Source organism: Notolepis coatsorum, assembly GCF_963971535.1.
Source record: "Notolepis coatsorum genome assembly, chromosome: 20".
Classification (NCBI taxonomy): Eukaryota; Metazoa; Chordata; class Actinopteri; order Aulopiformes; family Paralepididae; genus Notolepis; species Notolepis coatsorum.
This window is the reverse complement of record NC_140184.1, coordinates 55,281,553-55,353,641: the sequence shown is the minus strand read 5'-3', so window position 1 is coordinate 55,353,641 and position 72,089 is coordinate 55,281,553. Positions and strand designations below refer to the sequence as shown.

General features: G+C 42.9%; 2 protein-coding genes across 2 annotated transcripts in view; one reads left to right on the top strand and one right to left on the bottom strand.

Moving 5' to 3' along the window:
* The first annotated feature begins 13,476 nt into the window (after positions 1 to 13,476).
* Positions 13,477 to 38,968, top strand: LOC311246876 (semaphorin-7A). Its single transcript, XM_084337117.1, has 9 exons — positions 13,477 to 13,599; positions 14,957 to 15,135; positions 15,462 to 15,570; positions 16,675 to 16,855; positions 20,875 to 20,996; positions 21,557 to 21,705; positions 22,795 to 22,924; positions 25,893 to 26,013; positions 38,500 to 38,968. The coding sequence occupies exons 1-9, from the start codon at positions 13,567 to 13,569 to the stop codon at positions 38,853 to 38,855; spliced, it is 1,380 nt and encodes a 459-aa protein (XP_084193243.1). The 5' UTR covers positions 13,477 to 13,566; the 3' UTR covers positions 38,856 to 38,968.
* A 12,140-nt stretch (positions 38,969 to 51,108) lies between these two features.
* Positions 51,109 to 72,089, bottom strand: part of LOC311247096 (AT-rich interactive domain-containing protein 3B) — a gene marked incomplete at its 3' end in the record, with an annotated part of 129,297 nt that continues 108,316 nt past the window's right edge. Inside the window, exons 5-9 of the mRNA XM_084337407.1 lie at positions 67,382 to 67,565; positions 64,546 to 64,805; positions 63,327 to 63,608; positions 54,930 to 55,022; positions 51,109 to 51,296 (exon numbers count right to left, since the gene is read on the bottom strand). Of these exons, the coding sequence (XP_084193533.1) occupies positions 51,109 to 51,296; positions 54,930 to 55,022; positions 63,327 to 63,608; positions 64,546 to 64,805; positions 67,382 to 67,565 (1,007 nt within the window). The remainder of the gene's footprint in view (positions 51,297 to 54,929; positions 55,023 to 63,326; positions 63,609 to 64,545; positions 64,806 to 67,381; positions 67,566 to 72,089) is intronic.

Genomic DNA, 72,089 nt, shown 5'->3' with positions numbered 1-72,089 from the left:
ACGACGGGCCTATGTTGATGTTCCTCGTCTAATGACAGCAGATCGAGGTTCAGCTGTACAAGATTGGCTGTCGGGCCAGCTTGTACTCAGGTAGGCCCTGTGTCTTCAGGCATGGGTATTAGTGTTAGTAATGCTGGTTTGTTTTGTTACACAACCATGTTGTGTGTTGGCGCCGGGGGCAGGATGGTTTGGTGAACGTTCACTGCAGGGAACGGTTTCCAAGCTGTCTTGGGCGTGCTACTAAACATCTAATGCTATGCTACATGCTATCGCTAATGCCACATGCTATTGCTACTGCTAACTGCTACGCTGTTCTAATGTCTCCGCCGTGAGATGTTGTCACTTCTCCCTCCTCTTGCCCGGTTCATCAATGAAGGTCAGTCGGTAGCTGTTGTGGTTTTTTTTGCTGAGTCCTATTTACCTTTTTTCGGGTAAATGGGTTGACAACAGGGTAGGCCGTGGCTAGGTATCCTAGCCAGGTATGTTACCTTGTGTTCCGGCGGGGTCTATGGAACGGTGTCCCCATCTGGGTGGCGTCGGGTAGTGGGGCTATGGGTCCAGCCGACATGGTAAACATGTTGCGTGTCTGTGCGCAGGCGTTGTTGATCTGGGTCCCACATCGCCTCACGCTAGGCTGTAGTAGTATAGGGGCAGGGCCGCCTGGGAGAAATGTGAGGCCCTGGGCGAATTTAAACGCGAGGCCCCCCACCCCCTGAGGCGGCCCTGTGTAGTGGGCTATTGTTTCGTTCTGTCACTCTGCTATGAGAAGGTCTGTCTTGCTACAGTTTTCTCTCCTCTCAACCATTCATACTGACGGTCAATCGGTATACTGGGGGAGTAGTGCGGGGGGGCTTTGTTTACCTTTTTTGGTAAATGGGCTAAGCTAGGGCTGGTGTGCTGTTGTGAATATTTTGAATGAAGGCGGGACTAGTTCGCTCTGGTCCGCCTCCCCTTAACGTTGTGTGTATGGGTTTGCTCATTCTACAGTATTTTGTGGTTTAGTTCTTTTATTCATTTAACCCTTTCATGGTGCACACCACAGTGGAGGTTGCTGTTTGCAACCACCACTGGTGCTCCGTGTTAACATCAGTCCTTTGTTTTTGACATATTGAAACAGTGCCCCGCCCGGCCGACGCCATGGGTGGGTCGGCCTGGCGAGTGGCTGGTGGGCTGTTAAAGCTTGTACCGCCACGGTATGGAATTGGCAACGATTGGAACTGTGTTCGAATTGCTGTTTTTTTCTATTAAAAAAAATGGTGTCTGGTGGCGGGCCTTGAGGGCCAGCCGACTTCGACACATCGCGCGAGGTTGTTGACGTTATTAGCTTTGACCCAGCCGCAAGCTATAACCGCTCAGGGTTCCCCTCTCCGCAGGGGATTTTGGTCTTCTGCTGGAGCGCGGGCGGTATTGGACCACCTTGGAAATAAGTGTTTTAATTAATGCTTTTAGGTGATATCCTCAGGAATACAAATTGGTCAAGATAATTTGTTTTTATGATGTGTTTTTAATTTCCATATAAATCTAATCAAATCAAAAAAGCAGTTTTTGCAGTTGAGCTACAGGTGTTGTATATTACAGCCTTTTCATGCATCTTTATCAAGGGAACCCTTATCCTAATGATTTAAAAAATAATATTATGATGATACGATATGGACCTAGTAGTTGGGTCATCTGTGGCACTTCGTTTCTCAATGGATTTGTCATCTAGGAGGGTTAATAAACTAATTTAGCCGGGGTGTATTTTTTTTTAAGGCGGGACAATCCAAAATGGCTGCCGTAGAAATTAACTTTTTAATGGTTTGACCTACAATGATGCACAATACATGGTACCAGCCCCCTCTCAGTCATGTACCAGCCCCCTCTCAGTCATGTATACCAGCCCCCTCTCAGTCATCTACCAGCCCCCTCTCAGTCATGTACCACAGCTAGAGCTGCCGCGATTACCGCATTACCGCGGTATCGCTGTTACATCACGGCCACCGCAGAGTAGGCTGAATACCGCGTCACCGCTGTTTTTTATAATAATAATAATAAATTACCCTCCTCTCGTTGGGCTTGCGGCTCTGCAGATATACCCTACTCCTCTATCGAGGTTCCAAGCGACCCTATTGGGTACCAGAAAAGTCACGTGAAACATTGCAGACCACTGATTGGTCAGAAGAGAGACGCGTCACACGTTGTAGCGTCATGCAGTGTGTTACCACCAATCGGCAAGCGCGTATTAGTTTTTTACGTCCTGAATGTCAGCTCATCACAACATGGCTAATAACGTTAGCTTTAACTCTCCGCCGGAGTGGACTACCATCGCTCCTCAGGAGTACTAAACGAGACATAATGATTTTACTGTCTGCAACGAATGTTATAATAAAAGCCCTTCGTTCTATACACTTGTCTGATTGAAAACTTTATTAACAGACCGCAGAATGGGACAACTCAGCACGCTCTGAGCAAAGAAAGGAACTGAGATATGAATAGAGTATTGCTTGCCTTGCTATGGTCCGGTAAATACGCTGATGTTATTGAACGTATAACTATATAATGTTATTGCCACAAAACGAATGCCTTTATTATAAAGTAGTAACTTTATAGTAATAATAATAAGAAAGGGTCGGGGGGGTTAGGGGTAACGACCCCTGCCCGCGACACCGAGTGAACTGCGCACGACCAGAGGGGAAACTTCGAATCCGTGTTTCACTTTCAATAACTAATGCGTGCTTGCCGAATCCCAAACAATATTCATGCTGCAAAGTCATCCTCTAAAGATAGACATTTAGACTATCTTCAAATGCAAACTATCTTCAAAGTTTGCATTCAAACTTTTTTTTTAAATTTTTTGTGGTAGGAAATATTTTGCAAAGTTGTGCGGTAAGGAAAACATCAATACCGCGGCAGCTCTAACCACAGCCACAGCCCCCTCTCAGTCATGTACCACAGCCCCCTTTGAGTCATGTACCAGCCCCCTCTCAGTCATGTACCAGCCTCCTCTCAGTCATGTATACCAGCCCCCTCTCAGTCCTGTATACCAGCCCCCTCTCAGTCATGTACCAGCCCCCTCTCAGTCATGTACCACAGCCCCCTCTCAGTCATGTACCAGCTCCCTCTCAGTCATGTACCACAGCCCCCTCTCAGTCATGTACCAGCTCCCTCTCAGTCATGTACCACAGCCCCCTCTCAGTCATGTACCAGCCCCCTCTCAGTCATGTACCACAGCCCCCTCTCAGTCATGTACCACAGCCCCATCTCAGTCATGTACCAGCCCCCCTCTCAGTCATGTACCACAGCCCCATCTCAGTCATGTACCAGCCCCCTCTCAGTCATGTACCAGCCCCCTCTCAGTCATGTACCACAGCCCCATCTCAGTCATGTACCAGCCCCATCTCAGTCATGTACCAGCCCCCTCTCAGTCATGTACCACAGCCCCCTCTGTCATGTACCACAGCCCCATCTCAGTCATGTACCAGCCCCCTCTCAGTCATGTACCAGCCCCCTCTCGGTCATGTACCACAGCCCCCTCTCAGTCATGTACCAGACCCCTCTCAGTCATGTACCACAGCCCCCTCTGTCATGTACCAGCCCCCTCTCAGTCATGTACCAGCCCCCTCTCGGTCATGTACCACAGCCCCCTCTCAGTCATGTACCAGCCCCCTCTCGGTCATGTACCACAGCCCCCTCTCAGTCATGTACCAGCCCCCTCTCAGTCATGTACCACAGCCCCCTCTGTCATGTACCACAGCCCCATCTCAGTCATGTACCAGCCCCCTCTCAGTCATGTACCAGCCCCCTCTCAGTCATGTACCACAGCCCCCTCTGTCATGTACCACAGCCCCATCTCAGTCATGTACCAGCCCCCTCTCAGTCATGTACCACAGCCCCCTCTGTCATGTACCACAGCCCCATCTCAGTCATGTACCTGCACGACTGGTGGGGTCCAGACCTCGGTGACCTCATAGCTGACTACGGCCATGAGTACAGTAAGCAGAGGCAGCTCTTTGGCATTGTAGGTCAGGTGCAACCAGGCCAGGGGGGGGGGGGGGGGGGGGGGGCTAGGGCTCAGCTCAGGGAAGCCAGTATCGAATAAAGCAGGTCCCACAGAAAGGAGGAAGCTGGTAGGAGCAGGTATGGCGACAAGAGGAAGTAGTGAGGTGTACAAAGGATGTGGCCCAGGCTAAGCAGGGACAGTGGATGAACTGGAGAAATAATGTTAGCTGGGAACCAAAGTAAACAAAGGGTATCATGATGAAAGGGTGTTTCATGACATTGGTATCAGGAAACTTTGACATAGGATAACATAGGGAGGTTCGGCGTGTGGATATTATGGAAAAAGGGGAGCTAACATGGAGGGGGTGGTTCTCAGACGCTGGAACTAACTGTTGAGCCTTCCTGAGGTGTTGTGGGCCTAACTGGACAAAGCACCAGTGAAGGGAGGTGCCCACTTGATAACCCTGGTGATATGCTGCTCTCGCTGCCTATCTATCTACACGTTGGGTTGTGGTGGCCAGTGGGGGGGCCATGTGGTCGGGTACGTAGCATCATTTGAACCATTTCCTCCTGCACCCACACCTTACCAGGGGTGTAAAAAGTACCCAGAAATTATACTTAGGTGAAAGTATGGGTACTGTGGGAGCTATTAACTATTTTCACATTTATTTAATATATTTATTTGTTATGTGATTTTGTAGAATTAATTTGTTTACAGCCTTATTATTTAAGTTCTTATGAGTCGCAGCTAAATGCTTTTACTTTGAAGGGGTTTTGGGCAATTGGGAAGCACAGCTGGGTGTATTTAGGTAATTAGAGACAATAGCACAGTGGGCATCAGGGAAGGTATATGGTTTTTACCAGCGTCAGGAGATCATATAGTTTCAAACATAATTTTTCCGTATTCTTTGATTAACAGACAATAAATGCCACAAAACTGTCAAATGCTGTCTGGACAATGGACTTCCTGATCTGCGTGAGATTCGCTGCCCTGGTGCTTCAGTGGCTTTTTAGTTTTTATTAGTTGTTGTTGACAAATAGCCACTACAGGTACCGTCTCAAAATCGTACTCAAGTAAAAGTATTTCCTCAGTTGTGGAAATAGTAGAAAACCCCTCAAAGTTGAATGTATTTTTGATTGATTTATTGATTGAAACCTTTATTTATTCTTGAAAAAGGTATTGAGAATTAACCTCATTTGCAATGCCATCGATATTAAAAATAAACAGTCCAGAATCAAAATAAAAGGGATAAGCACATTTGCATAAACAGGACAAAAACAGGTGAAGGGAGCGGCTGGGTAGCACACTGGACTAAGCACTCGCCTACCACCGCAGAGACTCTGGGATCGAATCCAATTGTCAGAAGTACCTCCGGCTTGGTCAGTCGTCCCTACTAACACAATTGGCAGTGTTAGCGGGTGGGAAGCCGATGAGGTATGTGTCCTGGTCACTGTAAACTGAGACTCCTACTGGTCGGTCGGGGTGCCTGTTCAGCAGGGAGGGGATCTGGGGGAAATAGCGTGAACCTCAGCACGCGCTACGTTCCCCCAGTGAGACTCCTCGCTGTCAGGTCAAAAGAAGCGGCTGGCGACTCCACATGTATCGGAGGAGGCATGTGGTAGTTCTACACCCTCCCCAGGCCGACAGTGGGGATATGTGCGACCAGGAAGGGAATTGGCATAACGACTAAATTGGGATGGGTGAAAAATACAGAAAGCCCAAAAATAAATAGAATAAAAGAAAATTTAAAACACGGTAAAGAGAGAAAAAAACTAAGAGATCAAATTAAAAACATTAATTATCAGTTAGCTACACATACTGTATAGGTATGGAGGTTTGTGATAATTTTGCCTCTCTGATAGAGAAGACCAAACCACCTTATTATACAGGATGCAATGATGAGTGCCGTAACTATCACCACCAGTAATCTAAGAGCAGAATGATAGAATCATGTCTAGGGGTAAAAGAGTGGAAGGGGCAGCATTTCTATGAATTTTGACATAAAGACTGCTTCAAAAATTCTCTTTCTGCAAAACATACCAATACAAATGTGAGGATTCACCTGTTCCCTGAACTTTTCCCTGTCTACTCTCCCTCACCAGCCCCCACCCTTGCGATGATTTACTCTCCTCTACTCTTCACCAGCCCCCACCCTTGGACTACCTTCACGCAGCTGTCATAGTTTATGATTAGCGCCCCAGAGGGCTTTATATACCTGGACCTCCCTTCCAGTCCTGGTCGGGTCGTTCTGTATCTGTGTTCACTCTGTGTTCATGGAGTTCTGTACGTTACCATCCTGTACGTTACCATCACCTGCCGCGTCTCCGGCGTGAGACGACGTGCCAGCCATCACCACCTGTCACCGTTTGCCTGGAGTGGGACACCGTCTTCGCTCTCTAATTCTCTACGGGAGGTTTTCCGGTGTTCCCACTCCAGACGTCAAGCCGGCGCGTCATCGCTCCCTATTTTCCACGGGAGGATGGCATCTCTTCGCCCCGGTCCCCTGGGACCCCTTTGTTCTGCGTTGCCCGGCCCCCCCCCCCCCGAGGAGGAGGAAGAGGATCTCCGTGCCTGGAGTGGGACACCGCCTTCGCTCTCTAATTCTCTACGGGAGGTTGCCAGTGTTCCCACTCCAGACGTCAAGCCGGCGCGTCATCGCTCCCTATTTCCACGGGAGGATGGCGCCTCTTCCCCCCGGCCTCCGCTGTCGGGCCCCTGTCTCAAGTCAAGTCAAGTCTCCGTGCCCGGCCCCCCCCCCCGAGGAGGAGGAAGAGGATCTCCGTGCCTGGAGTGGGACACCGCCTGCGCTCGCTAATTCTCTACGGGAGGTTGCCAGTGTTCCCACTCCAGACGTCAAGCCGGCGCGTCATCGCTCCCTAATTCTCTACGGGAGGATGGCGCCTCTTCCCCCCGGCCTCCGCTGTCGGGCCCCTGTCTCAAGTCAAGTCAAGTCAAGTCTCCGTGCCCGGCCCCCCCCCGAGGAGGAGGAAGAGGATCTCCGTGCCTGGAGTGGGACACAGCCTGCGCTCTCTAATTCTCTACGGGAGGTTGCCAGTGTTCCCACTCCAGACGTCAAGCCGGCGCGTCATCGCTCCCTAATTCTCTACGGGAGGATGGCGCCTCTTCCCCCCGGCCTCCGCTGTCGGGCCCCTGTCTCAAGTCAAGTAAAGTCAAGTCTCCGTGCCCGGCCCCCCCCCGAGGAGGAGGAAGAGGATCTCCGTGCCTGGAGTGGGACACCGCCTTCGCTCTCTAATTCTCTACGGGAGGTTGCCAGTGTCCCCTCCCCAGTGCCCCTGGTCCTAGTCCTTGACATTTAGCCCTGGCCCTGTCCTTTAGCCCTAGTCCCTTAGCCTGTTCGCCTCTTAAAGGCACAGTGCCGCATTTTCCAGTTTTCCTTGACTCTAGTGTTTTTGTGTTCTCCCCTGTTCCCCTCTCCAGTGCCCCTGGTCCTGGTCCTTGACATTTAGCCCTGGCCCTGTCCTTTAGCCCTAGTCCCTTAGCCTGTTCGCCTCTTAAAGGCACAGTGCCAAATTTTCCAGTTTTCCTTGACTCTGGTGTTTTTGTGTTCTCCCATAAAGGGACTGTGCCGCCTTTGTTCTATAATAAAGATTTGCCCTGTTTTGGCTTACTCTCATACCTGTCTTGTGTTGTGCGATTGGGGTCGGTTACAAACCATAACAACAAAAACGACTCATACCTCAATTGTATGTATCATTGCTTAAATTACCACAAGGGTATGCTCTGAATAAAAGGGTATCTTTCATGTGTAGCTAGATGTATTAACTAACATGCCAACCAACCCCTGTACTCAACCTTACCGTCTCCTCTACAGTAGCTCAGCAGAAATGTAATCAACTCATGTTGAGCTGCAGTGCAACGTGGTCATTTGGTTCTTTGCCATGTATCGGCTCTTGAAGCAGACTGATGTAGACTGATGGAGCCAGTTTTACAACATACACACTTATAGTAAAGGTTGTGAAGCGGATTCCTAGTCAGTGAAGCGGATTCCTAGTCAGCCTCTAAAGGTGATGATGTCTTCTTTTTTCAACTCTTAACTACTGGCCATGCCATGCAATGGCTGAGAGAAATGACTGAGTATCCAGCACAGATAGTTATGTCACATTTATGGATCTGTGTAGCACACACATGTGTCATTTAACTAGTTCAATATAAGAGGATCTCAGAAATTATTTAATTTCAAACCTTTATTTAAACTCGAAAGGCAACTAAGGTTGCATCATAGCAAAATGCAGATTTACTCTGTTCCGAGCAAACTTGAGGGACCTTAAGGACCAGCCAGTCACTAGAACGGGTTCCATAGGTTTAAAAATTCCATTCCAGTAATGATGTAGTATAAGGAGGTAGCTTACCTTAAACATTTACATATACTAGTGTTTGTTGTGCCTCTCCGTCAACGAGGATCAACCAACCTTCTCATAAAGGACACAGTGATGAGTGTGATATCTATTATATTATAGTGATGAATCTGAGGGCAGAGTGATATACGATTTAAGGGTTAAATAACTTCAATAAAGTGTAAAAACTACATTTCCATAATTTGGGAGCTACTTTTATTGTACAATTGAAAGACTTGTGCCTAGCAGCAATGTTTTCTCCATCAGCTTTCTATGTTTGTGTATGAGCTCCATTTAAAAATGTAATTTACATGTGTTCTGTTTCAGAGATGCCATTCAAATCATTTCATCTATCTGGTGGTGACAATACACACGTTCAGCTTCTCCAAAGCCAAAGGAACATTGTCACTGTTGCAGCTCAGAAACACCTGTATTCTGTAGACTTTCAGAAGCAGACCCCTGGAGAATCTCAAAAGGTAGTGTATGAGTTGTATTAACTTCTCGTTGTACTGTTGATTTGGTTCCATCCTCCCACCAGAAGAGAGAGAAATAGGGAATAGATCATGTAAAGACGACCCAACATGTTAACAGGCCAACATCATTGGAAATTTGCTTACCGTCTTCTCCAAAGTCGAACAAGAAGATACAAGATAGATACCAATTTCCTCTTGTTCAGTAAAAAGCTATCCGGCTGAAAGTTAGCCTAGCTTAGCACAAATGAATGGAAGCAGATATGGACCAGTTGTTCGCCAAAAACACTTCTCCTGGAGCTTTAAGCTAGGATAGTGGTCTGTATCCGTTTCCATTCATTTGTGCTAATCTAGGCTAGCTTGCAGTCGGATAGCTTTCTACTGAACGCACAGAGAGGAAATTGGTATCCTATATATCGTCTTGTCTGACTCTGGGGAAGTCGGTATGTGCATTTCCCATAATGTTGCCATGTTCCTATAGGTACCCTCACACTGCAGAAAGCTAGAGCAAGGGATTGGCTCGAAGCGATTTCCCTCAATGAAATTAAACTATGCATAGTTTTTTACATTACATCAACACCCAGCTAATACCACTAGTGTTACAACAATGTTATTGACGTGGAGAAAGACAGTAGACATTTAGTATCTCTCTTTACAGACTCGATGCATCAACAGTGATTCCACATCATCTGTGAGTATTGTTTTTAATTTCTTACATTTTTTTCCGTTACAGTACATTTGCACATCAGTGTTGTTTAGCTGTAGACAAATACATTGTTTCTGTCCTGTAGGATTGTCAATTCAACATCACTGTTCTTCACATGAGGAGAGAGGCCAACCAACTCTTCCTCTGTGGAACCAATGGAAGAGAGACAATATGCTGTAATATGGTAGGAGACAAAAGATTGCATTGCAGTACTAGAATTTTGGCTTTTATTGGTCATCATAAGAGGAACATAATGCGTAAATCCCTTGGTAGTTGCTGGGCTAAAGAATACCGTGAATAAAGAAGAAATAACCTTCTGTTCTAACATACGTTTAATGGACAACGTTTCAAGTCTTTGTTTCGAGACTTTGTTTCGAGTCTTTGTTTCGAGTCTTTGTTTCGAGACTTTGTTTCGAGTCTTTGTTTCGACCTTCATCGGTTCAAACCAGTAAACGGGTTGTGCAGCAGAAGCATGTGCTGGGTTCTTTCTTCTTCATCGATCATTGGGGTTAACGTAGCCCTGATATGTTTTGGTCTTCTCCCAAGGGTCCTGTGTCCTGTCTAGCTCCACAGAGCATTCAGCACACAAAAGCCAGAGAGGTCTATAACGAAAAAGACTATGTTGAATTTCACTTTTGTACCAATCTCCACAACCATCTGTTTTGTTTCACTTGGCTACTTCTAGGGCGGTGACAGGCGCTACATCTCCTACGCACAAATAACCTTTTAGATGTAGTTAAACTCAAGCTATACCCTAAAATCTCCATTGGAGCAAAATGTGGTTTAGAGCAATATGCTTGCAAGAAGAAGCGTCTGATCAATACGCTTGTGAGAAGTCGAGGCCATCTTTGATTTTGTTCCAGTGGAGACTTTGGGGTATACTTGTATTTAACTACGTCTAAAAGCTTATTTGTGCATAGGAGATGTAGCGCCTTGGGAAAGTTCACTTTCTACATGAAATAGTTCATCTCACACATTTTTTAATGAACTAGTTCAGTTCATAGTTCATAATTAAAATTATTTAACTAAAGTTCATGGTTTAAAAAATGAACTAGTTTATAGTTCTTATTTTAATACGTTGCTGCAAGCTATTATTTGTCAACATTATTGCCACAACCCATATAGAACCACAGACAGCAATCAGAATACTGGCATTTCCATCACACTGTGATTATTTATCAGTGTTTCCCCGACCATTGCCTTGAAGGGGGCGGCCCGCGTCGCGCGTAACGAGTCTGCACGCAATCACGCACACACCGAAACCTTGTGTGTGTGTGTGTGCGCCCGTGTGCCTGTGCGCCCATCCCAAATCTGGCACACTTTTGAACGAAGTTATACTGTGATAGAGCGCAGAGAATGAACGCGTTCACAATTACGCTTATCTAGCGGAAATACAGTACATTCAGTTCACGTTCGCCCAAAATATGAACACGTTCATGAACGATCGTTCATTGAATGCGTTCAGGTAGTAAGGTACATCACTGAGCGCCTGTCATTACCCAGAAAGTAGACAAGTGAAAGGATACAGACATCCATTTGAGTAAGTGAAATAAAAATGTCTTTTGTTATAGACCTCTCCGACTTTTGTATGATGAAGTATACCCACAAGTAGCCCACCCCCTGACTCTTTTCTTTTAACACTTTCGCGGCCACTGGGATGAGTCTAATTAATCTCAAGAGGACCGTGAAATGTAAACAGACGTGGGGCTGTTTGTAGAGCTAAATCTATACTTTATAGTATTGCTATCTGTCCATTCTCATTGTGAATTGAGACCATAAACCGTCCCTTCAAAATGGCTTAAAGAAAAAAAAAATCATCAATACGTTCTCATTTTATAGCGCCGTGAATATAAGCATTATACCGGATTTGGTCTAGTATATTTCCTGGAAGCCGAGATAATGGGCTAATAGCTAATAACGTTAAATCCAATGGCATTTCGGTTATAGATACGCTCCAGTTAAAACTCAAACTGCATATGATCGGCACGATCCTCACGCATGTATGCATGAAAGGGGGGGGGGGGGGGGGCGGGGGACGTCATTTCTGATTATTGATTACCAATAACCGCGTTAGCCTCATTAGCCTCATAGGCCGAACGCCTGGATGGCTATCAAAACAAGGCCCGATCGGGATGTACTTTACGTGAAAAAGATCTTACCGTGGTCCGGTGGGATCCCCCCGAGAATTTCCCCGTTATCGATCGCCATCTGGTAGATCGATATGTCCATTGGCTGATGATAAATCCCCTTATTGCATGGTGAAATCTGCGATGCAAAACGTAATCCAAGCTACATGCTGCACATCTAGAATCCTGCTAACTAAAATCTCCATTAAAAGTAAAAAAAAAAAAGACTGATCCGTTCAGCCACAGGGCACACTGCATTATCGCGATAGCGCCCCTAAGAGGATCTTAGGGCACCTTCTCGAATTCATAGAGTAGGGTAAAGCTACAGTGCCGCTCGGCGACCTTGAATAGGTTATTAATATGGAATAAAAGCAATAACAACTTGCCACGGATTTATCCGTGCTTCTGTCCACAACAGGTGGAATCGAAACGCGGAGATCTCCGTTGTTCGTCCCCATTGTGTTAAGCCACAGATTCCATTGTTTTGTTGTTTGTTTGTTTTTTGTTTTGTTCTGTTATTTTTTGTTTTTGTTAATTTTCTGTTACCACTTAATCCAATTGGACAGCACCTTGCTTCCTTTTTTTTATCTTATTTGTTTTTTCCTGTTGTTACTATACACATATATTCATAATTCTTTATTTTTAAAGTCTGAGAAAGGTGCTTCTCTCTCCAAATCCAATTTATTATTATTATTATTATGAATGCTCTGTAGAGAAGACCAAAGGATCCTGTATCATGGCTAGGGTTAATGCTGACTCATTCCATTGCAGAATATGTCCGAGCCATCATCTTTGTGCAGGACGTCTGAAGACTTTGCAAGCATCTCTCAAAACATGAAGGAAGGGGAACCATCTCTACTCATCGGTGGGTCATGTTGAACTTGTGACGCGTCTCGTTCTCTGTTGACCCTTTAGCTTTACACACATTTCCACATTGTGTGTTTCAGAGTGCAGCCTAGTGCAGACTTGGATCAGTGTCACTGGTCCATTGTATTCATTATCGGTAACCATCAGTCTTCACTTTCCAGACTCCCCAGGTGCTAATGTGCTCTACGCCACGCATTCAGGCAGTGAGGTCTCTGTTGGCATCCACAAGTTTGGGAGGAATCAAGTAGGACCTGTGAACAATGGAAATGGTATTAATGAACTGTCCGTCTGTCTGTCTGTCTGTCTGTCTGTCTGTCTGTCTGTCTGTCTGTCTGTCTGTCTGTCTGTCTGTCTGTCTGTCTGTCTGTCTGTCTGTCTGTCTGTCTGTCTGTCTGTCTGTCTGTCTGTCTGTCTGTCTGTCTGTCTGTCTGTCTGTCTGTCTGTCTGTCTGTCTGTCTGTCTGTCTGTCTGTCTGTCTGTCTGTCTGTCTGTCTGTCTGCCATTCTCTACGATTGAACTGTGGTGATGTGGAATTAGAGTGTGGAATAGTGCTGTATTAAATAAGTAGCATTTCCACATTTGCAGGCGGGGAAGATTACCTGTATTGCAAATTTAATATAATCACTGTTCAGCAACAAATGACAAGGTTGAGTCATGTTGTGGTGCTGGGAAGGCATCATACTAGCATCAATGTTATGATAGCTTTGATGACTTTACTGTTTGACAAAATGATAAGCATAAGGTTGCAAGACTGCATCAATGTTTGTAGGCACCTCTCGTTTTTGTTGTGAGATTAGAGTATTATGCTTTAGTCTGAGACTCATCGGCAGTAGTATTGCGACCACGCCCATCAGTAGTCTTGAGACTACTACTAACTACAATTAATACATTTTCTTTCTAAAAACTGATCATAGCCATGTGTGTGTGTGTGTGTGTGTGTGTGTGTCTTTAAGAGAAGAGATACATAAGCTTGGTGGTCAGAAGCCGTGAAGAGCCACAGCCGCATGACAAGCTGTATGCCTTCTATAAAGAGAGGAACACAGTGTATAGCGTGGACAGCGATATGTGGGTTCCCTACGTGGCTCAGGTTTGCATGGTAAGAACAACACACCATCAGTGGTGGAAAATCAGAACAATCACTGAAAATGTAGGCTACTTAAAGCCACAATCTGTGATCGCTGTGTTGTGTCCTCTGTTGAAAAGCTGTCGCCCCACTACTGGCGTTGTTTACATAGTGAAGATATTTTTTTTTCCATTTGAAATGTATTGTCTGAGCCTTTCATACCAGTAAGGACTGGCAGCATGTGACAGCTACTGTAAATGTGAGTATTTGTATGGTTTTGAGGCTGTAAAAGGTTGGTTTACATTTGTAATGTTGGTTTACATTTCTAATGTTTGTAAACATTGGAGTAAATTAAACCTAGGATGGTAGCTATAAAGGCTTTAATGTATCCAAAATCTAAACAGCTTGTTTTCATTTAGATTCACATTTCCACCTAAATATATTTTAGTTTTCTATTGTTCTTATAATCTACAAGCTGAAAGAATTTTCTATCTCACAGAACTCTTTGCAAAAAGTAAATTTTCGCTGTTTTCTTTGCTCTCCAAATGTTTACATGTTCCCGTGTTTCAGTTTGGCGAAGTTATTCTTTGATAGGTAGTTATCACACATTCAACCGGTCCCCTGGGAAATTGCACTTCAACAGCCGACCTACGTGGTCATGATACCTGAGTTTATGAGTTGTGACATCTACGTGACCTTTCACCTTTTGTGGGACAAACAAACTTCATGCTTAGGGGGATGGGAACAGGGAACAAAGAGCTGTATCAGCCAGTTCTGAACAGGCACTGCACTAGTAGCACCAATTACATCAACTAGTGGGTACAAACTCCATTGGATACCTTTAACTACATTTTATTTAGATGGGCCTACTTGCACAATATTAAAGTAGGCATATTTCCATTTTAAGGGACTTCACTACATTTCAAAGGAAATATTCAACGTTTGACTCCATTAACAGTTACTACTGCAGCTATTGTGCGGATGACAAGCCTCAATTATAAGTTCAATCAAGCCAACTATAAGAGGAGGCGATGAGAAGGCACAAGTGAGTAACATTGACATTATTGCATGTTTCGATTCATAGTGTATAATCGGACAACAAATGCAACAGACAACAAATGCAAAAGCAAAGACATTGGTGGAAATGGACTATGCAAGGGTTTTTCTAAGGTATAAACATTCAGCCAGTAGTTTAGGAAGCAACAACACAAACTGTGAACATTGAGCATGTTCATTGGGAAAACTGGATGTCTTCCGAGTTAAGATTTTGTTTACTCTTTCCAACATTAGACTGACCTCTGCTATGTTCCATAACAGCTAATCCTACTTAACCCATCACAGTGCATATACAGTAAAAGGTTTTGAACTATGACTGATGTGTTTATTTCAGGCAGATTGTGGCGGGCCTAAGGACTACATGCATTATGTATGGGCGTCTCAGCTGAGTGCTAGGCTCTTCTGTGGAGACAGTTACAGAAGGCAGCATTTCTCTGAGCTGCTGGACGTGGCTACCCTACATGCAGACAGGTGGCAGGACACCAGGGTATATGCCCTCTTCAGAAATGAATGGTAGGAATACGTCAAAAATTGTGAACTTAAAGGAATATGCCACCCATTTTAAGAAGTCTTATCTTATTGCTGTTCCAAATTGGGAGTATTTTGAGTCCGTCCAAAAAGCACGTACACCAGCTTTGGAGACACTGGACTCTGAGATGTGTCTCTTAAAAAAACACACTCTGCACTTTCGAAACAGCACTTTCAACAACTTTCCTCATTCTAATCTAATCATTGTTTAGGTCAGCTGTTCTCCCCGCCCTACTAGAGCATTATGATAAAAGACATTGTGAAATAGCCTTGTGCAAGCCAAGCCTGATGATCCTCGCATCTCTCCACAGGGGCATGAGCGCAGTGTGTGTCTATACGATAGCCGATATTGACAGAATCTTCACAACCTCCCACTTCAAGGGGCACACTGGGGACGTCCCGACTCCAAGGCCTGGGACGGTAGGCTACCTATCCATTGTATCACCTTCATCCCCCTCCTCCACACCCCTTTCTTGAAGGAGAACACTGGGTGTAATTGTAGCATTTCTGAGACCGACCGAATGTCACTAACTAACTAATGCACTCACTTAGCCCCTCTGCCCCTAGTGGCGGCTCACAGGCAACGTGTTTTATGTAAGACCAGTTGGCTTCACATCTGTGACACTGTGCATTCTTGTTTTAATATTGCAGACAGTTGTCAGCCCACACCAGCTACTTTTGTCCATTATCTGCCCGATTTGCCTCATATCCTAGTGTTATACCAGTATAATCATTTGAAGGACCACGGTGAAAATAAGCCTTTTAGTCCTTTTCAATAGGTCTTTTAGGTATTATGCTGGGGAACAAAAATCTGATTATGCATTCTAGCCATCTCTATACCTCTCTGTTTCAATCCCGTTTTCAATGGGCTGTTTCTGTGCCTGTAACAAGCAAGCTGCTTTTATTGTACAAATACGATCATTATTGTACATTTAGCAGTGGTGAGCGAGGCTGTCGTCAAACGAAAATTCAGATCCAACTTTCAGTTGCAGTTCAAATATGACTCAAGATCCAGCAATAGCATAGCAATCTTGTCATTACAAATGATGTTGTCATTTTTTTACGTTCAACTTTAGGTAGAAAAGAGTCGCTATCTTGTGCACGCACATTTTTATCAAGATATCTTCACACACGCATACACGCCCGTTATTAACTGCGGCAATTGTGGCAGCAATACTGAATGGCTCGTTTCAAGAGGGAGTGTTCTTGTCACAGCTGAACTGCAGAAAAGCCACAATGCACATATTTAACATTTTCTCTGTGTTGGGACAACGCCTCATTCTGTAAAAACAATGCAAAACACAGGAAAGGGCCATCTTTACAACACATCTCCTTTACAATTTGGTGTTGCATGGAAGAATTTGCTCTAATTTAGGTGGAACTGTCCATATTTTAAATCTTAATCAATCAGCCAACCAACTAATTCTAGTCTATACAACTCCTCTATTGGACTGATAGTGTGCTGCCAATCTAGTCTGCCATGTAAGGTTTAATGTCTTATCCATCTTGTCCTTTCTGTGTCAGTGTGACGTAGACAGTGAATTACTTCCTCGTGAGGTCCTGGCGGTGGTGGAGGAGCATTCTGAGATGGTGGACAAAGTTAGGCCTCTTAACAACACCATGCCTCTCTTCGCCAGTCACCACCACTACACACACATCTGCCTGGACAGTATCCAGCAGCACACAGTCCTGTTCCTTTCTCTCGGTGAGTAATAATGTTAGTCATTGTGTGGATATAGCTCACGAAATGAGTTACATTAAAAGGTAAGAAATTAAGCAAGAAAGGAACGGGTACTGAAACAGTACCTCTCCAGGCTTGGTTCCAGCCTTTGTCTCACTCTGTTTCCAAAGCCCCATGAAGATGGACAGGTTCACCCACCAAGGTTATTAGTTCACCAAAACAAATGTGAAAACTAAAACTAAGTGTGGAAAATAAAAACTAGACTTAAAAACTAGAGGAAAGAAAACTAAAACAGAAATTATAGTGTGCAATTACATAAACAAATATATAAAGAAATGTATTAGTCTTTGTCAATTTGGTCAAATACAGACACAGAAAACATAAGGAGACATTGATGCATATTTTATTGAGACTGGGACGTCTACAAGACTGTGTCAATTGTCTTCAAAAAGTGTTGTTTGTCTATTCTTAATTATAATACTGAAACTAATACAAACTTAACTAAAACTGAAACATTTTCAACAATAATAACTCAACTTAAACTAGCAAATGCACTAGAATCTATCTTAAAAACTAAACTAAAAACAACATCAGTCATCAGTGAGGCATCACGCCTATGAAATAAGCATTAGAGGGATGGAGTCAAGAAAAAAAAGAGTTCCAAATATGTTTCAAGTGTTGTGTGTTGTGTTCTAAGCAGCTCTTCACCTCTTCTAGAAAACTATCTGGAGCTCAGAAGTTCCAGAGCAATGAAACTTGGTTAGGTTTCCCAGGCATCTAGGCACTAGAATTACAGTGATTGGCTAATGTGTATTTACAAAAATATAGTTTTAAAATGGTCAATGCTCATTTGAATTATAAATACATGAAATACTATGTAATTATAGTATTATAGTAAAATGTAATTATAAATATACAAAATATGTTTGGTGCTAGTAGCACCTTATTAGTACTATTAAGAAAGGCTACTAAGGGGTGGCGGGGTAGGTTGTTTATTGTTTAAAAGGATCCCCATTAGCTGTCACCTAAGTGGCGAGCTAGTCTTCCTGGGGTCCACACAGAAAGACAACAGAAAACACAAAACATAACAACATGAGATACACATGACAATCACAAGCACTAGATCCAAGCACTCCTACCAGTGCAGAGAACCACGGTTCAAATCCTGGTGTTAGCGGCACCTCTGGCTTGTTCAGTCGTCCCTACAAACACAATGTCAGTGTTCACGGGGGGGGAAGCCGGGGGGTATGAGTCCGGTCGTTCCAATAGCGACTCCTACTGGCCGCTGGGGTGCCTGTAGGGAGGGGATCTGGGGGAGATAGTGTGAACCTCTGTGTGCGTTACGCTCTCCCAGTGAAACTCCTAGCTGTCAGGTGAAAAGAAGCAGCTGGTGACTCCACATGACCTACAGTAGGGCAGCGCAAAAACCAGGGAGGGAATTGTCATAACGACTAAATTGGGGGATTCGGAGGTGACAAAGGTGATGTTCTGAGAAGCCAGTTCCTGTCCTGTGATGAGTACTGTTATTTTTACATTTGTCAACCATGTTGTACCGTACAATATAAGTGTTAGAGAGGAACAAGAGCTGAACAGAAACAAGCATTTCATCATAAAGTATTCTGTACAATCAGAGCAGTGAATCAGACCCATCCCCAGTATAAACAGAAAGGCTTTTCCAGTGAACTTTAACAGTCATGAAGTTCACAGGAAATTATGAAACATGGTGTGTGTGAGTGTGTGTGTTCTTAGTTGTGTTTTACCACACCCTCCCTCCAACCCTCCCTCCCAAAGGGCTGACATGCAAGAATTTAAATAGCTTAAACAAGTGAGTGGCTCAGATGAAGGACCATTGTTACCATTTGAGACCATTTGTTTTTGACGACCTTTTTTACAAAGCTTAGCTTTATACTTATAGCACATGCATGAGTCTGGTCTCTTTTGAAAGGTAACATTCTGAAGTTGCTAAAGCAATAAAAAGAAATCACTTTGAGTGCTAATGTATTAGAGAAACAAAGGTTTGAACACACTGAAGTAAAAGTTGTGTACTCACAGTTCTGTTTAGTGGTTGCCAGATGCCCGTTTTTAAGTTCCAGCATAGAGGTAGGAGCTGTAAAACACTGCGGTTCCATAGCCTGAAGTCTTATGTAGACCTATAAGTATTTTACCTGTCTTGAGCAAAATCATGGAAAAGTTGGTGCATTCACAAATTCAAGAGTATTTTGTTTCAAACAAGCTTGCAACAGATTCTCAACATGCCTATAGAGCTGGTCACTCTACTTCTACTGCCTTGATACAGATGACTGATGACTGGCTTAAAGCTATAGATAACTCTATGTTGGTGGGAGCTGTGCTGTTAGATTTTAGTGCTGCATTTGATGTGCTGGACCATTCTCTACTGGTTGATAAACTTAAATGTTATGGTTTTAACTCTTCTGCTTTAAAGTGGATACTAAGTTATTTGTCCTCTAGATCACAGAAGGTGTATCTAAATGGCAGCCTGTCCAGTAGCAGAGGTCTAGAGTGTGGCGTGCCGCAAGGAAGTTGCCTAGGACCTTTGCTCTTCTCTGTATTTACGAATGACCTATCTTGGGCTACCAAATTTGCTACAACAGTTCTTTATGCAGATGATTCAACATTGTATTACGCGGCACCATCATGCAATGTACTTAATGAAGTTTTGAGTAGAGAACTTAAAGTTGTGCATGACTGGGTAGTATGTAATAGACTTGTCCTTAATATCTCCAAGACTAAATGTATTGTGCTGGGAACAAGGCACAGGTTATCTACAAATCCAAAGCTTCATTTAAACTTGTGTAATTCAGCAGTTCAACAAGTTGAAAGTACTAAACTCCTTGGAGTGATGCTGGATTGCACTCTGTCTTGGTCTCAGCATATTAATTATATTGTTTAAAAAATGGGAAGAGTAATTGGTATTTCCAGGAAATGTGCTTCTTTTGTTGCCCGTCCCCTTTTATGTCAGATAGTGCAAAGTTTAGTTTTATGTCATCTTGACTATTGCTCTGCGATGTGGTCATCTGCTGCCAGTGGTGACCTCAGGAAGCTCCAGGTGGTCCAGAACAGGGCAGCACGGTTGGTACTGGGCTGCTCACTAAGGTCTAATGTGAGCCGTATGCATGCCCGCCTCTCTTGGCTTAACGTTGAAAATAGATTGTCTTTTAATATACTTGTGCTGTTCAAGTTGGTCATGAGCAGTAAGACTCCTGTTTTTATACATAATCAGATTGTTTTTAGTAATACTGTGCACGAGCATTACACTAGAGGTTCCAGTAGTGGGCAGCTTGAATTGCCAGGTCCTAGAACCAGCGCTCTGGGGAGATCTTTTATTTTTAGAGCATTAACTCTGTGGAATGGCCTGCCTCGGAACCTCTGCTGCATTTACAGTAGATTCACTTTTAAAAAGAATCTTAAATTGTTTTTAAATTGTTTTTAACACTGTAAAGTGGTTTTTTGTTTTTGTTTTACACTAATGTAATTTTAGCTATATTAATTGTTACAGTAGGTTCATTATGCATTGTGTGTACTGACTTTTAATAATTTTGTTTTTTTGCAATGGTGATTGTTTTTGTGTTTTTTTGTGTGTGGACCCCAGGAAGACTAGCTGGTTGCTATCGCACCAGCTAATGGGGATCCCTAATAAAATCAAATCAAATCCAATGTAGTACAGGTCAAGATTTAATAAAAATGCCACAGAAAATTTGTGTTTGAGGTTTTGGTAACGGTAAAAATACTGCGTGATTATCAAAAATGGCTGTGCGCTGCCATTCATTCAGACGCGCAAGTCAAAACAATGGACTTCTTCGTCTTCTTGGGTCACCTTCCCCCACTCTCACCCGCCCGTGTGGGATCGCTTTAGGAACGGACACTTGTTGGCTACTTAGCTTCTTTGTCCTGCATTATCTTTTGATCGTGAATTATTCCTTACTTATATATAGTACATAGTCCTTACATAGTGAGTTATCCTGTTCTGCCATGTATTAAATTATATGCATAACAATTCCTTCTTTTGTCTTTCTACCGTCTAGAGAGTGGCAGAGTTCATAAGGTCTCGGTGAATAAGAACCAAGCTTTTTTCATAGCAGAGTATCAACCGTTCAACCACAGAGCCCACATCCTTGACATGACTCTTCACCCGTCCGCCCCCACCGTGAGTCATGTGACACAGCCTACACTCACTCCTACCCTGCAAGAAAGACAGCTAGGGCGGGGGGGGGGGGGGGGGGGGGGGGGGGGGGGGGGGGGGGGGGGGGGGGGGTGAACACAGGATATTATTGAACTGATGAATACTTCCACGTTCCACCCCAACTCATGTTTTAGTCACACATTTCAAGATTAGGGGGGTATGTGAGTTGGCCAAAATATGTGATCAGTGTTTTTGTGTGTGTGCGTATGTTCACCCTTGATTATGAGTATAACCAGTAGGTGTTATTAAAATGGGAGTTTTCTTTCACATTTGCTCTAAAATCTATCCCTTTATAGCTTATAAAGGGAATGCATGTGTAATACCTTTCTGCTAACGTATGGGGTGCTGTCCCCCTTGACCCCCCCCCCCCCCCCGACCCCCCAGCTGTCCCCTGAATGTAACACTCCCTTTCATTATCCATCCTAATGTAGTCTTCACTTCATGTCAGAAACAGAATCAGTTACACAAGTCCAAAGTAAGTTGCACGTTCATTATTGATGCTACCACCTTTGTAACCATTATAGGGCAACAAGCTATACGTGGCGTCCCGCAACGACGTGGTCCAGCTGGACGTGGAGAGCTGCTCCCAGTATGGAGACAGCTGTCAGGACTGTGTTTTGGCCAGAGACCCCTACTGTGGCTGGAACGGCACCTGCTGCGTCCCTTCAACGCTGTAAGACCATTATTGTCAAATCGTGGTTGACTTGTTGTTTCAATTGCTAGAGTGGCTTTTTTGACCAGACACAGATCTAGACTACTTTGGGTCTGAGGTCTTGTGTGTCACTCCAGTTTGCATGCATGCAAATATCACGCCCTATGTTTGATGAGTAGAGTAGATTAGATTCAAATTTATTAGTCATTATACAGCACAAGTACGGTACAACGAAAATATATTTGACATCCAACCAGAGTGCATATGTAACAGTAAAGTGCCATAGTAGTAGTAGTAGTAGTTTACAGGTGATCAAACTGGGTATAAAATATATAAATTAGTCCTACTGAGTATGGTGCTAATCAGATGTATGTACAGAGTTGTCGTATTAATATGTACAGTGATACAGGTATAAAGACATACTGTCATAGTCATATTGGCCAGTAGCGTAACTAGTAAGAATAGGCAAGTGTAAAAAGGATTATATGCCGGTACTACGGACAGATGTGGATGGATATATAATTATGGTAAGAATAAATATATATATACAGCATCATTGTACTGTATGCTATCATAGTTATATGGATTATATGCAAGTGTATTCAGACAGTGTATATATATATATATATATGCTGTAAATATAAATATGGTATACAGCACTATTGTAAATGTTATCATACAGAGTTATATGGGTAGACTATAGTATGAGGTAGGAAGTGATGACTCAGATCTCTACTGTGAAGTTCCACTGTTATCACATCTGCATGTTCCACTCCCACAATCATAGTTCATATTTTGTGATATGTGACATGACTGCACAGGAATAGATGAGTCAAAGACATTCAAATATGTAAGGCCTTATGACTGGAAGAACTCATTCAGTTTTTGGAAGCTGACGTCACGCCATGTTAAAATTCCGGAGCAAACCACCATATGTAGTGGGTCATTCCTGCTGACTGGTGTGTGTCTATTTGCAGATGTTTAGGCTAAAAGATAGTTGTGAAATCTCGTTTCTCAATCAAATTGTTGGAAGTGATCCTCCAAAAAGCCAGATACTACTGCAATGTCACAGACATGAGTTCCTCACTCAAACTTTGTTTTATTTGACAGGGACACATTGCAGGATGTGGAGAAAGGGAACCATGATGCATGCAGAAAGGGAACCGTGATGCATGCAAGTCCCCGTGTGCCAGACTTATGCAAGTTTACACTGTTCATTCAGACCAAACATGACACGCCTGTGAATGTGATCATAATGCAAAGATTAGATAAAAAATATATTGTCATTATACAGCACAAGTACAGTACAATGAAAAGAAGTTTGGCATACATTGCAAATGTAACAGTAAAGTGGGTATAACATATATAAATTAGTACTACTGGGTGTAGTGCTAATCAGAAGTATGTACAGAGTTGTAATATAATATGCACAGTGATACAGGTATAAAGACAGTATGGTCGTAGTCATACTGGCCAGCAGCGTAACTAGTAAGACTAAGTAAGGGATATGTACAGATATAGATATAGTATCTAGAGATATGTAAAATGATTATGTGCAGGTATGTACAGACAGGTGGATAGCTAAATATACGGTAAGAATAAATATATATATTGTGACAAGATCTCCTCCCCCCTCCTTTGGATATGTGAAGGATGGGAGATATGTCCATCACGGAAGGAGTAGAGTCAATTAGGTAGCTGATTAGTACTGATAGAACACACCTGCACAGCATTAGTCCAGCCACATCTCACGTGCACACACCCAGTCCCACACACTACATTAACACTAGGTTAGAGAGGGTTGAGTAGAGTTGTATTTGTGGTATAGGGAGAGAGAGATTGTTATTCAGAGTTGCGACGGTGAGAGGTAGTGGAGGAGAAAGCGAGATAGGTGTTCTTTGTGTACTGGACCCTGGACTGGCTGAGATTCCCCCTTGTGTACTGACCCTGGACTGGACGACTACCCTGAATTGTGAACAATCCCTTTTTCTGTCTGCGAGCCTGTTTTGTGTTTTTGACCCCCAGACCAAATCACGACCTATTGCTTTTCCCCTCTGGATTCTGCCCTGAATTCAATAAATACTTGTATTGATTGATATTGCTCTTGTGTGGACATTCGAATTTGTTTGTATTTGAACCGTGGCGAGCCTGAACCCTACCAGGTTCGTCACATTTGGTGGAGACTGCGGGCGACGTTCGTTGGTTCAAAGACAAACAAATTTCAAACAAAAACACAAGTGCAATGGCGGATCCAGTTTATGTAAAAGAGCTGTTTTTGGAGTGGGCGAAATACTCAGAGAAACAACAGCGATTGTTGCAGAAGCGGCATGAGGAGGCAATGGCAGAGGCACGAGAGGGACACAACGAGATCTTGAGCGAGACGAGCAACGGCGGAGAAGTGGAGACAGGAAGCGCTCGTTTCGTTTCACCGTGCAGAGGCGCACAGCGAGGAAAGACATGGGAGCAACATTAACCCAGGATGCTTCCTGGTCAAATTCAACGCCGATGACGACATTGAGAGCTACTTGGCAGCATTCGTACGCACCACTGAACGAGAGCACTGACCATTGGAGCAGTGGGTTAGTTTGCTGGCCCCGTTTCTGTCTGGTATTGCCCAGACAGAACGGAGGTAATCCACCACCACATCCCCACAATCATCGGGAAGAAGGTAAAACTCCGCCCCTACCGCCTCCCGGAGGCCAGGAGAGAAGCATTAAGGAAGGAGGTACAGGACATGTTACAAGTAGGGATGCCCCAATCACGTTTTTTGCCACCGATACCGATCACCGATCGTCTTGAGCCATATCGGCCGATACCGATCTGATACCGATCGTTTTTGGTTTTATAAAAAAATTTAATATATATATATATACTTTTTTTTTAATAAAATATATATATTATATAATTATACTTGTAGTTGTATTATCTGCGAGACATCGCCACCACGCAACAAGTCAAAATGCTCGCTATCTCCACTGTCTGTGTGTATACTCTGCTTTGATCAAATCACATTCAGCATTCCCTTAGCAGGGTATATCTGCGGCTCTGCAGATATACCCTACTTCCTCAGCTAGCCCCGTTTGTGACTGCGATGCAAGCCGGGGCTCGAATACGCATCGAATCAATGTTATAAGACATTGATATTAGGAGCTATCTGTAGCTACTGCTAGCCGGCTAGATAACGTTAAGACAACACCTCAGTGAACTATTTAGTTTAATGGGACATTTCGTTTTGAACAGTGAGCTAACGTGAGCTATCATGCACTACTAAACTATTGCTGGAGCATTTGTTGATATCAGGAGCTATCAGTAGCTAGCCGGCTAGATACCGTTAGACAAAGCCTCATGTATTAAACTAAAAGTGAATAGTTGACTGGGTAATTTTGTTTAAACAGTAACGATAGCTAGGTAGCTAACGTTAGCTCACAGTCGCATGCACTAGACTAGAGCAGACTATTGCCCGAGGCAATAGGAGCCTCTGTGTTTACAAACTTTACACGGGTGCGGGAGGGGCAGGAGGAGCGGCAGTTTGCAGCTCCGTGTGTCTGAGCGAGTGAGATCTCCGCTAAGAATTGGATCATGTTTTTCGATCGGTTTTCACGATCGGCGAAAATAAAGCATTATCGGAATTCACCGATCTCATATTTATACTGAATATCGGCCGATACCGATCGCTGGCCGATCGATCGAGGCATCCCTAGTTACAAGCCGGGGTTATTGTCGAATCAAATAGTGGGTGGTGCAGCCCCATCGTATTAGTCCCTAAACAAGACGGAACCCCGAGGTTCTGCAATGACTTCAGACAGCTAAACGCTGTTTCAAAGTTCGACGCATACCCAATGCCCAGAGTAAATGAACTGATCGAAAGGCTGGGGAAAGCCCGGTATATTACCACGTTAGACCTCACGAAAGGTTACTGGCAGGTTCCACTGGCCCCAGAGGATAGGGAGAAGACAGCGTTTTCCACCCCAGATGGGTCGTTCCATTATGTTGTACTCCCTTTCGGTCTCCATGGTGCTCCAGCGATGCTTCAGAGGATGATGGACCAGATCCTTTGACCCCACAGAGTACACAGGAGCATACATCGATACTATCATTATCCATGGCGAGGAGTGGGGAACCTATCTACGCAGGTCACAGCGGTTCTACAGGCTTTGAGAGGGGCGGGGCTCACCGCTAACCCAAAGAAATGCCACCTGGGCCTATAGGACGCAGACTACTTGGGATACACCATTGGGAGAGGGTGTATCAGGCCCCAGGCAGGCAAGGTCGAGTCCATCCAGAGCTGGCTCCGGCCCCAGACCAAAAAGCAGGTACGAACCTTCATAGGTTTGGCCATAAAATGGGCCCTAGAGGAACTTAAATATGATCTGTTGGGATGGCGCTTCACCCTAGTCACGGACCATCTGTTTAACCCAGGTGTAATGATAGTTTGTTATCAGCGAGCCAGGTGCAGCTGCCGAGTTCAGAGCTAAGGGCTTTTTCAACCTGCAACTTGTCCCTGTCAAAGACCGTCTGCGAACAGGAACTAGTATGCTTCCTTGTGGAACACCACAGCTCACTGGGAGGGGGAGGGGGGGTCAGTGTACCATTCACCTCCACCATCTGTTCTCTCCCCTCCAGGTAGGATTGCATCCAGCTCACTGATGAACTATCAAAACCAATTGCTTTTAGCTTATCAATCAGAATGGAGTGATTGACAGTGTCAAAAGCCTTTTGGAGGTCCAGCATGACCATGCTGCAGTATTTGCCCGCGTCCACTTCGTGTTTGATGTGGTTGTTCAAATAGAGTAGGCATGTGTCAGTGGAATGGGATGTTCTGAAGCCAGATTGGAATTCGTAGATTAGCTTTTTTCCCCGCAAGGCACTTTTTGACCTGTTCGTAGACAATTCTTTCCATAACTTTCGGGATGGAGGTAAGAATAGAAACAGGGCGGTAGTTGCCTGGGTCTAATTTGCTGCCTTTTTTGTGTAGGGGGGGGTCACTCTCGCAATTTTGAAATCTTTGGGGACGTGTCCCTGTTTTATGGAGAGGTTTATTATGTGGGTGATGGTGGCTGCTGAGTCTTTGAGGAATTTGGAGGGGATATTGTCATGGCCAGTGGCCTTGTTAGGTTGGAGGGCGTTGTTTTCTTTTAACAGATCAGTTACCATTTCGAGTTTGAAGTCGTCTTTGCAAACCCCTAGGTTTTTGTAGAAGGCTAGGATGTGTTCATGTGTAGGCAATGGATTCAGAGTTCAGAGTTGATATGGTATGGGGGGGCTGTCAATGTGGAAGAGAGTTCAGGGAGATAACAGCTGAGGGAAAGAGTTCAAAGATAAAGACATCATGTGTTCAGTGATTATATAAAACACGCTAGTGACAAACACAAGGAACAAAGAGGCTACTTCTCTTTTTTAAATCAAGTTTGACTTGTTTCTCCTGCCTGCCTCTATACTTGATCATGTTATGTTCCATGAGAAAGTAGAACTCAAGTAAACTTTTGCCAGACGAAAGCCCTCCCCACGCCCTGGTGGCCAATCGATAACAGCAGAAGACGAGGGATTGGGGGAGGATTCAAATGCTCATAGCATGATGCGAGGTGTCGAATAGTTGGATCTGATTTTAATGTAGCCTTTAAAGCAGGGCTATTCAACTAAATTGTTCAGGGGGCCACATTGTCAGAAACCCAAGGGGCCAGGGGCCGGACTGCCACGGCGCCTCCCCGTGCTATGAATATATGTACACTTGACACAACACGCAACCACATTTTCACAACTTTTATTTAACTACATTGCAAAAGTAGTATACTTTTAAAAAAAAGTGCTTCATTTATGTGCCACATCTGCAACATCTCCTGCAGAAAGTGCTTCATTTATGACTGTGCAACAACTGCAACATCTCCTCTTCAACATTTCAATATAAAAATAAAATAAAAAACAAACAAGTGCATGATGTGCATCTGAACATTCTAACATCAACACTTGAACAAAAAAACACATTTATAGTGCAGCTGAGCTTATGAAAAAGTGCTTCATGTCTGTGCAACAACAGCAAATCACAGCATCTTATTAGCACTTATTGTCCACTCTTAACTCTCAAACATCAGGGGGGTGGGGGGCAGACAGGCCTAGCCTACATACACACATCTAATGAGAGCGATTGCACTTCTTTGACTGGGCAATGGCAGAGAAAGAGGGTTCATAGGAAGTGAGGGAGCCCGCAAACAGTGATGCAAATGCTCATTTGTCAAGGAGGCACGTTGCTTGTTTTAATGGCATTCATGTGAGAGAAACTGGATTCACAGGTGTATGTTGAGCCAAACATTGTTAGCACAGATATTGCCAGCGTTTTTATTTTGGGGAATGTCTTGACATGAATACACTTTATCCAAAATGTTGTGGTGGATTCATTCTCAAGTGCCTGCTTCAGAGCAGATGATACTTGCATGTCAATTATTTCAAGTTGCAGGAGACCTTCATCAATGTGAAGTGATGCAAGTAACTCTTGTCCTTTTGTGGAAATAGCAGCTACATTGGCAAATGGGTTGCTCACAAAATGCATCAATTCTCTGGACATGTCAAATTCATCAAATCGACTTGCAAAGTTTTCCCTCAGTTTATCAATGAAATCTGTCATTAATTAAGTGACTTTTGGCTCAATTGTGCGTGTTAACGTTGACATGAAAAGAAAAAAGTAAAAAAAAAAAGAAAAAAATTATTTGTATTATCATGTAATCTTTGGCGGGCCGGTCAGAATCATCCCGCGGGCCGGATCTGGCCCGCGGGCCGCCAGTTGAATAGCCCTGCTTTAAAGAGTGCAAATGTAAAACACAACAGGAAACAAGAAGCAAAAACACACTTCTCTTTTTGGGGGGGGGGGGGGGGACGAGGGACGAGCCTGTGAATGTGAGCATAATGCAAACGGAAAAAACATCACATGTACAGTGATTATAAAACACGCAGACAATAAACACAACAGAGAACAAGAAGCAAAGAGGCTACTTAATCATGTTTGATTTGTTTAAAATGCCTGCCTCTGCCAGTGTTACATTTGACCTCACATCAGATGTGCAAAACACTTACCTCAGGTAGTTTGCAATTTTAGTATCATCTTCATTAGGGATGCCCCGATCACGTTTTTTGCCACCGATACCGATCACCGATCGTCTTGAGCCATATCGGCCGATACCGATCGTTTTTGATTAAAAATGTTTTTAAAATTATTTTATATAATTTTTTTTTTATAAAATATATATATTATATAATTAGACTTGTACTTGTATTATCTGCGAGACATCGCCACCACGCAAGTCAAAATGCTCGCTATCTGCAAACAGCTCCACTGTCTGTGTGTACTCGAGTAGCCTCCAGCTACGGCCAGGATTCTCCGGCGCTGCAGCTGGACCCTAGTATTGGTATAAATCACATTCAGCAAGCCCTCAGCTCGAATACGCATCGAGTCAATGTTATAAGACATTGATATCAGGAGATATCTGTAGCTACTGCTAGCCGGCTAGATAACATTAAGACAACGCCTCAGTGAACTATTTAGTTTAGAGCTAACGTGAGCTAACGTGAGCTACCGAGTCAACGGAGGTAACTTATCATGAACTCGACTATTGCTGGAGCATTTGTTGATATCAGCAGCTATCAGTAGCTAGCCAGCTAGATAACGTTAGACAATGCCTCATGTAGTCACTGGGTCATTTAGTTTAAACAGTAACGTTAGCTCGGTAGGTACTGGTAGCCAACGTTAGCTCACGTCGCATCATGCACCAGACTATAGCAGACTGCGCTCTTATTTACATGAGTGCGGGAGAGGCTGGGGAGGAGGAGGCGGCGCCGTACGCTGCAAGCAGCTGTGTCTGAGAGAGAAGTCAGCAGTGACTGTGAGATCTCCGCTAAGAATTGGATCATGTTTTTCGATCGGTTTTGACGATCCTAATCTTCATCTCTATTTACATCAAAGAATCACCACACTGCAGGCATGCAAGCTACACATTGGCAGCTTTAAGAGACTAGAGCAGGTATTGATTGATTGATTGAAAAGTTTATTAACAGATTGCAGAATGGGTACAGTACAGCAGGCACGTGCATACATAGGGGTGAAGGGGTGCCCGGGCACCTGCCTTTTTCGTTTCTCATTAGAAAGTGCCCTTTTTATGCCACCCTCTTTTTTTTTTTTTTTTTACAGTTGCACATATATATATACTGCCCTGCCCTTCCAAATGAAAGATGTCACGATAGAATCTAAATATTAGGTAAAGAAAGAGAGAGAAATGCCACCCCTCTCGTAAATAATAGGTCCTTCCAGCCAACATGTAAACCGCGCAGGGCCAGCAGTGCACTGAACAGGAAATTGATATCCAGCTGTTGTTGAGCTCACGGTGCCCTCACACTCGAGTCGAGACCTCTTTTTTTACAGTTACTATTTCAACTAAAACAAAGCAAGAGTACACATCAGGTAAGGTATTTGCCCAACAAAATAAAATGTCGGGTTTGCAGTGCACTGTATATTTTCGTGAAACACGTCGCCAGCCCCTCCCTGTCTGCTGCTGCTAGTGCAGGAAAATCACGGAGCATACTCTCTCTCTCTCTCTCTCTCTCTCTCTCTCTCTCTCTCTCTCTCTCTCTCTCTCTCTCTCTCTCTCTCTCTCTCTCTCTCTCTCTCTCTCTCTCTCTCTCGCAGCTGTTGGTCTGGAGCGCATATTGTGTTATTAAAGGGACACTATGTAGTTTTGGTGACATCTATCTGTGAAACTGAATGTACCATGATATACTTGTATTAACCCCAAAAATCTGCGCGCGCTCGCATTACATTTACTAATTAATGCCCTTTTATGATTTCAGGCACCTGCCTTTCTAAGGTCTTGTGCACGTCCCTGCAGTACAGTACAGCTCAATACATACAATTGTTAAGGGGATGCAGACCAGAGAAAGACTTTCGTCTTGTTTACATCAGGGTCCCCCATTTTCAATTCATCATAACATATATGACATACATGACATACAGATAGACAGTACTGCTACATCTATACATTTATGACATATCAGATTTGCAAATACAGTAGTTTGTGATACAAAAGTGTCCAGAAAAAGAGTGTATATACATTTTTTTTTTTGATCAAATTTTTTTTATTATTAATTACATGAAACAGGACAACACAATAACCACAGTAACAAAAAACATAACTTTCACAGGAGAATAACAAACAATAATAATACAGAATAATAAATTATAAAGACAAAAAGAAAAAGAAACAGCGTCCAACCTATCAAATATAGATGGCTACTTCAATAACAAAAAGGGTCTTCAAAACATGGCAACCTTTCCCCACCTTTACAAAGTGGAGTGACTTAAAAGATTGTTTATGAGAGTGTTGCCGCAGATTTACTGTAGATAGCCTAGGTCCCTTACACATGTTCAAGACTGCCAAACTTGCAGAAGGTAAAGTGTAAGAAGAAAGAAATTCTTCCTCCAAGTTGGTTGACAGGTCAATCAGTCTGTCAATATTAGTCTCTTGGGGAGATGGCATGTGAGTTGACATATAGCGCAGAATAGCTAAATACCAACCCCCCCTAAAATCCCCCCAGTCAAAGTTAAGAAGGACAAGACAAAAACCAAGACAGACAAGACATTTCCTCCTCCCCCTCCCCAGAGACCGCCGGACCCCCCCGATCAAGCGCCCCAACCCCGCTCAGCCGCACACTGCGGTCTTTACCTTCTCAGCTGCTGCGAACCACAGGTCAATTCCAGCCTGCCCTACCCCGATCACCCGGGCCGTGGATATCTCAAGATAAATCACATCCAATAGAGTTAGGGACCAGTTAATCATTGTAAGCTTCTCAGGCTCCTTCCATCTCATTGCTATTAGCTTCTTCGCTGCTGTGACGCCCGCTAGGACAACCCTTTTCAGTTGTACGGACGCGGGTAGTGTCGTTATATCGTTCAGGAGTAGCGTAACAGCTGTGAATGGGATAGTTAAGCCACACAGATCTGAAAGTTTGTCCGTTATTGACCTCCAGAAGCGGGCCACTGGTGGGCAATCCCAATACATATGCATATAAGTGCCAGTGGCCTTTTGAGAGCACAAAGTGCACCGAGAGTCGGTTATCAGTCCCATAGCAAATAGCTTCCTAGGTGTAAGATAGGTCCTATGAATATAATTAAAATTAATTTGCTGGTGATTGGGGTTGCGGGAAGATAATGCCACATTTGCCCAAACATCATCCCAGTCAAACTCGGGGTCCAACTCCGGTATATCCAAAGAGTGTATATACATTTGACGTAGAAACTGTACATTGGAGGAGGTTGGGTGGGTGGGGTGGGGTTGGGTGGGTGGGGGCTGTACATTGGAGGTGGGGGGAGGGGTTGGGTAGGGGGGACACACACATTGTACACTGTACATTGGAATACTGACAAAGCCATACTTGGTCATTTACTGTACAACTTGGTTAGGACATTTGTAGGGGCCAGTTTCGAATTGCAGTCTCCCGTAGGTGTTTTTTGAGAGTGTTTTTGAAAGTGGGTAGTGATTCACATTCCTTTACAGCTTTGGATAGGGCGTTCCACATTGATGTGGCATAATTGCGAAACGTGTTTACTGTTTAGTCCCTTGTTTGAGCCGAATCTGGGTTTAACATGATTTGTGGAGCTCCCTCTGGTGTTTTGACATGTACATGGGTACCTTGGTCGCATAGTGTATCTTGTAGACCAGGCCCATTGCAAGTTGCTGTACTCTGTCGTCTACTCTAAGCCATCCTAGGTTGTCAAAGTGGGCAGGGGTGAGGTGGGTTCTAGGAGTCAGGTCAAGCAGTAGTCTGACCAGCTTGTTTTGAGATGTTTGTCATTTGTTTTTTAGTGCCTTTGAGGTGCTTTGGTACCATGAGGTGCAATCATAGTCGTAGTACCCTTGAATGAGTGCTCCTGCTAGAGTCTTCAGGGTATTCTTGTTTACCAGAGAGGAGATCCGGTACAAGAATCGAGTTCGTTGGTTGACTTTTTTTTATTACATTGGATGCCATTTTGTCACAGGAAAGATTAGCCTCTAGGATGGAACCCAGGTAGGTAATTTCATCTTTCCTTGTGACAATATTGTCACCCACTGTAACCGAGAAGCCGTCGGTCTTGCTGAGTTTGTTATTTGAACCGAAGAGAATGGACTCTGTTTTGCCCATGTGTAATGATAGTTTGTTGTCGGCGAGCCATATGCAGATTTTGCCTAGTTCCGAGCTCAGGGCTTTTTCAACCTGTAACTTGTTCTTGTCAGAGACCAGCAGGGCTGAGTCGTCCGCAAACAGGAACAAGTTGCAGTCACAAGCTGACGACATGTCATTTGCATAAATTAGGAATAGTAGCGGTCCTAGTATGCTTCCTTGTGGAACACCATAGCTCACTGTGAGGGGGGGGGATAGGGTACAGTTTACCTCCACCATCTGTTCTCTCCCCTCCAGGTAGGATTGTATCCAGCTCACTGATAGACTATCAAAACCAATTGCTTTTAGCTTGTCAATCAGAATGGTGTGATTGACAGTGTCGAAGGCCTTTTGTAGGTCCAGCATGACCATGCCGCAGTATTTGCCCGCGTCCACCTCAGTGGCGGCCGCCACTGGGGGGCGCTAGGGCGCCGCCCCCCCCTGGTAAAGAGAGCAGGAGAAGAAGAAAATGTTTTATTTTTATTTTAGACCCCTAAAAATAAAATAAACATGTTTAAAATGAATAATATTTACTCATTTTAAGTATGTTTGTGTTTCCAATGCACAATATAACGTTAAAATATAAAATATTAATAATCGTTTTCCTGAACAGGAAGTGACGATTCTGTCTGATAAAGAACGTTCCATTACCTTAGCCGCATTTCTCCTGCCGTATTTCTCTCGGGCTAGACGCAATAGCGCTCTGAGTGCGCGTCACTGTTTCATCGCTGTATCCGTCGCAGCCAATCAGTGCGTAACGCGTTGTGCGTTGAAATATGATGTTTATGATGGAAGCCGGGCGCGATTTGAAGCGGTCTAGGCAAGCGTTTAGAATTTCCGTCTAGAATTTCCATAGCCGCATTTCGCGGAGACGCTCTCTGATTGGCCGACGCGGCGATGCCAGTTTTTTCCTTAGCCACAGTTTGCAACATGTTCGAGGCTGTGTGTTGTGAACTTGTGATTCAGTCTGGAGTCTGGACAGTGGGCAGTGAGTGGAATGGATATACATCGACAACAGTCTGGGGGACAGTCAGTGGACATACACTTTATTAAGCCCTCCGGCTGGACCACGTTTCAATTAAACAAAGTGAGTTAATTCTCTCTCTCTCTCTCTCTCTCTCTTAGCCAACTCAGCTAACTTTAGCTGCTGTTAGCCACTCAGCTAATGCTTAACTAACGCTTTCTCTCTCTCTCTCTCTCTCTTCTGTTGTGCTGCACCCGCCGTGGTGTCTCTCTCTCTCTCTCTCTTCTGTTGTGCTGCACCCGCCGTGGTGTCTCTCTCTCTCTCTCTCTTCTGTTGTGCTGCACCCGCCGTGGTGTCTCTCTCTCTCTCTCTCTTCTGTTGTGCTGCACCCGCCGTGGTGTGTCTCTCTCCATCTCTCTCTCTCTCTCTGCCTATGCGTGTGTTTGGAGACGGAGCGAGTTTGTTTCTAACGTTTCTATTTATATATTGTGTTTCAAGTTGTGAATTAGACTGTACTTTATTTGGCCAATGCGTGGTACATGTTTGGTATAGCGCCCCCTAGCGCCCCCTCTGGAGAATAATTCAGGAGCCGCCACTGGTCCACCTCTTGTTTGATGTGGTCGTTCAAATAGAGAAGGCATGTGTCAGTGGAGTGGGATGTTCTGAAGCCAGATTGGAATTCGTAGATTAGATTTTTTTCCGCGAGGTACTTTTCGATCTGTTCATATACTATTTTTTCCATGACTTTCGAGATGGATGTAAGGATAGAAACAGGGCGGTAGTTGCCCGGGTCTAATTTGCTGCCCTTTTTGTGCAGGGGTGTTACTCTCACAATTTTGAAGTCCTTGGGGACGTGTCCCTGTTTTATGGAGAGGTTTATTATGTGTGTGATGACTGGGGTGATGGCTGCTGCTGAGTCTCTGAGGAATTTGGAGGGGATGTTGTCATGGCCAGTGGCCTTGTTTGGTTGGAGGGCGGTGAGTTTTTTGAGTACCTCATCTGTTGTTACCATTTCCAGTTTGAAGTCGTCTTTGTGGACGCCTAGGTTCTTGTAGTATGCTACTATGTGTTCTACCCCATAATGCCCTGAGTGGGAGGGTAGTTTGTTTACCAGTGTTGTGGCTATGTTTGTGAAGAAAGTGTTTAAGTAATTGGCTACATCCAGCTTGTCTGTGATGAGCGTGTTGTCCGTCTTTATGTTTATGTTTGAGAACCTGGTTTTAAGTTTTTTACTGCAGCCTAGTTGATTGTTGAGTAATTTCCAAAGTTCACGTGGTTTATTTTTGTTTTCCTCGGTTTTGTCATTGATGAATTTCTTTTTTAGCAGTTTTGATCATGGAGTTTACGTCATTTCTTAGTCTGTTTCTTTCTAGTTTGAGTTCAGTCACGTGGTCTTGGAGTTCACTGCTCGTGCTTTTGGTAAGCTTTGACTGACTATTACGAAACTCAGAGCATTTTTTGTCTCTGGCTTTCATAGCGGTCAGTATTTCAGTGTGCATCCATGGCTCAGCGCGATTTTTTACCCTGGTGGTTCTTAGGGGGGCCATGTTGTGGCTCCATTCACTAGGGATGGGTACCTTTCACATTTGAACCGATACCGGTACCTGTGAATCGATACCGGTACCCAACGGTACCCTTTTTCGGTACTTTAGTCTCAAGAAATTTAATTTGCCTACCTCAGTCGTAAAAAAAAAATCCAAACTTCAAATGACTACAATTTCGACAGTTTTCAGCTTGTCATTGCTCCGACTGCTTTGTTGTTGAATCAAGTCAAATCCTAGGTAAGCATATATTGTGCGTGTGAACGTTGAAATGAAGAAAAAAAAACGTAAAAAAAAAAAAAAAAAACGTTAAAAAAAAATGTAATAAAAAAAAGATTTTTTATTTTTTTTAATTTTTAATTTTTTTTTCAGTTTCTCACTTGATTCGATACTCGGTAGTACCGACGTGTTTCGGTTCGGTACCTCAAAAGTACCGAATTCGATACCCATCCCTACCATTCACCCTCAATGAGAGATGTAGATGTTTCTGACAAATGTGGATTTTTCTTTACCATAGAAATCAATATTGGGGAGCTCCAGTAGCTCACCGCGTACCTCGAGCGCTATTTCGGCGCCGGGGACAACCGTGCTCGTTCTGGGGTTAGCGAGTTCGATTCCCGGACTACAGCCGTATCTTTCTCAGAGTGTCTTCCCCCCATCTGTACCCATTCAAACCTGTTTCTGTCGGTCATTCTTGACCAGAGAAAATGCGATAAACGCAAAAAAGAGCCAGCGCAATGGCCAAAGTAAAAAAATAATAATAAAAAAAAAAATATTGGACAGTTTCCAAGTTGAAGGTGTTCTGAAGATTGACACTACAAGTTTCTCCTGACCTGTGGATCCAGAGCAATGTACATTTTAGTTTGAGTCTTGTCCTGCAATCTCAGTGTTAATGACCTAGGCCTGTGTAAAAGGCCTGCCCACTTAAAGGAGCACTTCACCCAAGAAGTAAAATTTGTATATCAATTACTCACTTCGTGCTGCATTGGATTTTGAAGTTTGTTTTACCCTTCTCAGATGTCTCCATGGTTTTTTAAATACTCAATTGAAGTTAACTCATTCAGCGCCAAACACGTAATAATGTGTTTGCTCGCCAACGCTTGAGCGCCAAACACGTAATAATACGCTTTTTCCTCCGATCCACGTTCTAAATCATCATCCGGATCATTCTAGACGTCCCGGGCCCGTTTGCCCACGTTGGAATTGCAATGCCGATCGAATATCACCAGGTGGCACTGCAGTATTGCCTACCTTTGAACTGGAATGGCTTGGTGTTGATACACGTTTTCCTTTTTTTTTGTAAGGGCTCCTCCTCCTGCTTGAACAGAGATTCACAACGATCGCCTCAAAATTCCAAGTGTATTTTCCATCGAAACGTGTATAGGCATATACACTGGTAATCGCGATGGCGATGCGATCACTTGGAATTATTCTTTTTGGAATACCTTCTGGCATATTAGGTATATTCTATGTCTATTTTACCGAACCTGAAACATGTTTTTCTAACAATCACAGTTTTGTGTTTTACCGGACGTAAAACATGCTCGACAAACACGATTACAGTTTTGAGTTAAAACGACCCCGCCCCCCCCCCCCCCCCCATTGATGATTTTGTGAAGGTACATGTGTACATGGTATATACCTTTGATTTGGGAGTATTTGGGGTTTCAGGGGATCAACCAGAACGGTTTGGGCTTATTGCATATAACGCGTTTTATCTCGCGTTCTATGGAAAAATACTGGATTATCTTGGTAATGCGCGATGTTTAGCGAGTAATAAACTACAAACTACAGTGTGTAGAAACACATTTTTTTCCCATGTTGGACTACAAGTAGTGTCTGTCAAATGAACCACACCATTGTCTCCACAGCTATAATACAGAACACACACACAGCAGGCGGTTAGGTGGCCGAGCGGAGATTGCGTTCGTCACCAGCCCCGGAGCTGAGCTGGATTTGCCTGTTCGAATCCAGCTCACAGCTCCGGGGTTGTCACCAGCTTGGCTGGCCGTCTGCACTGATACAATTGGCTGTATCAGAGGGTGGGAGAAGCTGGCGGGGTGGGTCCGGGTCGTTGTAAACAGCGACTCCTACAGTTCGGTCGGGGCGCCTGCTAAGCGCGGATTGGACGTGAGGGGGATAGTGTGGTCCTCCCACACGCTACGCCCTCTCAATGAGAATCCGCGCTGCCAGGTGAAAAGAAGCGGTGATTGGCTGGACTTGTGTCGGAGGAAGCACGTGGTAGCCTCCACTCTCCCAGATGATCTGACTGTGGGGGGTAAGTGCGCAGCGACCAGGAAGGGACTGGGAATTGGCATACGACTAACATTGGGATGGGAGAAAATCGGAGGAAAATGGAGGGGGAAAAAGACAAAAAAAAAAAAAAAAACACACACACACAGCTCTGCAAACATTGTGAAACACCGCGAAAATGACCATTTTAAGCTGGCCTGAAGCGGCAGAGATGGGGACAGCCAATGGCACTGAATGAGATTTGGTTTAACAGCAAAAGCATATCAAAACATCCATTTACAAACAAACTCTCACAACTTGTGCAGTATAATCCAAGTTTAATGTTCTAAATCTAAATCTAAGTTTGTATGCTCAGTACTTAATAAACGTATGCATTTTCGCTAAAACCTTGCTAACAAAGAAAATGGCATTTTAATGCTGCCTTCAAATGGAACTCGGGAGTTTGTGGTCTTAAGATTTTCCACTTACAACATTGTGAATACAAGGGTGGGTCGTTCATATGGACTCTTCTTGTGAACACGGAAAACGCGAGTTTCATTTGAAGGCGACACATAACTGGAAATGTTTTCGTTAGCAAGGTTTTAGCAAAAATGCATACGTTTGTTAAGTACTGAGCATACGACTGAATAAATGTGAATAGATGTTTTGATATAGTTTTGCTGTCTTCATCAAATTCAATTCAAGTATTTCTAGTTTTTTTTATATTATATGTTCACCGTGGAGACATGCAAGAGTATTTGATATACAAATGATACTTCTTGGGTGAAGTGCTCCTTTAAGAGACAGGAAGTGTTCCATTGTCATCCCATTGGTGCATTTTATTTATATTTGCTTTAATTATTAATATTTGCTTCAAATGTGCTTCTCTTCCGTTTGCAGTGCATAGAAGCTCCTCAGATAGAACCAAAGAAGCGGGAGACTGGATCACACTCGCCTTGGGGTCCAAGTATTTCCTCCGATGCCCAGCCATTTCTAAGCATGCCAGCTACACTTGGAACCATGCTAGTAAAACCACACCCTGTGTGCCGGCGGAGCAGCAGTGTCTACTTCTGATCGACAGCATGAGTCCCGAGGACACGGGCAGTTACACCTGTGTGTCGGTGGAGACGGGCTACGTCAGGACCCTGGCACAATACCAGCTGCGGGTGAAGAACAGGGCAGCGGGGCGGGCATCGTGCCCACTGGCCTGGGTTTGTCTGATGGCTGTCATGACGATGAAGACTCTATTCTGTTAACACGGGGTACCACCCCAGCATCTGCGTTAGTGGTCAGCTGAGGCCGTAGTTGTGTTGAATGTCTCATTCACCACCATTCAAAATGCACAAAGCCGTGGCACATTGTGCACCCTCCCTTATGAAGACATTTTGCTTGGCTTGGCTTGGTGCAAGTTCAAATTAGTTCAGCTTTGATTTGTGAAAACACACCTATATGCTCAACCACCGTAGGAGGAGCTGAGAGGATTTTGGTTGATAAGCAGTGAATGTGATCCATCGAACAAAAAGCGGCATCATTTCAAGTACAGCCCACTTCTGTGTGAAACTTGGCCAAAAAGTAGTCTGACCACAGGGTCACCGTGTGGCACGTTCCATGTATAGAGCACCGTCGTGTTTGCCCTCCTCTCAGGTTTTGTTCATGTTTCCGCTATCTGCCTCTGGGCAAACGTTAAGGTTTACTGTATATCTATAGAAGCTGCCGGTTCTCGCAATCGGTACAGGACCCCAGAATATTATGGATGTCGGTAAAGGGATTTATCAAGGATTTTACCGGGGTCTTTTCCTCCAAAATACGCAAAAATCGTTGTTCAAAACTGGCAGAGATGGAAACGCTTTACTCTACGTTATTTTCCTCTTTACAATACAACTACTCGGCTCGATTGGAATCTCAAATTACTGTGTTAAAAAAAAGAGATTAATGCTACTTTAAAACAACAATCTGAAGTTCAAATACGTAGCACAAGACAACAGTATTACTTTCATGGATCTAAACCAAGTCACCTACTAGCTATGCAGATACGAGCCAACGCAACATTTGCAGATATCCCTACTATTAAGGCACAGCAAGGACTTGTTACAGACCCTAAAAAAATCAACGAGACATTCAAAAAGTTTTACTCCAACTTGTACAAATCAGAAATGGCCTTCGATCAAAACAAAATGGACATATATCTTAATCAAATTAACCTTCCTAAACTATCAGAGGATGACGCTAAACAGCTAGAAACACCCATCACACTAGATGAACTTAGGGAGGCCATATCTGAAATGCAAAGTGGTAAGGCTCCTGGAAGGGACGGTATCCCACCAGAAATGTACCTATCATGCTGGGATGTAATAGGACCCCTATTACTTAATATGATTTTATACTCAATTAAGGAGGGGAATTTCCATAAGATTGACAATATTGCACTCATAACAGTCCTCCTTAAAAAAGACAAAGACCCCACCGATTGCGGTAGTTATAGACCCTTGAGCCTCCTCGGAACCGATATCAAGCTGTATTCCAAGGTATTAGCCATCAGACTTCAAAAGCATATGACGTCTTTGGTTCATCCTGATCAGACTGGCTTCATAAGAGGCCGCTTGATCACGGATAATATAAGACGGATATTAAATGTGTTAGATGCCAGCAAGGATGACACCCCACCATAGCGATGTTGTCCCTGGATGCGATGAAAGCCTTTGATAGGTTGGAATGGTCTTATTTATGGGCAGTACTAGAAAGGATGGGATTAGGAAAAGGATTCATTGATATGATTAAAGTATTATACAAAGACCCATCGGCCATGATTACAACAGGTATAATCACCTCCGAAATCTTTCCGGTATCACGCTCTGCCAGACAGGGTTGCCCTCTTAGTCCCGGACTATTCGCTTTATCACTAGAGCCTTTAGCACAATATATAAGACAATCCCAATCCATAGAACCAATAGAAATCAAGGGCACACAACATCATATTAGTTTATATGCGGACGACGTAATATTGTTCATGCAAAACCCGATCACTTCAATGCCTCAGCTTCTCAAGTTGATTGATGACTTTGGTAATCTATCGGGATTTAGGATAAATTGGCCAAAGTCGGCCTTCCTTCCACTTAATGCCCCTGCAAAGAATATACTCCCTCCAGAAAAAATACCAATGGTTAAACACTTCAGATGTTTAGGAGTTGAAGTATTCCCTACTATAAGCCAAACGGTGAAGTACAATTACATAAAATTCCAAGATAAGATCAAATACGACTTTGACAGGTGGTCCAAACTTAAAAACTCAGTACAGGCACGGATATCAATAGTTAAGATGGATGTTTTACCTAGAATCAACTTCATTAGCTCAATGTTACCGTTACCCCCTCCTTATGGTTACTGGAAAAAATTACACTCCACCGCATACAAATTTATTTGGAATAACAAACCTCCACGTATAAAAAGATCCACCGCACAGAGAAACAAAGCCGACGGAGGTATGGCATTTCCAGATTTTTACCACTATTTTAAAGCGTACTCTTTAAGACCACTGACAACCTGGTTTGATTCCCAAGCATCTGTATCCTGGAGAAACTTAGAAGAAAATATAGTAGCAGCACATAGACAGCAGGACATAGTATACACCATATTATCAATTAAGCAATGCGAATAGAAATTTGGCCCCCTTATTACTCATGTGATCCGGATATGGCGTGAAACACAAAAAAAATATTCTAACTAGGGATGTCCGATATTATCGGCCTACCGATATGTGATATCGGAAAATATCGGTATCGGTTTTCAATTTTTTTTTTTTTTTTTACATTTCTATAACCTTTATTTACCCAGGCAAGCAAGTAAGAACAAATTCTGATTTTATTTATTGTCAAAAGTATGCATAATGTTGTGTTAATTCCACAACAAGAGATATGTAATGTTAACACTTTAATCGCCGAAAACGCCAGAACTCGTCTTTCCTAGCCATGCTCATTCTGCCGAAGACGCCGTAACTCGTCTTTGATGTCAATATTTCAAAAATCTGTCATCGAAATCATATTTCCTTTCCGGAGCCCTGAGACACACTGCTGATCTCCTCTCAACTCTCTAGCGGTTCAAGAGCGCCATCTGGTGGCCGATCGGCAGATCGCCAACCGGAAATTAACCTTTGAACCGGTAGTGCTCATCCATATGTGGTCCGGCCACTCGCTATCGTTAGAGAGACTCCGTCTTGATACAGTGAACATCGATCGGTGCAAATAACTCGAAAAAACAACATGATTTGGACGTATATACTATTATACAACCTGGAAATGGATCGGGCATTTCTACATCCCATAATAGAAAAAATTCTGTTCCACGCTCATCTGCCAGCGGCGCGAGGAAGCCACGGTAAGATTCAGCGTTATATTCTAACGTGTTCGATATAAACTGCTATGATGAACATATGACCCACTCTGGATGAATCATCTAACGCTGCCCACGGAATTATAAACGATCCCCCGCCCATCCGGTCATCATCAGATGATACGTAGAAACTTCTAGAAGCACATCCAGTTGAATTTTTTTTATCTCGCACAGATTCCTACCAAACTGTATTTGATCATCAATATAATGCATTTAGGGCTATAAATCACGTTCTGAAGAAAGCTGCAGAAAACGATAAAAACATACTTATACTTTAGACCATATTTTAGTATGAATATGTGAATGAAAAAGTTTAACGTTGCTACACCCTGAACAATACATATAGGACATTGAATGGGCCATAATAATGGCAATTTAGCAATAGAATTAAAAAAGTTATAGCCCTGCAAAGAAGGGGAACTTCTCCATGTTAAATAGGGCTGGCGAGGGATGGTAAATTATGAATTTAACCCCGGCGATTAAAGTGTTAATTACCTGAAATTATTCCATTTTTTGGGGGGGGGGGGTAACCCTGCATATATCGGTATCGGAAATTAAGAGTTGGACAATATCGGTATATCGGTATCGGTAAAAAAGCCAATATCGAGCATCCCTAATTATAACCAACATAAATGGCATAGTCATACTCCCCTATTCAATAACAATGCACTCCTGATTGGAAAACGACCTATAAGATACCCTAAATGGGAAAAGCAGGGCATACACACATTAGGAGATGTTTTCAACAAACAGGGTTTTTGTAGCTATAAAGACATACATAAAACATTTTATCTCACCAGTTCCACATATTATTTTTACGCAGTTATTGGTTTGTTTGAAGGCTCATGGAGTCCCATTAAGGATACCAATTGAGCACCACAGATATCACAAATTCTTCTATGAAAGAGAGACATCGAGAGGTTTCGTATCTGATTTTTATCATCACTTACTAACGTCCTCGTATGGAATCCTCCCCCTAGACTCAGTCTGGAGGAGGGATATACCAGACTTGGAAATAAATTTTGATTGGCAAGAAGTCTGGGCAAACGTTCGAATTCCGTCACGTAACCCGGACCATCAACAAATTAATCTTAATTATATTCATAGGACATACCTGACTCCTATAAGATTGAACAGAATGGGACTTAAACAAGACTCCAGATGTTCCTTATGTACAAATGGGGATGAGGGTACATTTATGCACATGTATTGGGATTGCCCACCAGTTAAGATATTCTGGAAAGAAGTGTCCCAGCAATTATCAAATTTCTTATTTCTGAACATACCTGTACACCCTTCTGTATTGCTGTTGAATGATGTTTTTCAGTTTGCAGCCCCTATACAGCTAAAGAGACTACCGGTAGTTTTATCTGGTCTCACAGCGGCTAAAAAGCTGATAGCATCACGATGGTTTCAACCGGAAAAAATTTGTCGGAAGGTATGGGTTCTTACATATCTCGATGTGATTTATCTAGAAATATCTACAGCAAGAATTTTAGGTGTCAGTGAAACCAAAATTGCAATCTGGTTAGAAGTGGTGGAGAGAATAAAAGCTAGCATATGAATTGTAGTGCCTGGTTAGGAACGAATGATAATGGGTGGATTATCCAAGTGGGGGTCCGGGGGGGGTGAGCGAGCGAGAGCATATGTATGTAGGGTATTAGATAGCAAGTATTAGGTATATATCTCGTATACTACATTTATTTAAATGGTGATTTCATTGGATGTTTACTGTTAATGCTTGTGTGTCTAATTTTATGTTATGTTTAAAAAAAAAAAAAAAAAAAAAAAAAGCTGCCTGCAGGTTCTCCGAGATCATCAAGTAGACTTTGTCATTTGTTGAAACTGGGAAAACAGCAAACCTTAAATACTTAATGGTCACATTATTTGTTACATTAAACATTATGGAACTGCTTTAGGATCTCGGAGGCTTTCTTCTGAAACTGCTATGCTCCATTATATTAGTTTCTTGCAGAGTGAGAATAATTTCTGCAGATATAAAGGTGACAACCGCCAACTCTTTAAATATGGGACCATGTAAATACTACCTCAGTCTCATCTCGTCTCTGCAGGTCACAGCTATTCTCAGTAATTTCCTGTCTGTGTTGCAACAGCAATATTGAGGAAGCTGTTGTAGACATCTATGTTGCACTGTTTGAAAATGTAAAAAATTAAGAATTTGTACTTTCTTTACTTGCACAATGTAGTGGGTGGGGATCAGAGATATAGAATGCAGTATTGACATTTGATGCCTACTAATTTGAATTAGTATTTATGTTTTACTATCATTCCGGTTTACGGTATGCAAATCTTTTTGGTAATCGAAAAGCATGTTTAATTTCTGAGTGCCTATCAAGCAAATATACTGTTATTTCTGAGGCTGTGCAATACACCAGAGGAGCATCTATGCCCTGAGCGGGAGATTCGAAGGGTCAAAGTGGGTATCAAACAGGAGGGAAGACCGTCAGGTTTTAAACTGTGGATGCAAAACAGAAAAGGTAAAGAATTTAAAAAAAAAATTATAATAATTTATGTCTGCACTTTATGTGCAAATTTCATGTCTATTCTACTACTTATTGCACTATTTAGCTCTGTCTATTCTATCTTACTCTTTTTATTATTGTCTTTTTAAAACTGAATCAAACCATAAACAAGGTGGCCTGTTGGGATGTTATCCTAATGTAAAAAACTGATTTTATGTCTGCACTTTATGTGCTCATTTTCCTGTATTTGTTATGTTGTGAAGCACTTTGAACTGCAGTTTCTGTATGAAAGGTGCTATACAAATAAAGTTGTATTATTATTATAGATCACACAAGTGGTGTCATGTTCTTAAGTTGTGAAGGCTCATACTTGTGCAACTGCCAGTATTTGAAGAGATGGGCTTGAGCAGGCAACATCACTTGGGAGGTGGCAGATTTTCTGAACGATTGGACCGGTTAACATTTGAAGAGGTCAGACACAGACACGATAAAAGGTTGACTAATAATATTAGTCAACCTTTTATCGGGGAGATTCCAGGAGGTGAGTGCAGGTGTTGGCCCACAGCGTCGTGATTCAGAACATGGTGAGCCATTTAGCTACACTCACTCTCCAAAAATCAACATGAGTCAAAAAAGAAAAAGCCACAGTGTAATAACCATAGCCTGGGGCCATATTTCCAGAAACCAAGCCTCTACGTGGAAAACAGTTATCATGTGGGCTATTAGTAATAGGAAGTGAAACGTGTGTGGGTGTGTCTCAGAGTAGATGATATTAATTTATTCATTACTAAAACCTCCCTACCATCAGTATCTTGCAGGAACATCCAGGCTTCACTCTTGAGCCATCTTGTAATACTCCGTCTAGCAGCCACCCGGCGGCTATTAAAGGAACACACCAACATTATGGGAAATGCGCTTACAGTCTTCTCCAGAGGCAGACGAGAAGATATATAGCAAGATACTGAAATTAAGCTATCCAAGCTTAGCACAAATTAATGGAAGTAGGACAGGTGTTTTTGCCCAACAGCTACCGGTAGGTTAAACTAAGCTAAATTGCAGCCGGATAGTTTTCTACTGAACACAGAGAGGAAATTGGTATCTATGTTCTTGTCTCACTCTGGAGACAGTAAGCACATTTTGCATAATGTTGGTGTGGTCCTTTAAGGTCAGCAATCTATTGGTGGGCCAAGCCTGTGAATTAAAATATCACCCAAATGTTGATATGACATGGCATTCTTCAAAATACAACACGCATCAAAAATAATAATAATAAAAAAAAAGAGACACACAAATAAGATATAAAGTAAAACTTTATCATGACATACAAGTTTAAAGCCCTGAGAACCATATCTTTATATTACTAATGTGAACAAAACTGAATGTGTCAAACCACTTTGGAAAAGTGCTCCTCTTAAATACAATCAGCACAAACCAGTTTTACAAGCATTCGCATGTTTTGTCCTAAAAAAAATTTGTTTTGTTTTAATCAAAGAGAAAACTATAATATCAGTAATATCATTATTATCATGTCCATAATAATAATAATAATAATAATAATAATAATAATAATAACAGTACAAAAATATGCACAAACCCCACGGATCAATTAATATACGGAGCATTGTACAAGCCAAAAAAACAACATAAAACTGATAAATGAGGTATTCAATAACCTAGAGTTGGGCGATGTGCTCCATATTTAGATCGTCCTATTGTCACCCTGTGAGATTGCCAATAGCCGATGCAATCGCCCCCCCCCCCCCCCCCCCCCCCCCCGCTCTCTCTCCATCTCCCTCTCAGCAGAATTACCTGCAGTCTCTCTCTCAGAGCAAACAAACACGGCCACAATATATAACAAATAGTCTATTATTTCATGTTATCATATTATATTATATAGGCTAATATATATGGCTAAAGAAGCACAGGTGAATCTGAGCTATTTCACGATTTATCCTGTGGATTGGGTCATCCGTTCGTCAAGATTGTTGCATTGTTGTAGTTCAGCAAATACTTTGCGTGATCTGGCTGGATTGTCAACATGTTCTGACCCCAAGTGAGACTTGGGCTGGAGGAGGCGAGTGACGGAGAGAGAGAGAAAGAATGGCTGACATTCACTGCAAGAACATTAGAGCGCGACGTGGAATGAAACTCAGCGCAGTCAATTCCAAAAAACGTAATAAAAAAAAAGACTAGGTCTATATGCTTTTATGGCATTATAAAATGCTCTAGTGTCGAGTCAACTCAACCTTTAGGTTATTTATTTTATGTTGAGATTGTTAAAACTATTGCAAAGATGAATGTTGTCAGGCCATCTTCGCCATGGCACAAACCATAGACATTATAGGCTAATTGTAATTGTAGGGTGAAAGCTGGCAAGTCTCATTAAAACAACTATATCCAAATGTATGTTAATACAGTATACTGTATTATGTGTGTTTTGCAGTAGACACCTGGTGCCTAAAAACGTTTTGTGTTAAGGGAGGCAAATTAGTCTGACCGTACAGTCGCTCACGCCGTATATTGAAAACGCACACTTGAGCAGAAACAATTTTTCGATTTTCTGCCAATTACATTAGGCCTACGGTCTATTCCACAACCATGTTTAACACAAAGGCCATGTAACGGCACAGGTTGGGCTCAAACTACCCCAAAAATGTTCTCAACATTGTGCAACTGGTGATAGCTCTGAACGTCATTGATCCACAAAGTCATCATCCATCGACACAACCCTACAACAACCACTTGCATATGCACCTGTTTTTTGATTTTTAGTATTTTCTTTTTTTTTTACACATATCAGCGTAGATTTTAAACAATTTTCTTTTAAAAACTGAATCAACTCCAAAATCAATCGAGAGACGCGAGGTTCTGCAGACTTTCAACTTCACAGTTTCCTGAGTGATGTGACCTTGTCTGTAACTGAAGACGAAATAAAAATAATAATACAAATAAAAATAATAATAAAAGAAATAAAAAAAAGCGGCACAAAAATCCAAATCAGTCTAAAAACAGCATTCAGTGAAGTCACTAGAGCTTTGCATTTGCACTGTATGTACTATGTCCCTCAGTATATTGTGCATGCCAATGTCAGAACTTCAACATTAAATATGATCTCAGCCCAATGCCCTGAGGTATTGTGGTGGTCAGAGGTAGGGGGGTCTTCTAAAACACACACATGCACTCTCTCTCTCTCTCTCTTTTGTACACACACACTCACAAACATCCGCAGGCACCCTCATATACACACTCAATCACACACAAGTCCAACAGTGGTAGCGTGTCGGGAGCCGGAGCTGTAAACTGAATTTGACCCGAGGATCGGGGCTAAAAGACTGGAGCCCTGTCCTCGCCATGGTGTGGTGTTTCTATCACAGAGCACCGCCTGCAGTATTCTTCATGGCATGAGACTCCTAGGGTAGCGCATGGGGAAAACACCACCCCCCACTGGCATGTACACGAAACTTGCTCTACACACACACACACACACATGTACACACACATGTACACACACATGTACACACACACACACACACACACGTACAAGCACACACACACACACACACACACACACACACACACACACACACACACACTCATGCAAAGGCTGCAAGGCTACACTATCAAACAGTCATTGCCTAGACTGATCAGGTTAAAAACACAAATGTTGGTTTCTAGAACGAAGAGAGAAATGAGAAAGTGTTTTTTTTGTATCACAAGCTAAGTGATCAAGCTAACTCATAATTACAAAAAGGTCCATCAGAAGAAAATCAACACAAATAAATAGCAAACCTTGGTTGCAAAACCAATAACCAATAGCATGAATGATGATGGTTTCTTATGTCCGATTGATGTGAAAAAGATATTGGAAATGGTGTTTACTCTTCAAAGGATTAAGCTCGAGAGAAACAAGACATTTCCAGGTGGACTGGTGAAACGTGCACTGGTGAAACGTGCACTGGTATATCCTCACTAGCAGTTTGATTTTAAGGCAGCGACTACATCTTCCACCTTTGTTATAAAATGTGGACATGTGTTCTATAAAGGGACTCTGGCTATCCCGAAAGCACTAACAGAACTGTTTGTGAAGTCCCTGAACCCTGAACTGTGATCTGCACTTCAAAAAAAGGTCCACAAAACCCAACACATAACCGCGAAAACAAGCATTCACGTGTTACTAAAAACAACAAGGCTGCCCACCTCGGATAACACTGGGCTTAAAGGTTCCAAAACAGTTAAAATGCCTCACATTTAACACAGATTAAGCTAGAGGGGAAAAAAAATCCATTTCAATTAATGTCTTACTTCAAAATGTAGAGGAACTACTTGAGGGAGAGAAAATAAATACTGTTACAGTGACCTGAGACAGACACAGAGCTGGCAAGTAAACTGCCTCTGGATCTTCCAAGACCTGGGTCTAATTAAGAGCCCAAAGCTGTCTTTCACTGTACACAGTATAGCTCACTGGGGCATATCACTGAACGAGAGGGGTGGGGGTTTTTGTGTAACGGACCAAAGTATGCCAGCCAGGCCCAGGACCCCCCTCCCCATCACAAGTCGGAGTCAGAGGTGATGTACTAAGTTAAGCACGGGAGGAGCCACAGCCTCTTCAGCTGACAATCTTGATTAAAGGGACTTGAGTAGAGGCTCATAACGGGCCCCCTAAATGTCCTGCTACATTGTACAGACCACTAGTACGCCCTCTATTGGCGTGGCTCACCCAAGACTGTAAGGAGCAAGGTAGAGAGGACCGACTGGGCTAGTCTTTGGTATCCAGCTGTGCAATGACCCTAGAGGTTTATTAACGCAGGACCAGGAGATGAGGTTGTTAAAAATACTGGCCACCTGATTGTACACATGCAGGGCATTATTCTCAACAATGATGTCTCATTAAAACGCAAGGAGCAAAAAAATAAAAAATAAAAAACAGATGGGGGAAAAAAAGGAAACAGACGTTAAAACAAAGATTTACAAGTAAAAACAGGAGAAAGCAAAAGCCTGTCCCAGTTCAGCTTGGTACAATTCCCCCGAAACACCACCAGCAGTCCACTGGAACGTTTGTGTCAGTTCATTTCAGGGGGTGGGGTTGCCCACTCCGGTGTGACCTGTCCATCGCAGGGGGGGGAAAGTGGGGGTTCAGACCACCTGGTCAAGTCTTGTTGGCTTTGCAGCAATGAGGTATGTAGTGTAGTTCTCCTTTGACAAGAGTCTGATGAGGTATTCTTGGAACAACAGTCGCGTAGACTTGTGCATTCTTTCCGGTAATGAATCCTTTCTTTAACATTGCAAAGTGAGTCCCGTCGAGACGCCACGATGCTTCCTGAGAAAAGTGCCTCCTCCGTAAAGGAGAAGACGGGGTATCTTGAGGTCTGAGAAGGTATATATATATGCATGCCATACAAAACGTCAGGTCTGCCAGTGTTAGTGAAGCTGTTTCTGGATCAGTGTTTTTTTCTTCTTCTTTCTTTTGTCTCCTGTTTGTGTGGGATTGAAGGAAAAGGACACACACAAACAAACGGGGGAGCTCAGGTCCAATCGTCCAATCATACGGTGGGGACTAGATAAAATGCAGTGCTGCCTCCATAATTCCTAGACAGAAGATGGGGTGGTGTACTGTGAAGTTGGGGCCGGCTAGTCCTAAGATCTGTTGTTTTCCAATTCATTCTAGTATCTGCTACCTGTTCAAAGACAAGTGAGCCACAAAGGGTCACTACCGAGTAATGACCTTTCTTTTTAATGCAGGTATTGGTGCACGCTGTAGCTTACGACAGCTCTAATGTACTGTTAATGATTCCCAACCAACCCGGGGTTCTAAGAAATGAGGTATTTATGTGCCGATGTACAGCAGCATCTGATCAATATACCACTTTGAAAACACGTCAGGCGATGTAGCCATCTTGGAAGCAAAGCGCTATGGCGCATCGTCATGGCAACTTGAGCGGATCGAGGTCGGTGGTTGGAGGTTGGAGGTGTATTTGGGTGTACTTGAGATTCCACTGTGAGTGTGTCCTGAATTCCCCCCCTCAAATAAAAGAATATAAAAATAAAGTTAATTCAGGTTAAGTATACTACAGCTCCTGAGGTAAAGACACCACTGCAGGTTACTTGATTTGAGGTATGTAATAAAAATAAAAAATTAAATCATTCTAAAACACAAAATCGAAAGACAACAAAATGGCCACAAACAAACAAAACGTCCTAAATAAAACCTTTTCAAGTTCAGTTATGAAAACACCTGTCAGTGGGTTTTGGCTGCGCTCTTTGATTGTTTTCAGCATGTGTGTGTGGAAAAACGTGTGTATGTGTGTTTGTGAATGTGTGTATTCAATAGAATGCATAGCTGTGCACGTGGGCACATGTTCTCATATATATACACACACATATATATATATATATATATATATATATATATATATATATATATATATATATATATATATATATATATATATATATATATATATATATATATTGTACTCTGGCTTTGAGTGTTCATGATCGGAACAGCCAAGGTTGACAGGATCGATGAGGTATTTGTTGTGCAACAGTTAGTTATTCTTATGCGTTTCTCATGGTACTGTATTCACGCTGGGCCTGGCTGCTGGGGAGGAAGCCGGGGGACAGCAGTGGGAGCAGCCTGAGTTTAGGGTGAGCCGCTGTTGGACGGCTCGGCCGAGCCTGGTCCCTTGGAGGAGGTGGGACTGTGGCTCTGGGCCGAGGCAGCAGAGTGGCCATAGGCCACGCCAGCCCCAGCAGAGGGCGCTGAAGTGGTGGCTGACATGGTGGCTGACATCCCTGGGGCTCCTCCGGACTTCTGGGCAAACAGGGTTCCTAGAAGAGACAGGAGGAGGTGGATGCAATTTGAATCAGTGGAAGGTTATTTTATTATTATAAATTATATACATACTTTTTTCTGATATAAAGACAGGCACAGCCACTCAGAGGTAGAATTAGCTAATAAACATTAGAACACTTGTCAGCTACCAAATGTCAGTGAGCTAGTCTTAACCAAAGACGATCATTGATTAAAAGTAGCACAAGTTAGCTGTAACATTTGGTGGCTGATACACTTCTTTGTTAAATAATTATCTATTGTGATATAACTTGTTGAAATAATTAATTAAATTGCTTAATTTAAGGGCAGCCGAAAAATCTTTTCTAAAATGCAAGGAACAGAGTGTGAGAAGAGACTTACTGAATGAATTTAAAGCTTGTCAAACCAAATTTGATAAGAAACTCAGATTTTTCAAACGACGTTTCAAGAGAGGACAAGCTCTCCATATAGAACAACTACAGGTCAGTAATCCCCAGCAATTTTGGAAATAAATAAATAAACTAGGCCCCAAAAAGAACCAGACAGTCTAAATGGAGATTGTATTGGACAATGGTGAATCATGTTTGGAAACTGAGCAGATTCTGAAAAAGTGGGAAACCGATTATAGTAGCCTATATGCATGTAGTAGTCACCCTTTATTTGATGATGGTTTCCTGATAGAAATATGTAAGTTAAAATGTGAGGCAGAACTTGGGATGAGCAATAGCCCTACAGGTTGTGAATTATTAAACAGTGACATTACGTTAGACGAGGTACAGAGTGTAGTGGACAGAGCGAAACTGAAGAAAGCCATGGGTATTGAGGAGCTGTCTAACGAGGTCCTTAAAACTCCCTATCTGCTGAATGTATTACACTGTTTATATCAAACTTATTTTTTGTATCCACTTTTTTCTCCTTCTTTTTCAGTTTTTTTCTCCCATCCCAATTTAGTCGTGCCAATTCCCCCCTCCCCTGTCTTGATCGTTGCTTGCATGTGCCCCCCACTGGTCAGTCGTAGGGAGGGTTGAAGAATCTATCGCATGTCCCCTCCGATACATGCAGAGTCAGCCAGCCACATCTTTTCACCTGCCAGCGCGGACTCTCATTTGTGAGGTGTAACGTGTGGGAGGCTCACACTACCCTCGCCATCTCCTGTCCTTGCTGTGCAGGCGCCCTGACCGACCTGTAGGAGTCGCTGTTTTCAACAACCAGATTACCACCCATCGACTTCCCTCCCGCTGACTCTGCCAATTGAGTCAGTATGACGGCCGGCCAAGCCGGAGGCAACGCTGACAGCCGGATTCGATACCGGTGTCTCTGGCGTTGGTGACGAGCGCTTAGACCGCTGCGCCACCCATATCAAACTTGTTTTCACACAGGCACCATTCCCTCAATATGGAACAAGTCCATTATTAAGCCCATCCCCAAATCTGCAAAAGCTGACCCTAGAGTCCCACTAAATTACAGAGGTATTAGTTTGATCAGTACAGTTTATAAATTATATTCAAGTGTTCTTAATAATAGATTAAATAAATACTTAGAATATAATGAAATGTTGGTGGATGAGCAGAATGGGTTTAGGGCTAAGAGAGCTTGTATTGATCATGTTTTTGTTTTATCATTGGTGGTGAGAGCCAGATTGGACAAGGGCAAGAATACATTTGCTTGTTTCGTTGACTTTAAAAAAGCCTTTGACTGGATTAATAGAGAGCTTTTGGATTATAAATTAATTTGTTCTGGTATTGATGGTCTATTTTATAAGGCTATCAAAAGCCTGTATAAGGCCCCATCTGCCTGCCTGCAGCTGAATGATGTTGGGACCGGCTGGTTCCCCACCCCATTCGGTGTAAAACAGGGAGATGTGCTTTCTCCCACTTTGTTCGCCATTTATGTTAATGACCTGGTGCAAGAAATTAAGCAAGCCAATTTTGGTATTCCAATAGATAATATAATCCTAAGTATTTTATTGTATGGCATGTACGCTGATGATATTGTTTTGTTTGCAGAAAATGAAGCAAATTTACAAAACATGTTGAATATTATGAGTTCTTGGTGCAGGAAATGGAGACTTGCGATTAACAGTGAAAAAAACACAGATTATGCACTTCAGGTAAAAACATGAACAGCAGAGTAACCATAAATTTCAATTTGGACCAACCCCCCTGATTTACACATATTCTTATAAATATCTTGGTTTCATCTTTAATGAGTACATGAGCTTCATAGAAGGAAGGAAAATACTATCTGAGTCAGCAGGAAGGGCGCTAGGGGGTGTGCTGAGTAAAATAAAAGTGTGCACTGACCTTGGGTTTTCAACATTTACACAATTATTTGATTCAATGGTGGGTTCTGTTTTATTTTATGCTGCTGGAGTATGGGGTTTTGATGATGCACCTGAATGTAATGCTATCCAGAACCGTGCCATGATACTTCTTAGGAGTCCATAAATATACACTCTTGCTTGGTCAAGCAAAAATGTGAAATGGTTAGGTTATGGAACCGCCTGGTCCAGCTGCCAAATGACAGGGTGACAAAAAAGATATTTAACTGGGACAGAGCACACGGTCATCCCTGGTCAAGAGAGATGTCCATGATTTTTTCTTCTGCTGACTTAAGTATGATTCTTATGAACAATCTGCAGTGTAAGGTTCATTCACATAATTAAAACAAAATGATCAACAATCCATCAGGATAAGTGGAAGGTGGAGATATGGAAAAAAACCTAAACTTAGAAAATATGTTGTAATTAAAAATGAGTATTTTACTGAACCTTATGTAATGTTAAACTTAAAGAGAAGACGGAGGTCTCTGTGTGCCCAGTTGAGGTCTGGCATCCTGCCATTGGCTGTGGAAGTGGGTAGATTCCAAGGTAAACCTGAGGAGGAGCAGTTGTGTGTTCTATGTGATCTGGGAGTGGTGGAGGATGAATATAATTTTGTTTTTTATTGCCCTTTGTATACCACTTTGAGGAGGGCTTTATTTGAGAACATTCAAATTGTAAATCCGGATTTGTTTAGGCAGTCTGAGAGTTGTATGTTGAGTTGTTTTTTTGTGGAGGACATCTTCAGTTTTGCAGGATTTTTGGAGAAAGCATGGCACTTGAGACAAAACACACTATATCCTATATAATTGTATTTGAATTCCTCTTGTTTCTTTGTTTACATACATTGTGTACAGCTTGTGTTATATTACGTTTTATTGTATTTTCTTGTATTTTCTTTTTCTTGTGGCCATCTTGGTCTATATGTCATTTGTCAAGTAATTGGTCAAGTATATTATTATATACTTATTGTTATGTGTCTTGTAAGCCCATATGGGCTGGGCATACACCTGTATGTAAGACACGAAAATAAAAAACATCAAATCAAATCAAAATGTAGGCCCTGCACAACAGGAAGATGTGGCCGGTTTACTCCAAACAGCGTTCCAGGAACCCAATTCACCTGAGTTTATTTAGTTGTGAAAACAATAACAGAAATAAAAACATAACATTTTATGAGATTCAAACTTCTCTCCAAAAACATGGTTCTTTACGTGGTGACAAATACAAACACATGTCGCCTATATATAAATTCACAACTACGTTTGTTTTGACCAAACGAGTTACGAGCAGTTCCTAAATGAGGTGGTGTCCCCCTCCTCACACACACCTGAATAGAGAGTGCCGTTGACCTCCACAGACACAGTGATGCTAGAGTTTCCATTGGTTGAGATACTCAGGGACATGTCCTGCTGCTTCTCTTCTGGAAAGAGACAAGAGGAAGTGCGTTTTAGGACATGGCAGGGAACCACAAACAAACTGTAACAGAAAAGCAAATACACAAAACCAAATAGGAAGGGGGTAACAAGACAGGCCACGGGTCCCAGGAACTAAGATGCACTTAGGTTTAAAGGTCAATCTGGAAGCAAAGTGTACTGGACCTTGAAGAAGCATCACGGTCTTTGGAGTCTCTGGCAGTGGAGTTTGATGCTGGACTATATCCAACAATTGACTGATTGTTTTCTTTTTGGACATGGGTTTTGTTATGAGAGGCAGGTATATAATCAGAATCTCTGTTACCCTCGGAATACGACTCCCCCTCCCTCTACTGCTTTTACCAGCATCCCAGCTTCCAACAGCCAGCTTCACTGGACCAGGACCACTGAGGAGGACCACATGGGTTCTGGTCCATACCAATGTGAAACGTCAATGTCACATTTCAAAATGTGATAGAGACGGTATTGCAGCATGGGTACAATACAGTACGGCTCAATACACACAATTGTTAAAGGAAAACTCCAACATTTTGGGAAATTAGCTTATTTGCCATCTACCCTGGAGTTAGACAAGAAGATACATGCCTTTTTCTTCTCTGTGCATGCAGTAGGAGTAGGAAGACGTTGGGAACTAGGCTAATGGAGGAACCTACTTCCAGTGACTGACGCTAAGCTAGGCTAACGGTGCACGTCTTCCTACTCCTACTGCATGCACAGAGAAGAAAAAGGTATGTATCTTAACACTCCAACATTTTGGGAACCCTGGAGTTAGACAAGAAGATGCATACCTTTTTCTTCTCTGTGCATGCAGTAGGAGTAGGAAGACGTTGGGAACTAGGCTAATGGAGGAACCTACTTCCAGTGACTGACGCTAAGCTAGGCTAACGGTGCGTGTCTTCCTACTCCTACTGCATGCACAGAGAAGAAAAAGGGTATGTATCTTCTTGTCTAACTCCAGGGTAGATGCCAAATAAGCTAATTTCCCAAAATGTTGGAGTTTTCCTTTAAGGGGATGCAGACCAGAGAAAGACTTTCGTCTTGTTTATACCAGGGTCCCCCATTTTCAATTCATAATGAATTCTAAGTAAGGGTGCAATTAGCACCGTGCAATCCATTCTTTGTGGATCTAGCCCATAATGTCATAATTGTGAAGAAAACATGTATATGTGACTAGATCTGTGCATGTGCTACCTCTTGGCAAGATCATGAATTGGCAGGGGATAGCCATGGCACGAAAGGGATGGTGCCCCCAAATGTCTCCTTAACAACCATGGGAAATTAGATGGTATGTAAAGCTTCTTAACCTATCAGCCCACCTGGCAACAATAGGGACAGGTCAAATGCCACAACCGCTACAATACCACTGTTTCCATCCACTCCTACATGACAGGCCTTTGGGCCACTGTTTCCACTGTAGGAGAATGGTCAGAGGAACCTCAGATAATATTACATACATATTATATTATTTGGCTGTCTCTGATGCCATAGTCTCTCCATTCTACAAAGGGTTGAGAAACCTGGAGGGACCTGCTGAGGGAATTCTCAAGAGGGTGTTAAGAGAGACAGGTATATGATGAGAATGCCCCTCCCCCTGCTGCTTTGCCCAGCATCCCGGCTTCCAACAGCCAGCTTCATTGGACCAGGAACAATGAGGATGCAGCATGACATGGTAACCAGACCAATCAGCAGATGGCGTACGAAGATGACCAAGAAAAAGGCAGAGGAACGATGATGACAGACAGCAGAATGTTGACAGAAAATAATTGAATATAAAAGCTCATGTTTGAACATCTCCTCCTGTTAGACTAATAGGGTCGGTGTACAGCCTTGAAAAGAAAGCAGTACAGGAAGGCGGCTGGGTGGCGTAGCGGAGATTGCGCTCGTCACCAATGCAAGAGACTCCGGTCTCGACTCCCCGAGTCAGCATTGCCTGCGGCTTGGGCCAGTCGTCATACTATCTCAATTGGCAGAGTCGGCGGGTGGAAGTCGATGGGTGGGCATTGGACGTTGTGGACAGCGACTCCTACAGGTCGGTCGGGTGACGCCTGTACAGCAGAGACAAGAAGTATCGGGGGCAGCGTGAGCCTCCCATGCGTACTCCTCGCCACTGAGAGTCCGCGCTGTCTGGTGAAAAGATGCGACAGGCTGCTTCCTCGTGTACCGGAGGGGACACGTGATGCAAGGCTTCTATCCTCACTACAGCCGACCAGTGGAAGGCATAGTCTAGCAATGTTCAAGACAGGGGAGGGGAGAATTGAAGGGGAGAATTGGCGATACGAAATTGGGATGGGAGAAAAATAGAAAATAAGGAGAAAAAGTGGATAAAAAAAAAAGAAAGGAAAGCTGTACAGGGACGTTCCACATGGGTACACTATCAGAGTTTGAGAAATTCTATGCTCTTTTATTTTGAAACCCCCCGACCGGAAGTGTTGTTTTCACTAGCGGAACAACTTGTGTCGTCCGGTTCTGTGCTTTTGAGCTCACGCTAGTTTTCCACTTCTACAAGGTCCATTTGCATGTTCTTGGTATCTAGGGACATCTATTGACCTCGGTGAATGTATTCCCAGTGTCAGAAATATTGTGTCTATTACTAGGCTTGCTTAAATTGTGATGAAACAAAGGAGAATATGATTTTTCTTTGTATCTTTGACGGTGAATAACACCATGCTAAAAATGACCAGACATAAGAAACTGCCACTGAGCTCGTTCAGTACCTTCTTGAGATCACGTGTACAAAAATCTAAGGAAATTAATAAAGGGAAGATGATTAAACAGAAGATTTTGTAGATACAGTACTGAATTCTGCCATCCGGACCCATGCAATTTGAAATATTATTATAGAATATAGAATATGAGGGCGGCTGGGTGGCGCAGCGGACTAAGCGCTCGTCACCACCACAAGAGACACTGGTATCGAATCCGGCTGTCAGAGGTGCCTCTGGCTTGGCGGGCCGTCATACTGACACAATTGGCGGTGTCAGCGGGAGGGAAGCCGGTGGGTGGTAATCTGGTCGTTGTAAACAGCGACTCCTACAGGTCGGTCAGGGCGCCTGCACAGCGAGGGAGGGAAATGGTGAAGGTAGTGTGACCTCCCACACGTTACACTTCACCAATGAGAGTCCGCGCTGTCAGGTGAAAAGAGGCTGCTGGCTGTCTCATATGTATCGGAGGAAGCATGTGATGATAGACTTCAGGGCTCCCTAGACCGACCAGTGGGGGGCACATGCGTGCAACGACCAGGAAGGGGAGGGGGGAATTGGCATAACGACTAAATTGGGATGGGAGGAAAATACAGAAAAACAGGAGGAGAAAAAGTGGATAAAAAAAAAAGAATATAGAATATGAGGCCTATAAATTACCTTATTATAGCCAACTTGCACACTATGGATTGGGCCAAATCTACTCTTTCCAATGGCAGTGTTCAATTTGGATTTAGTATCACCAGGCGTGCCTGAAGAACAGAGAATGAAATCTACTGTATGTACAGTAGGTTTTTTATTCTTGCGACAGCTCCGCTATTTTTAAACTGATTTCAAATTGGATGGTTGCTAAATGTTCACAATAGGGGAGACAAACTAACTGCGCTTCAATATATGCCAATAACGTTCAGTTTTATGGTATATAATCCCAAGTAATAAGAGAAATTAAAGAAATTCATACACTAGTCATTTGCTTGAAGGCAGCTAGAAGCTGTTGGGAAGTGTAGTTTTTAGAAATTCCAACGCTCATTGAGAGCTCTGAATGTCCTCTTCTCAAAATGACTACAATCGGCATCATTCAGCGATGGCCGCTAAAATGGCGGATATCCGCGATTAAAACAACACATTTCAAAAACTAAAATCTCACTAATAACACTTTAACCTATTGGTAAACAAACATATTGCTGAAAATATACACTACGACTGCTGTTGTGACATGGTTAGGATGTTTACTCTTGAATACGCTTGAAAGAAAAAAAACGATAATTATGTCAGACAGTCTAGACAGAATGATTTATGACGTGATGTCATTTGGCCGGACGGGTGGAAGAGGTTAAGTAATGTTGCATTTCTTTTTCAAATGTAGCCAAGAGTAAAGACCCTAACCCTATCAAAACAGCAGTCAACGTGTATATTTTCAGCACCACGTTTGTTTAGCAATGATTTTAAGTGTTATTAGCTAAATATGAGCTTATAAAAATCTCAGCGCATTGCATCGGAAACTGGATGATTTAGACGCGAGGACATGCCGCCGTCATGAAATCGTTGTAGTCCTAAGAAAGAGGAGACCGAGGGCTTTTGATGGACATAGACATTTCATAAAACTACACTACCCAACTCACACCAACCACAGTCAAAGCTGCAGCCGCTTGACGAGTAAAATAAATATTGATGTGATTTTCGTGTTTATATCTCACGGGTCGAACAAATTTCAACGCTATTTCCATAAAATACAACATATATTATTTATTTACCTTTCTGTGAACGTAGCAAAAAAAATCTGATCTCAATCTGGTAAAAAATGGCAGAGCTATGGACATTATACAAAAGTAACTATACTTAGAGTAGATTTCATTCAGTCTTTCCTGCCCTATATCGGGCGCCTGGTGGTACTAAATCCAGATTTAGTTATTGGAAAGAGGAGATTTGGTCCGATCCATACAGTAGATGTATGACTTGGCCATAATAAGGTAATTTATAGGCCTGATATTATATATTCATATTTCATATTGAATGTGTCTGGATGGCAAAATGCTGTACTGTATCGACAAAAAAAACATAAATCATCTGCCCTTTGTTCATTTGCTTAGATTTTTAGTACACTTGATCTCAATAAGGTGCTGAATTTCACTTTTGGTCAATGTTAGCATGGTGTTATTCTCCGTAAAGATGGACAAATAATTGATATTCTCCTTTGGTTCATTACAATATATACTCAAGAATAGTAATAGACACAATATTTCTGACACTGGGAATACATTCCCTGGGGTCCATAGATGTCCCTAGATACCAAGAACATGCAATTGGACCTTGTAGAAGTGGAGCAGCAATCTTCCATTTACTTGGGTATGTACTGGGATATAAAAGTTATTATTTTCCTATTGTAGAAGTAACCATTTTAAATCAGAACACGAGAACTTGTGGAATGTCTCAGAGAAGATTTAACATGAGGAAAAGGAAAAAAGCTTGGCTATACAGTTCTCTTGCTCTCTAACTATCAGAAATAAAAGGTGGTATTTAAACAGAGAGGTGAATAGATTTCACATGTTCACTACCATGATGACAAAGCATTGAGGCACCAAGAAAAGTATGTGTTATTACATTAGATCCAAAACACAGCCAAAGGGCATAGTCACAAAGAGGAATGCATGGAACTCTAGTGTGTAGCAACGTGATCATGGTTGACTCATAAATCTCAAGAGAATAATAAGCTTGCGATGGGTTAATTAGTATGGGGATTTAAGTGCTCTTCTTTTTGCAAAACATAATACATCAATCTGAAAGTAAGTATCACTGCATACTGTGCATCACTGCACTGCATTTCAATTCTACAAATATAAGATACGCATATGGGGTAATATACATACATATGAAAGTCTGTACAGAATAGCATGTCCTTGTTCATGAAATATATATAGATAGAGAAATGAGAAAAATTTACAAAGTTAAGGTATTTTGCTTGTCCTCGTGTTCCACTTTCTCACAACATGAGATCTGAAATATTTGAGGGAATATAATTTCACAAAATGACTAAGGTTTTTGTTTGATATTACTCGTTATAATATAATGGAAAAGAAACATGTTGCATAGCTACGATAGTTTTGAGGTGTTGACGTATATATCATTGATCACAGGAAGTAGACTTGAAAAAGGAAAAGAAAGTGTTGCACACTCGAGCTCCGCATGCATTCCTCTTTTATTAGATGACGTTTGGGCCCTTCGGCGTCGTGCAGAATGGCTGGCGCATCATCCAAATGAGAAATACATATGGAGGTGGAGTGTGCAACACTTTTTTCTCTACATTATTCTTTACCATACATTTATTTTCAACGCAATGAACATCAACTGGATGATTAACTGGATTATAAATTGGATCATGACAGATCTCGACATCATCAAAAACTCCTTGTGATTATCATGACAAAAATCTCTTCCATATCGCCCCACCCCTAAATGTACCTAAATCAATGGATGGCGATACAAACATGTGTATGTGTAAGTGTGTCTCTTACCCCTGGTGATACAAACATCTGTATGTGTATGTGTAAGTGCGTCTCTTACCCCTGGCGATACAAACATCTGTATGTGTATGTGTAAGTGCGTCTCTTACCCCTGGTGATACAAACATCTGTATGTGTAAGTGCGTCTCTTACCCCTGGCGATACAAACATCTGTATGTGTATGTGTAAGTGTGTCTCTTACCCCTGGTGATACAAACATCTGTATGTGTAAGTGCGTCTCTTACCCCTGGCAATACAAACATCTGTATGTCTATGTGTAAGTGCGTCTCTTACCCCTGGTGATACAAACATCTGTATGTGTATGTGTAAGTGCGTCTCTTACCCCTGGTGATACAAACATCTGTATGTGTAAGTGTAAGTGTGTCTCTTACCCCTGGTGATACAAACATCTGTATGTGTAAGTGCGTCTCTTACCCCTGGTGATACAAACATCTGTATGTGTAAGTGCGTCTCTTACCCCTGGTGATACAAACATCTGTATGTGTAAGTGTGTCTCTTACCCCTGGTGATACAAACATCTGTATGTGTATGTGTAAGTGCGTCTCTTACCCCTGGTGATACAAACATCTGTATGTGTAAGTGTGTCTCTTACCCCTGGTGATACAAACATCTGTATGTGTAAGTGCGTCTCTTACCCCTGGTGATACAAACATCTGTATGTGTAAGTGTAAGTGTGTCTCTTACCCCTGGTGATACAAACATCTGTATGTGTATGTGTAAGTGCGTCTCTTACCCCTGGTGATACAAACATCTGTATGTGTGTAAGTGCGTCTCTTACCCCTGGTGATACAAACATCTGTATGTGTATGTGTAAGTGCGTCTCTTACCCCTGGCAATACAAACATCTGTATGTGTATGTGTAAGTGTGTCTCTTACCCCTGGTGATACAAACATCTGTATGTGTATGTGTAAGTGCGTCTCTTACCCCTGGTGATACAAACATCTGTATGTGTAAGTGCGTCTCTTACCCCTGGTGATACAAACATCTGTATGTGTATGTGTAAGTGCGTCTCTTACCCCTGGTGATACAAACATCTGTATGTCTATGTGTAAGTGCGTCTCTTACCCCTGGTGATACAAACATCTGTATGTGTATGTGTAAGTGCGTCTCTTACCCCTGGTGATACAAACATCTGTATGTGTAAGTGCGTCTCTTACCCCTGGTGATACAAACATCTGTATGTCTATGTGTAAGTGCGTCTCTTACCCCTGGTGATACAAACATCTGTATGTCTATGTGTAAGTGCGTCTCTTACCCCTGGTGATACAAACATCTGTATGTCTATGTGTAAGTGCGTCTCTTACCCCTGGTGATACAAACATCTGTATGTGTAAGTGCGTCTCTTACCCCTGGTGATACAAACATCTGTATGTGTAAGTGCGTCTCTTACCCCTGGTGATACAAACATCTGTATGTGTATGTGTAAGAGTGTCTCTTACCCCTGGCGATACAAACATCTGTATGTGTATGTGTAAGTGCGTCTCTTACCCCTGGTGATACAAACATCTGTATGTCTATGTGTAAGTGCGTCTCTTACCCCTGGCGATACAAACATCTGTATGTGTATGTGTAAGTGCGTCTCTTACCCCTGGTGATACAAACATCTGTATGTGTATGTGTAAGTGTGTCTCTTACCCCTGGTGATACAAACATCTGTATGTGTATGTGTAAGTGCGTCTCTTACCCCTGGTGATACAAACATCTGTATGTGTATGTGTAAGTGTGTCTCTTACCCCTGGTGATACAAACATCTGTATGTCTATGTGTAAGTGTGTCTCTTACCCCTGGTGATACAAACATCTGTATGTGTAAGTGTAAGTGCGTCTCTTACCCCTGGTGATACAAACATCTGTATGTCTATGTGTAAGTGTGTCTCTTACCCCTGGTGATACAAACATCTGTATGTGTATGTGTAAGTGCGTCTCTTACCCCTGGCGATACAAACATCTGTATGTGTATGTGTAAGTGCGTCTCTTACCCCTGGTGATACAAACATCTGTATGTGTATGTGTAAGTGTGTCTCTTACCCCTGGTGATACAAACATCTGTATGTGTAAGTGCGTCTCTTACCCCTGGCGATGACAGTGGGCGTGGCCCCCAGCCGCAGGTTCATGGGCACCTGGGAGGCCATGGCCAGCAGGTTGTGCTGGAAGGCCTGCTGCATCAGACGCTGCTGCTCCTCCGCCAGGCGCGCCATCTTCCTCTCGGGGCCTTCGCCCACCCCCGTCTCTAGCTTCTCCCTCAGCTGCTCCAGGGTGGCAGCCCGTGCAAGCCCGGCCACCTGCTGATGATGATGCCCCAGCGCCAGGGCCATGGAGGGTCGCACCGCCAGCATGGAGGCGGTCAAGTCGTCTGGGGGGGTGGGGGGGGGAGAGGAAGAGTTGACAAAGTGGACACGATTTACAATAGCAGTGGAGATTCTGTCATTTCAAAGCAGTTCAAAGTTGAAGACTGATCAGAAGGTGCGATTCAACAAGGTCTGGTCAAGTGAGCTATGAGCTATGAGCTATGCTGTTTTCAAAACAACAACTACTGTCAGGGTCACCAATGGAGCGGCATTCCAGCCGAGTCAAGAGTAGGATCAGATAAGAGGAGCGGGTAATGACAGTTATCAAGTGGGATTCCCATTCATGTGGACAGAAGGCTTTAAAACACACTGGCCATAAAGGGTCGCCGGTCGTGGGAACCGTGTTATTAATCAGTAGTAAAAAGGCGAGGCCACGAAGCCGTGCTATGGGCTGGGCCCTGGGGCCTCCAGGTTCACACATGGCCTCAAACACCTGGATGAACTTCACACACACACATAGCTTTGATGGCCAGTGGCAGAATGCAATGATGACACAGTGCAGTATATTACATTACTAACAGGGTCAATGGTCAAAAATGTTTTCCAAGAGCGTTCAAAATGTATAAATCAACCTCTGTCGATCATTGAAAAGATAATCACATTTACTGTTGGCTTTTTTTACTGCCCCCCCCCCCCCCCCCCCCCCCCCCAAATAATCAGCTGTAGTTTCACTTGATTGCGACAGAGGGCGCTACTTCACTATTAATATTTTGATGAAAGCTGCGCTCCATTCCGCCCTAAAGAGGTGAGAGTTATGTAGTGCACAAGCATACTACCTACCCAACCCCCTCCCTCCATATTCTACCATGTTTATAGAAAGTAGCCTAGGAAATGTCCATTTACATTACATCTAGTAGTGGTAGTAATATGTCATATGTTATCAAACATCTCTTGTGTCTTTTATTCCTTGGTGTGGTGCTAATCGAGTCCCTCCCACCCTACCTTTCTTTAGGGAGGGACCAGGTGAGGCTTGCAGGCCATTGAGGGCCCCCGAAGCTCCGGCCCCCAGAGCCGACAGGTGCATCTTGGGAGGGGACAGGATGTGCGGGGCTGTGCTGGGGGAGGGAGAGAAGCGGAAGAGACTGCTGCTGTAGCTGGGGCGACGGCCCTCGCGCCGGTTACTGTCGATGGCCGCCTGGAGCTCGCCGGGGGAGCTAAGCCCTTTCCTCTCACACTCATACGGGTACAGATACTTCATGTACCTAGACACAAAAACAAACAAACCAACAAACACATGGGCCATATTAACATTTCAATATTATCATCAGGATACTCAGTACGCCTTTGACGGAGTGAACATAAATGGCATATCCTGTGTACAATAAATCGGTTTGCAACAAACAAGCAAATACTCCTGAGAATAACATTAAAAAAAAAACTGAAAAGAAACTTAAAAAAAAAATGTGTCTATACACAAAATATTCTGTCTCCTCACATATACAAGACAAACTAGGACAGAATCATATGAACACCTTGTTGTCCTGACTACTTAAAGGAACACGCCAACATTTTGGGAAATTAGCTTACCATCTTCTCCAGAGAGAGAGACAATAAGATTGATACCAGTTTCCTCTCTGTGCGTTCAGTAGAAAGCTATCTAGCTGCACGTTAGCCTAGCTTAGCTCAATGAATGGAAGCGGACATGGCCGGTTAGCCTAGGCATTGTCCAACTAACACCTCTCCCGAAGGCTAACCGGCATTTCCCAAAATGTTGGCGCGTTCCTTTAAGACGAATGTTACTTAGTATCCAAACTGCTGTCCGCATGTAAACATAGTAACACAGGTCATTCACCTCACTTCATCAGTCCACTGCACATCCATACAATTCATATATATATATATATATATAGCAGACAGAGTGACAGGGGGCTCTAAAGTATGCACAGTCACAGCACTGGCATTTTTCCACCTCATAAAAACACATTATGGGATGCAGGCAGGGTGCATCATGGAAGAGAGGACAGTGGGGGGGGATCAATAGCAGGAGCTAAGAGCAGCGTCCATTAGATAAGGCCAAGCCAGTGGACTGTTGCCGCACAACAGCCAGCTAGCATTAAAAATACATAAAGGTTCATTAGGGCACTCTACTAGTCAACAGGATAGAACAGTGGTAGTATTACTACGGCGCTACACAGAGGCTTTACACACTGAGCCCGAGCAGCACCCAGTCTGAGCAGCCGAGTCTTCAGTCAAAGCCCACCTTAGTCATTCTGAACTCTGACCCAAATCACATCAATAAATCTATGGAATCAATGGACTTGTGTGTGATGTAATGGATGGCGGGGACAAAAATGTGGGAAGACAAGGTGACTGGTTTAAGGAAAAGGAACACACACTCACACACACACACACACACGTACAGTACAAACACAAACATGCACACATGCATACGGACACATACTCGCATATAAAAACGTCCTTCAGGGCCTGTGGTTACCAGCTGGACAGTAGTAATGACACATGCACACACCGACGTGCTCACACACACACACACACACACACACACATACATACATACATGCAAGTAACGTGCAAGTAAACCCCCCCCCCCCACACACACACACACACACACACGCACACACACACACACACACACACACTCTCTCTCTCTCTCTAGGGGTTTAATGATTCAACCCTATAGGGATTCAATTCTTGTGCTTTTGGTACAGATTTATTTTATTATAAGATTTTACATTTTGGCCTCAGATCAAAGCAATCATTCTTATATCATATTATTAATTCACACCACTGTTTATATGTTAATTAAATAAATAAACATTGATTTAAATAATTTCAATTCCAACTATACTTATTGATCGGGTTCAATGACCACATTCATATTGATGCTTCGCAATGCATTGATTATTTCAATTGATTATTTCCTACACCCCTGAAGCACACGCGCACGCGCACGCACACACACACACACACACACACACACACACACACACACACACACACACACACACTTACACACATGCGCAAGCATGTACTGTATGCACACAGAGTAGGAATGGGTGATTATAGAAATCAATATCAATAGAAAATAAATCAATATCACAATATCTCATAAGAAAAACTATATCTGCTCACATGCTATGCAAAATCACACTTTAAATAATCCCATGATGGTTCATTTAAATCACTCAATTGCCATTGATCACAATGTACAGCGTGGAAGTGTTAAATGTGACAGTCCTCAAAGAATCTGTAACTTTCAAATGATAGAATAGATATATTCCAGGCTATCAATATGTCCACATATTATCCATATATCGACATATTAGGATAATATTCCAGGCTATCCATATATCGACATATTATGATAATATTCCAGGCTATCCATATATCAACATATTATCCATATATCAACATATTAATTAATTTATTCGTCATAATCTATCAGTAGAAATACCAAAATGTTATCACCATATGATCCCATTGAAAGACTGTAAACTATAGTATTGAGATACTGCCCTGCCCAGCCCTAATGCACTGCATGCATGTACTAAACATATCAGTGTTTACTTGGGGACAACAGATGTTTTTAAAGAGTGTAATATCATGACATATTGTCAAACAAAACCAACATTTTTGGAGATATGTTTCGATTGCATCACACACACACACACACACACACACACACACACACACACACACACACACACACACACACACACACACACACACACACACACACACACACACACACACACACACACACACACACACACACACACACACACACACACACACACACACACACACACACACGTACTGTGTGCGCAGGGTGAAGGCGGCACTGGTGATGGAGGTGGGCAGGTTGAGTCCTTTAGTGATCTCCCTCCAGATCTTCTTGTTGATGACCTCCACCAGGCCTCCCTTCTCCGTCACCAGCTTGTAGAGCATGTACAGGTCCAGCACCTGCTTGGCCATGATGGGAATGCGGTTCACTGGGGTACCTGGTGGGCGACACACCGACAAACAAGGACGATTATAAGCAGAGATCATTTGAAATGTAAGGAGTCATTGAGGGAAGATTTGTCATATGGCAAAGATGGCGGCCGATGCTTTTGAAATGAAAACAGACCCCAAATGAAAGTGTGCCTGCGTGAAAGTCAGGGTCTTAGAACTACAACATAGTCGCTCAGACTATATTGTATTGTGGAGAAGATTTTTTTTACAGTGTATCCCGATGTCTAGAACAGCGTTGTTCTGTCCGTATGTCTGGCTATCCCCACAAAAGTAGAAACAAATCGAAACTGAAGTATTTCACATACATCACACACTGAAAAGTAGACCAATCAGAGCTTATTATTTCACTGACATCACATGCTGAAACAGTTATCCCAGCTAGCCAGTAGCCAGCCAGCAAGCCAGCTAGCTCTGAGAGTGAAGTTCTGAAGTGTTTTTCCTTCCTATTTTTTGCACAAAAATATAATGTGCCAAAAAATCTACTAAACCTCTCACACACTGCACTAAACCTCTCACTAGACTCACACGCTGCACTAAACCTCTCACTAGACCTCTCACACGCTGCACTAAACCTCTCACTAGACCTCTCACACGCTGCATTAAACCGCTCACTAGACCTCTCACACGCTGTACTAAACCTCTCACTAGACCTCTCACACACTGCACTAAACCTCTCACTAGACCTCTCACACACTGCACTAAACCTCTCACTAAACCTCTCACATGCTGCACTAAACCTCTGACTAGACCTCTCACACACTGCACTAAACCTCTCACTAGACCTCTCACACGCTGCACTAAACCTCTGACTAGACCTCTCACACGCTGCACTAAACCTCTCACACGCTGCACTAAACCTCTCACTAGACCTCTCACACACTGCACTAAACCTCTCACTAGACCTCTCACACACTGCACTAAACCTCTCACTAGACCTCTCACACGCTGCACTAAACCTCTCACACACTGCACTAAACCTCTCACTAGACCTCTCACACACTGCACTAAACCTCTCACTAGACCTCTCACACGCTGCACTAAACCTCTCACACGCTGCACTAAACCTCACACGCTGCACTAAGGCCATGTCCACACTAAAACAATGTCGTTTTAGGCAAAGTATTTGATCGTTTGCATCGTTCTGCCACACGGAACTGAGTTCTGGCAGCCTGAAGACAGTACTTTTTGATACCAGGTCCCAGAATGCGCAATTCTGAAGACGCCTGAAGACGCCCCCCGTTGCGCCACCATCTTTACAAGCGATACGCGTCTTCTCCTGAACTGATGACGCACACATGACACACATGCATGCTCACACACGCGCTGTGCTCTCTGTCTGAAGCGGAGCGGGGCTCTGCTGTGCTTACACTTTACACTGATGCAATACACGATACTAACTAGAGATTAGCGTCACATAGCTGGCCTTTTTCTGAAAACCCAAGCACATATTGTTCCATAGCATACGCCTTCAGTTGATCATGACAAATCCTCTCTTACCTTGACGATTAAAAAGCCTCCATAATTTAGTAAATAAAGCTGTAGACACTAGCCAGCCAGCTAGCATTGATGCTATTAAAAATGCTATCCACATTAGCTAAATAGCTAACCAACTAAATACAGACAACGTTTGCTAGTCGAAATGACTGGACACACACAGGGACAAGTGTTGTCCTTCTCTTCTTCTGTTTTTTTTGGCGGTAGGTAGGCGCTGGTAGGTGCAAACTGCGCATGCTCCATTCTTCTTCTCTGCTTTTGGTGTTTTTTTGCGGCAGCGTTTCAGCGGTTCAGTGTTCTCATTAGGACGCACTCGTTTTTTTAAAACGATTTCATGTTTACGGAAAACTTTTTTAAAATGAAAACGAAACAGACCAAAATCGTTTTAGTGTGGACATGGCCTAAGGCCCAGTCCACACGATCACGGGTATTTTTGACACTGAGGTTTTCACACAGTGGTTAAAAAAAATTACTGCATACTCACGGTAACTGTAAAATCCACTAATATACATGTAGTACAATGCCAAAGCAATAGGTGGTGATGTAGTTCAAACATGAAGGCCATTTTCAACCAATCAGAAGGGTTGAACGCGTCACTACACGTCCTGCTCAAAACAGAAACCTGCCATCTTTAAATTACCTCGCGTGAACATTAGCAAGATAGCATTTATTTGCAGCAAGAAACAAAGTGCAATAAACAAAAAAAGGATACATTCACTGTGTGTTCTGCCTCATTTGTTGATGAAACAGAACCAACATCAACACAATTTACCACCAAGAGCGGAGTTTAGTCTCACAAAAAGATCGCTGATGTTGTTAGCTTACATGCTAATGTGATTGGGATTTGCCATTATAATAGTTAGCATTGCGGCTAGCATACATTAGCATAGTAACGTTAACGCTAGTAGAATGAATGGATGAAAACGTTATTTAACAGATTGCAGAATGGGTACAATACAATACGGCTCAATACAAACAATTGTTAAGGGGATGCAGACTGTTGTAGTTAGGACTGGGTTCCTTATAACAATAACTTGACAACACATGAGCTTAGTTGGTAGCCGCAGCTACTTGGGACAGCTCTGCCGTAGGGGTGGACGGTATAAACGGTATACGGTATAAACGGTATGAATTTGCACTACGGTATGGATTTTGACTATACCTTGTGACCGGTAGACTAGAGCAGCTAGTCACAGCAGTAGCAATGACGTTAACGTTACTTGACGATTCACTCAACGTTTGCAGTGGTCGTTGCATAGTGTTTAATTGTACTGAGTTTTTCTCCACTTGTTCATGGACCTTGCCATATAGTTTTGGCATTTCAATTTGGCTAAGGAGGCTAAGAGACTTGCTTTAGCACAGCAACGGGCTAACGTTAGCCGCTAAGCTAACAGGCTAACGTTAGCCGCTAAGCTAACGTTCTAACGTGACTCTGCTGCACCAGTTCCATTAGTGAGGAAAGGGGGGGGGGGGGGGGGGGTATATTGACAAGGCTTAACAACAGATGTTCAAAGATAACTTCACATTTATTTGGCTATTTGTTTCTTTATATCGTTTTATTCTCGAAGACACTCTTGATGTCACGAGACCGCCGCCATCTTGGTATGAGGGTAACAAACTGATTTCTACCATCAAATGCATGCATTGAGTTCCGTTTTTATTACATGTTTTATCACATTCTTGTTCATTTCATAACATTTTCATACGATTTGTTTTGAAAATATTGAGGCCAACATGGCATTTCACTATTTCGAAAGCCTTTCTGGTGATTCTAAGGCGAGATACGAGTCAAAGAAGCTCCCCCTGATTGACTGGTGTTGTGGTCGTGGTAGCTACATGCTAAGCTAACGTTAATTACATCATATCGAACCGATAGGAGCTTATCTTATCTAATCTTACGTGGTGGTACCACGTGTGCCACTACCCGATCAAACATCCACGTAAGATTAGATAAGATAAGCTCCTATCGGTTCGATATGATATAATTAACGTTAGCTCAGCATGTAGCTATTTGTCTAGCTATTTGTCTAGCATCTTAGGAAGCTCAAACCTCAAACTCAAACCTATTACAGCTCACGCTCTCTCGCTCTCTCTCTCTCTACGTTGTCAAACATAAGTTATGTTGGAGTTATATTGTGTTTGAGGGAAAGAAACCTCCTGTCGTGCTGTAGTTTTTATTTTCACTTTGTGCCGCTTGATTTGATTGTATTTCATGAAAAAAGCGTTTTTCAGAGATGGAAGTAACTTGAGAAAAGGTTTTGCATTTTTCTATTGCAGTTTTGCACAATAAATGTTCTTAAAATACCTCTGTACTATGTGAAATATGTCCTAGTAATACAAGAGTGTAATACCAGTGTTTTACCCCTTCAGAAGCATTTATATAGACATTTTAAGATAAATTAATATACCGTGATATATACCGTTACCGTATATGCTTCAAATTATACCGTGATATACATTTTAGACCATACCGTCCAGCCCTACTCTGCCGCAAACACTGGAAATAATCTCGGTTACTATGTCCTAGGGCTGACCCCTATTAGTCGAATAGTCGACTAATCGATCGAAAGGAGCCGTAGTCGACTGCCAACCTCTTAGTAAAAAAAAAAGAAAAGTAGAAATTATATAAAAAATAATAATAATAATAATAATTATCATTCTTTCCAAAATAAAAGAGGCCTAGAAGCTAACCGCCTAAGAAAACAGGCACAGAGGCACTGAAAGAGGATTTCACCCATCTAATGAACACACTAGACTAGACAAATATCAATATCAGTGGACCAATTGCATGCTTTTGCAGAGGACAAGAAGCCTTCCGTAGACTCATTCAGACATTAAGCACCCCCACAGCCCAAATGGAATGAAAAAAATAAATAATAATAATTAAATAAAATTATACTTTTTTTTTTATTCAAAAAAATGTATAATCATAGTCGCCTAATAGTCGACTATCGGCTCATTTCGACCAATCATAGTCGACTATCCAAATCCTTAGTCGGGGACAGCCCTACTATGTC

Coding starts and splice junctions, on each gene's coding strand:
- LOC311246876 (XM_084337117.1), top strand. CDS start 13,567: ATGTGGGTTCCCTACGTGGCTCAGGTTTGCATG. Junction 20,997..21,556: donor TTCACCCGTCCGCCCCCACC/GTGAGTCATGTG, acceptor TAACCATTATAG/GGCAACAAGCTATACGTGGC. Junction 26,014..38,499: donor GCAGGTACGAACCTTCATAG/GTTTGGCCATAA, acceptor TTCCGTTTGCAG/TGCATAGAAGCTCCTCAGAT.